Below are 70179 nucleotides of genomic sequence, written 5' to 3' on the forward strand. Positions count from 1 at the left end.
CTGTCAAACAAGGACAAAAAAAATAGTTTAGGAATACAGGAATCTATAAAAATTTGTCTTACACTGTGGTCAGTCCATAAATAAGTTTTTTTAAACAAATAATTTTTTCAGTTAATATATTTTTGAGGATCCCTAATCACCAGTTCTGCTGCTAAAGTACTACTGTCCGTGTTCAAAAATGTTCAATGCGCGCAGATGAAGAATCTGGAGAGTGTCTCCCTGCACAGTATTTAAAAGGGCCATTTCGGTGGGGACACATCTTTTGGTTGTCTTCGGATGTGCATTTTGATCTTCAAATGTGCATTTTGATTTTCGGATGTTCACCCGGATGCAGGCGTCTGCTGTATCGACGCCCGCCATGCCACGCCACCAGCCCCGTTACAGCGAAGGGGGTGACGAAGACCTAGCAAGCGTTGCGTCAAGATCTAACAGCGACGGCGAATCCCGCGACATTGCAGTTCATTCAAACTTACGGAAGAAGAAGAAGAGATTGAGAAGGCATCCTACCGCCCGAGATCGAGCGGTAACCAAGCGAAGAAAGCAATTGCCTCATCGATTATCCTCGCGTCGCCACAACGCTTCTAGACGCAGAAATGAAGAATCATTGAACGTTCAGGATTCGTCAGTAGAATCCGAACACGAGAAGGGATCTCATTCTTCATTCGCATCAGACTCTGATGCGAGCAGCCAAAATTCGTCCGATTCGGAAACAGAAGGATGCGACGGAGGTGACATCGCTCCTCAAGACGAATTAGTGGACGTACCGGATCTGGATGTGACGGCGTTCGACAGCTGGGGCGCGTTGGAGTCGTATCTGAAGGCATACAGCAGGAAAACATTCCAGGTTTGTGCTGCTTAGACTGTGGAACAGTCTGAGACTGTGAAACAGTTTCTGAAATCGTACTAAATTCTTACTGTGATCAGATTTACACCATTCGAACAAGCACTCCAGTGCGGACAAGAAACGCTATAATGCAGAGAAATATGTCTGCTTTCAAGCTAGTCCCTGAGGAGTTTAAGTTCTACAATAAAACCTACGTATTTGTCCTTCTTTTCGCTGAGCTCCAGCTTTATGGAGTGCATGTCACTGGACTGGACAGTGAAAGCGGGATCAGACAAGCGATGGAATTCTTCCGGTACAGATACTTAAGTCTTATATTTTTGTCAATGTAACCTTTTTTTGTAGGTATTTTTTGTCAATGATTCTTTGTAAAAAGAATGATATCGACCGGTGTGCATACATATGAAAGGCTTTACGAAGCAGGGAGTGACATTGCGGCGAGGCGAACACCGCGGTGAAGCCGCTTGAGTGGTGCTTAGATAAGTTAAGAAAGTCGAGTTGCCGCCACACTCACCGACAATCACTCTGGTTTTTCATACGTTCTTGTACCCGAAGATGCACTTGTTTTGGTCGCTAACGTGCTAGCCTTTCCGACCACATGGATCAGCAATCTGCGCGAAGAGAACATAGTATAGCCGAGACTGTGCATCGGCTGCACAATCTAAATTTGAGACTGTGCAGGTAGTCTCTGCCGAAGAATCTGTCATTATTGATAGGCAGGCGTTATTGTGACCGACTGAAAGGTACGAAGACGAGCCATTCGTGACCGACTGACCACCGACGTGAGCGATTGTGCCCGACGAAGAAATTCACCCTTCTTGTATATGCTGTATAATCCGGATACGAGCACTTAGTGTTTTTAGAGCGAAGTCATCCTCAAGGCCGATGTTAACCTCAAGGACGAATTCAACCTTTCTGTGATGTTTCCGACACAATGTGTTTTAACAGCAACTATATAATTCAAGTTAAACAAAGTGTATTGCTTCACATGCACATCTGCAAGTAGCGATAACGCTGGTACTGCAGTGCCTTCTTACTCAATTCACCTGTGCTTTCTCCGCTACAGAACGTTTCGAATGCAAGCAGAACGTACACCCCACAGTTGTAGCTGTCTAGTTGGACTCCAGCATCCGCAACATAGGGAACCACTCTGTAACGTCCTGGTGTAGCCGGCATGTGTTGCACAAGTTTGTGCGCTAGTACTCTAAGGGTACCAGTGTAGCTGCTGCTCATGGAATCATAGTACTTGATAGTTGTCTCAGCTGTGTTGATCATGATACCGCACCAGTGCGTGCCGTTACAGTTCACTGGAAGCAGTATAATTCGCCCAGTAATACAACTGAACAAGTGCTTTAACTCTTCGTCTGGAATGCTCACATTTCCTCTCTCCACGATACCCCATATCACTGGGTCAACAGTCATGACTTCCTCTTGTTGACCAAATAGCTTTGCCATTGCCTCTGCCAACGCAGTGTCACTAAGTAGTGATCTGAATGCAAAGTCAACGATCCGAATCTACAAAATACGTATACAAAGTGTCAGTTGCTGCTACCCTTAAAATATGCAAAGTGCTTACCCTTTCAGAGAAAATCGGAATTGCTTCTAGTTTTGACGCCAATTCTGCATCTGGTTCGGCCCGAAATACAGGCGAAATATCCAGCGAGAAATCAATTTCTGAGATCCATTTTACGGCTCTCTCGATATTGTTTAGCTCTTTGACTGCTTGGTGCCATAGCTTCATGGTTCTCAGTGTCTGCATCCCGATTACAAATAGACCAGGAAAATCAACTGCAAAGTCTAGCTCTGGCAATTCCTTGTGCTTCTTTTGTAGGGTAACTACCTTTTTGCTCGCTCGCTGGAGTATCTCTTTGGCCAAAATACGAGAATTGTCGATTGGATCCATGATAACTTTGTTAGCCGGCATCTTCGAAATAACGTAGGGCATTGGGGGCTTCATCTTCTTATCAAAAACAAATAGCTGGAATTGGTGTAGCGGCTCAGCACATGATGCGTAGGTAGGTTCATTTGAAAGGAGAACCTGGACTGTTTTGAGGCTCATACCTTGGTCGTGAAGTATCGAATCATCTTGTGCCATTAGGATAGATACATTCCTCTTCGCTTTCTTAGTCTTTGCCTTCTGCTTCGGGCGGCCTCGCGGGCGTAAGGGACTTGCTATCTCGAATCCAGGTGATTCCGCATTAATTGGTTCGGATTCAAGAACTTGAGTCAATTGCATCACCGAAAGATCCACCAAGTGATCCACCGATTGAGGCACCGACTCCTCCGACTGGGACACCGACTGCACCGAGTGATCAACCGCCACCGATTGAGGCACCGACTCCACCGATTGAGGCACCGACTCCACCGCCTCCACCGAGTGGTCAACCGCCTCCACCGAGTGGTCAGCCGCCTCCACCGAGTGGTCAGCCGCCTCCACCGACTGAGCCACCGACTCTACAGACTCCACCGACCGAGACACCGACTCCACCGACGCTACCGACTGACCCACTGACTGAGGAACTGGACCCATAGACGACAGCTCCTTGATCAGCTCAAACTTTTTTTCAGTAAACATCGTTGATACTTGCGCTAACGCCTGAATTGCCACCCGATATTCCGCCATTCCCAGCGTGCTTACAGCTTCCGTTATGGCGGTAGCAAAGCTATTAGCTTGGCGAAATTTGCGGTTAGAGTCCCACGGAAGCTTTGGAAGCGATGCAATCCGAGTCACAGAACAGCCGTTCCTTTCGGTCTCCAACGGAGGACGCGTGTCATTCATCGAAGACAACAACCAACGAGGATGGAAACACTGAGTCGGAATAATTGTCTCCAATTTCAGTTGCTGACGCACGTAGAAAACATGCCTGCATGGCAATAGCCGCGTACTTGCAAATAAACACGAACACTCCCAGGTTGACTTAGCAATTGTGTACTCTGCTCGTGGTTCGTCCAGACTTCCTTCTGCATCTTTCTCATTCTTGATAAAGATCATTCCAGGCATTGCCTCGTAAAAGGAATAGGAAGCCGGACCAGTTGCGTACACGTACTGCTCATGAATTAATTCGCATACATGCTTGCTAACCAAGTTAGCCACGACATTCATCTCTTTATCGTATTCTTCGTGATGGACGTGAGAAATGTTGGTTGCACGGTTGTACAGAAGCTGTTCAGATCGAGTCTGATAGAAAATAATTGAAGCCAAACACTCATCTAAGACCACTGAAGAATTTACAATCTCCTTCATGTGCTTCCAGGACGCCTTAAGTCTGTTATTGGTGTTGTTGCCCAACGTCACCGCACTTTGTCTCGTGAAAGAACACCACATGTCCCTGCACCCGTCCCAATTCTTCGCAAAGTAAGTCTCAAACGGGTGATTTAAGGCAACCTGCTCTGTGTCCACAGCAGTACTTAATGCTGCAACCGACTCCACACTTCCACCGACTGCAACAGATTCCGCACCCGATTCCACGATTGCACCAGATCTAGCCGTGGCGGTGCCACGGCTGGTACCAATACAGGTCAAACGTGTCATGTAGCGTCGGTGCTTTTCATACTCCCGTTCCGTTTTTGCGTACACCAACAGATTGACAACTGCCCGAAGCTGCTTTTTTTGCCACGCCGAGAAGCCATAGTCGGCGCATGCAATCTCCTCCCGCAAATATTTCACGACGTGAAACTGACAGAGAAGTATACGAACGTCTGGAATAGCTGTCTGCAAAACTCCAATTTCGGTAAAGTCTTTGTCCACGATCACACACTGCAGCTTAGTCCAGGAAGGATTCTGCTTCTTAAATTCTTCACACGCCGAAAACAGCGTTTCACTTCGTTCATTTTGTAGGATAGCGTGCTGTACGTACTGACCTTTCCCGAAAATATCATGAGCCATGAACGAAAAAATCTTGTACTTTGAGGCGTTGGTACCATGCGTTGCGTCGATAATTAAAACTTCAGGGAATCTGCTAAAAATGTCAATCATGTGCTTCGTTTGTAGTGTAATACACGTAGCGATTTACTACAAAACCAAACACACACATTTAGAATCAAACTGACCGATTCACAATACTTGAGACGCAAAACGAACCTTTCCGCCTGATGGGTCCACAAAAATATGCCCTACGTTCCCTTGAACAGCACAAAAGTCCACCATCCATTTCTTGATGCGTTGAGAACGAGATGACACGCCCTGGTCTTGTTTCTTTAGCTTCCGGATTAGGTTTCGTACATCTTGAGGAGTTGGATCGCTGCTGGTGTTCTCCACGATAAATTCAGAATGTTTTGCGTCGTTGTGCCTGACTTTCTGACCGTCGCCAAAACATCTTCTTCTATAGCCAGTCGATTAGCGGGATAATGGCGGTACGTACGCAGCCCCAATCCGTGGTTGTGAGATAATGCAGTCTTAGTGACGCAAACTGCAAAATGAAGAGGGGATGTGTTCACCACTTGAACGCAAGCGTTTATCTGTATACACGCATGAGCAACGTTAGCTGTTGAATAGTATTGTTACATAAAGTACCGATCAGTAACCGACTGTGACCGACAGTGCCAGACTACAACCGACTGTGACCGGCAGTGACCGACAGTCAACGTCTCGCACCTGGGCCTTGCACTCGATCGGGCGTACTTCCTGACGTGGCCTCTTCCCTTTACCACGGTATCTGTACTTGCCGCCATGCGTGCAAATGAGCGTCTTTGCGTACGTACACCATGCCTCTGAAATGAGCGTTGAAGACGGCTTCTGGGCCTTTTGCATTAGCCTGTTCCGTTCTGCCACGCTTTTAGTTGATCGCACTCTAAAAACCTACAGTAAATTGGTCAAACCCGTTGAATACTCTCATAATGTAATACATAGTGCCATCAATGCCCTTACCTGGTAAGTCTGCTTCTGATACTCGTCCAGATACGAGTGAAAGGCTTCCCAGGACTGAAACTGCGTTTCAACTAAGTCTGCACAGACTTCTGGAGATCCTCTTCCGCTACTACCTCCACTTGTTCTCTCGCCAGGCATATCAGTCACGCTTGAATCCTCGACACTCCACGTCGCCGCACTGGAACTACTGGATACGGCGGAGTCGTCCACCCAGCTCGCGTCCGAGCCGTCATTCTCACTGCCCCCGCTGTAGGCTTCCTCTGAGGGCCGCTTCTTCGACGCGCGTGCAGGCTGGCGCCGATCCATTGCTGGCGCTGTTCTTCTCGAAATGGAGTGCCCCTAAATGAGTGGCACAAAAGCTCCGTATACGGGTATACAAATTTAACCGTACGAGGGACTCAAAATTTCCTTGACAATTAATTTTTTGCGTTTTCAGTCTGGTACAATAACGACTCTCTTATTAATAAGTATCCGCCAACGCTGGCAAGAAAGGCCGAATTCACCGTTCACTCTAATTAGTCGTGCTTCGAAATTAATCGTGCATTCGCGCTTTAGTGACTCTCAAATGTGGGACACATTATTAATTCTAACCAAAAACAGCAATTTCCTTATTCTACAGAAGTAGTTGTTTTTACATAACGGGCATTAAAGTTTTCTAACTTTTGTGCTCCAACTTAAACACCATAATTAGTCATGGCATGACTAAATAGAGTGAGCGGTGTATGTGCGTGATGTGCTATAAGTACACTTGCTGTTGTATCAACATCTTCGCTACTGTTCAGCGTACAGCTCTCTCGCATTTTATGCTGGCAGACCACAAGATATTCGAGCGTTCTATCAGTATTTTATTATCAGTGCTTCAAGGTTACACAGACACCTCGTTCCAGCCGTACATGGACTCCAACTTAAGCAATGTATTCTGTAGATATTAGGCCCACTCCTACCTCGACGAACTAAAGTGAAAATGATTACCCATTATTTGGATAATGTTAAATTTTGAAGGCAAACGCAGCACAGGTGGGTCAAATTGGCACGATCCTGTACTGTACAAGAGAGGGCATCCGTCTGGTCTTTTCGGGGTAGTCAGCTGCCTATTACCAATTAATCGCAGAGTTTTAGGAAAGAAATGAAGCCAAGTTGTGGTGCAGCTCGTCGTGAGCCCTGTTTGACAGTCTTTGGAACATGCTTCTAAAGATAGATGTAGCATGGTCGACCATCTTTCCAATGCAAGTGACGTTATGTTTAGAGCTTGGCTCGATCAAATCCTGAAGTGGCTAAGCGAAGAATAGGATGGGACTGACTGACGTATGGCACATGGCCTGGGCTAGCTTCGATCAGCACATGTGGTGGCGTTCCCGCAGCTGGGAGCGACTCGTTCTGGGGAGAACACAACGCATTGGCATCGCCGGCGTAGCTTTCGCGAGCTCCATACGCTCGAAATGGTCTTCACTGATCCTTTCGCGGCCGAGCGTTCAGACTCAACGTCGTCTGCGTCTGCAGGTTCGGTTGGGGTAGCGATGGATCCGTCCGTGAGCAAACGATACACGAGTCCGTTTCCGCCGTTGCAGTTGTCCCCGACGACCACTATGGAGCTCGAAGGGCTAGCACAGAAACTGGTGGCTTGCAATATCGGCGCGTATGAGAGCTTTTTGATTGACAACCATGGCAAAGTGGACGAAGACAAGTGGAAGTTCATCTCGGCCAAGGATGACTTGAAAGCGTATGCGGAACAGCCTCGTATTGTGGAGTCACCGCACCCGTATCAACAGGAAACACCCGTGGCAGATCTACCGGTTGTCATGATCACTGGAACAGTGGTCGGTGACTTGGATGATGTCATGTACGGCGTTGTATGTCCGACGACGGAGCAGATGCGGGTCAAAACGTCCTACGTTCATGACGACATTCCCAAGAGCTGCGTGCTTGCGTCACTGTCCCCTCCGACGCCGGAAAATCCGTTCAACGCCACCTCCATCAAGTGGGTGGAATTGAATGTACCACTTGCAGTGCGTCCTGTCGTAAAGAATCGTGATTTCGTCTACATGGAGACGACAGGTATCGAACGCCTTCGAAACGGAGAGCGTGTGGGATATCACATCGTACATTCCGTCCAATTCCCGGAGACTCCCGTTCTCGACACACACTTTCGAGGCAACAGCTCGATCAGTTTATTGTATCGTCAGAGACTACGAACGTCACGGATGTGTACATCAAAGGGTTTTTCAACCCGGCGGGAGGCATCATGCGTACCATAGTCATTCGATCAGCAGCACGGATTCTACTATCGGTGGCAAAGGACGTCTACTGTAGCCACATGAAGAAGATCGTGTGGGCCTTACGACAACGATACAGTGGCGAGACGTCATCTTCAAGTTCGGAATGTACTGAGAGCTCATCAAGTGGCTCTTTGGACGACAAATGCTGCTCGGGCTGTGGGAAAAAGCAATCGGTGTTTGTCCAGGCTGCAAGTAAGACGAATCATGGCGCCAAGATCTTGCAGAAGAAGAGACATTGCAAAATTTGCACACGTTATATGTGTTTGGACTGCAGAAGACAGCACCAACTCTCTTTCCTTCTCCCCGATCTGCGTCTCAAGCAGCATCTTGTCACGGTGTGTAGGAACTGTGAAATTGAAGCCATCTCGGAAAGTGCCATGGCGATTGCGCGGGACGAGGTGCTACAGGGCAACCAGATGCAGCGCTGGGATATCGGTGAGGTGTTCAATTCGACTATGTGCCTCCAGAGCGAGTAGACGTTAGGTAGATAAACAAGATAATGAAGGTATAAATGATGACTATTTTCAATGGCAAATATTCAAATTTTAAAATCGATTTAGATTGTAAATTATAATATTAGTATTTGGAAAAAATTAAGCAACGTAGTACTTGTAACTCTTTAAAATGTAGTAGTATTGCGAAGCGGGACGATTCGGAGAAAGGCGCGAAGCGAACGGCAAATCGACGCTGCGTTGTTAGAGGTCAAAACTAAGAAAACATTTTTTATTATTCAATAAGATACCAGATACACGTTGAAGTTAAAGTGACAGCGCATCTCGCACTGAAGACTCCGCGCACTTGTCATGAATGAAGATGGCGAGTCAGAGGATTATTCTGTATTAGCGCCAAAACGCATTCTGTATGATAGGCTACACGATTGGGTGCTCAATTGGGCTGGTCGTGTCTCTCAGACGCCCGCGGAAATTTCGAATAGAACGCACAATAAGACACTTGTAATTCACTAATACACTTGTACACTACCTGTCATATCAGATCAGAATCAGGAATCCAGGCTGGATATCATTCCCTGACTTGCTACTAGTAAAAATCATGAAGACCTTTGGTGCTGTTCTCGCTCTGCTGCTTGCCACCTCGGCCTCTGCGTATGAAGAGTCCCACCTCAAAGTCCGTTCTAACAAGGCGGTGAGCGCGAACCACGTCGAGGAGCGCGTGGTGAACCAGGAGGCGCTGGCCAAGAAGCAAGATATGTTCTACCGCATGACGAACATGAAATCCACGCCGTGGGACGCGCAGCCCGAGGAGCGCGCGGCCAAGTGTGCGGACTTGTGTATGCTCAACGACTTCTGGGAGTTCCAGCAGGGGCGCAACTGCCTCAACCGCCCCACGAGCCTCTGCTCCGTTTACAAGAACGGTCTCTCGTCCATGGACGTAGTGCTCACTGTGGCTGAATGCACCTGCAACAGCACGAGCGCCTCCTACTCCGACGACGGCAGCGCCTAAGCCGAGAAGGAGAGAGGCTAGTGTGCAGCACTGATCCAGTTGCTTCGAGCTGTTGCTTCGTTCAGTTTCACACTGTTTGTACATGATAATACATGAAATCTTTGGTACAAATTCTGCTTGTGTTAATAATGTGCTTGCAAGTGGCAGCTCCGGCTGCGTTGCTCCAAACGTGTTGCTGGCAGCTGAGTCGCCATAACTTTAAGCGAACATGTGTGATCTTTTCAGACCGCTAAATTTAATAAACGTGTTTCAGTTGTTTTGCTAAATTGTCTTGCTTGGTTTAAGTCTTTAAACATAAATTCCTGTCAAACCGATTTCCTTAAAGCACAACGCCGGTACGATTGCCAATCACCAGCCACTGCAACCAGGCATTCCAGAGCAGACTTCTCGCCACTTTTTCTCTGCCATGGAGCGCATTCACCAAGTTCCAGCCTCGCGACGAAAGCTCCATCTACCTTGTGCAGCTGCTGTTAGTCTTCTATGTCACTGCAAGGCGAGAGATCGTCACTCATCCCAACCAGTGACATGTCCACTGCGACACCGTCCACTCGACCTCGTTGGAAGCTCGGAAATGTTGCGCTAGTCGCGATTATATCAACCTTTGGCTTCTTAGCGCTCTTTCACTGGACTGCAGACACGCAGAGCGTTGCCGGGTTCAATTCCGACACATCGGTTCCTCGATTCCGCGTGAGCTTCCCGTCGTCGGTGCATTCGAAGCCGATCACCGGTCGGTTGATGGTTTGCATGGCTCAAAAACACGCCGTGAGTGATCCGCAGGGTGAAGACCAACCTCGATTTCTCGTTGACGACTCGAAAGATACGCAACAGATTTTTGCAGTCGACGTTTGGGAGTTCGCTCCGGGCGACATTGGGACGGAGAGCCGAGAGGTGAATGGCACACACGCGGTGGGGTATCCCATGGTCTTCATGGACCAAGTGCCTGCTGGAGAGTATTGGGTACAAGCAGTGCTACATCCGTACGTAGAGTACAACCGCTCTGACGGCTGGAAGCTACAGCTTCCTAGCTTCACGACATTCGAAAGTGACGGCGGCGTGCTCACAGCACCCGGTTCACTTTACAGCGCGGCTAAACGCGCACTATTCGACCCCGCGACGTTCTCGGTTGATCTCGTACTAACACAAGTGGAACCGGAGCTTCCCCCGCTTGAAGAACCTCATGAGTTGCTTCAACACGTGACGTTCCGTAGTCCGTCCTTGTCGACTTTCTGGGGCACAGATGTGTTTCTAAAAGCCTGGGTGTTGCTACCACATCGTTTCTTTGACGACGCAATGAAGGATGTACACTACCCTCTGTTCATCTACCACACGCACTACAGTCGTGAATTCGAGCACAGTTTCTACCCTTCACCTCCAAAGAATACGACGACCGCATCACTTGGAGAAGAGTACGGCTTCTACTTCTTCTCCAACTGGACGTCTGACAACCCAACAGATCCGTTTACTAACAAGCGAGGGATCATCGTACAGCTCCAACATGCCAATCCGTACTACGACGATTCGTATGCGGTCAATAGCGCTAATATCGGACCGTACGGTGACGCGATCACGTTCGAATTCCTGCCATATCTTGAGCACAAGTTCCGTGGTATCGGCGAAGGATGGGCACGTACCATGTACGGCGGCTCGACGGGCGGCTGGGAGTCCTTCGCCGTGCAGGTGTATTACCCAGACGAGTACAACGGTTGCTGGTCGTTCTGTCCTGACGCGTTCGACTTCCACAGATTCCAGCAAGTGGATCTGGTTGCTAACAAGAACGCCTACTACGCTCGAGGTGACTGGACGCAGAAGGATCGTGGAGCGAAGCGTAATTATCTCGGGGATATTCGAGAAACGATGGCCGAAGAGAACCACCACGAGCTCGCGATGGGCTCACGAGGACGTTCCGGAGGTCAGTGGGATGCGTGGCAAGCTGTGTATTCGCCGTTGAATAACACGGACGGGTACCCGGCTGCTGTTTGGGACAAACGTACGGGTGAGATCCACCCACAAGTCGTCGAGTATTGGGAGGCACACTACGATATCCGTGCGAAGCTACAGCGTGAGTGGCACGCACGGGGACTCGGTCACAAACTCGTCAATAAGCTTCACGTGTACGTGGGCGTCACCGACAGCTTCTACCTGAACGACGCGGTCTTCCTGCTTGAAGACTTCTTGAAGACCACGACGGAGCCGTTTTACAATGGCTCGATCGTGTACGGCGTCACGGACGGTCGGGGGTACGAACACTGCTGGACAGGTAGCTTCGAGCAGTCGATTTCGCTTGGATGGCAAACTGTCAACCAGCGAATGATCCCTCAAATGGTTGATCACATTGTGTGGTCAGCACCCGAAGGCGCAGATTTAAGCTTCACGTCGTACTAGGTTGGCTGCAAACGTCGTCAATGTCTGCGGGATCTGTCAATACACAGTTTGTACCAAAAGAAACAGATCAATATGACAACATGAACAAGTTGAAGCTTGTATATGTCCTGAGTCAGCACCCGAAGTAAGCTATCGACATGTACGCCCATGGCTGCTCATTTTGATAAAGTAGAAGGGTATTCACACATAAAACCAGATTCATGCAATATGGAAAAATAATTTACAGCTAACTCAGTAAAAAACAATTGTTAGTTAATCTTTAATTTTTTTTAGTGGAACTTACTTTTAAAACAGGAAAAAACAAATCATAAATTAATTGTAAGTCCTTTAGATTTTAGTGGAACGTTCAGTACGGAAAATTAAAATTGGACACTGCTAATTTGCGGTAGCCTTCTGGTCGTGGCGCGGTCAGTTGACTTGAGCTATGCTAACGTCTCTATCGCCGCGTCCTACTTAGTGAAGGTCAGCAGTACAGAGCGTCACCATGATAGATCCGGGTCACCCGGCGGGTGGTCACGTCTGGAAGCCAGCGTAGCATTCCATGAACGAGTCCTCGAGTATAATCATGTGCGCAATACGCTTATCACGCTGCGGGTTCTTGTCAGCGTACACAGTATTGGCTCACCTGCACTCGTACCAGGAGCAACATGCATCTCTTGCGGTTATTAAGAGAAAATGACATTCAACCTTCGCTTTCAATGTGTTGGAGAGTCTTGGTCATTCAACCTTCGCTTTCGATGTGTTGGAGAGTCTTGGTCAGTGTCTTCCTTACTACTTCGTTAGTTAAGAACTGACCAAAACTCTCCTCAGCATCGAATTTCCGGGCCACCCGCGCACACTCGCTACAAAAGTAGGACATACATCTGCTGTCCACGATTCTACCGACTCTACCGGCTGCCTCCAGGGTAGTCTACCCGGTAGAAGCGCGGTGACCTCCAGAGGTACTTGTATCGCATGCAAAGCTTTAATGATAGTAACTTACAGTAATAAAAGAAAGCATGAAGTTTAAAAATGGAATCACTACCACCTTAAACAGTTTTTTGTGGACATAAAGAGCTGCTCTACATCTGTCATGCGATTAATTAACTTATACTAGCTGCCGCTATGAGAGATGCATGAACACAGATCTTTATCAGCCGACTGTGTTGACCAGATAAATGATCCCCTGCTATCCATACACAGCAGCAGCAGATCGTGATCATGGCCACGAACGGTCATTTACGGCCAATCTACATCCGAATATCTCTGGCTCACCTACAGCTCAGTGTGGCATGAACACATTTCAGATTCTATAAACGTGTCCAGTGAATCCCATCCATATTTCGTGCAACAGAGGGCACGACAAGATACTTCGCTGCCTATCTTGGCAACATTCGTGCGAATGCAGAGAGAAATGGAATCAGGCAGGCACTCCTTCTATCGACCAGTCCTGCCCACCATTCCGACATCGATCTTTAATTTTCCAACACATTCAGTTTTCGGCAATATCACGTAGCACGTAGAAAATGCATTCATGAACTTCCCATTAGCCACAAAATCCAACATTTAGCTTTCTTGCCTTACCAACACATTACAAACGAGTTAAAAGTTACCATCAACTGAAAAAAAGACGCAGCCCTCAAATTTACCCAGCCTGCCGACATGGCCATCAGCACGATTCCTGCCTTACAAATGTTAGATTTCTGGTGGATTTGGCAAACCTAACGCCTGGCCGCCTGTGGCATAGCGAATCGCAGCGCCTGGTCTCTTGCAAAGTTGAAGTTAGCTAGTTGAAGTTGTCCCTAATGACAAAAACTTATCCAGCGTGCGTTACTGGCTTGTCTCAGTACTTGAACAAAGATCCTTGGACGGAGTCCCACCTGACTTGGCATATCTGGTTGACACGAACTACACGTGTGCTGCCTCTTGTTCTCCCTTCTCATGTCCGTCCACCGCGTGCATGTAGGACTGTCGGGGCGAGCATACCCCTGCGGTCACGCACCGAGCGTTGAGCATGGTGACTGACCGGTTAGCTCACATATGGCGAGCCCAACGCGTCGTAGATAAAGCGTTGGACGCACGGCGAAGATATCACGAGCTCGGTATGTTCCACCATGGTCGTGGCTGTGAGCGGTGTGGCAAGCTTCGTGCCGCCGGAGCTGTGCAGTCATGAGCTGCGTAGATCGTTGCGAGTGATGAATACTGCCGCTTGGACTCGGAAGTGCCAGGTACTGGTTTGACACCGGCACTTTCGTTGACAACCATGGATATCACGAAGTCTGTTCGCTCCGCCATGGTCGCGGCTGTGAGTTCTTCTTGTTTCGTAAAACACGGAGCCTTGAGCTGCGTGGATCCTTGTGCGCAATGTGTACTACATGTCACTACTGGTTTGGACTTTAAAGTCCCGTGTACTAATGCGATATCGGCGTGATTACAACCGCAGTCGAGACTGATACAGTAGTTGTGCACATTGCTAACGCAAGCTTGTGTATGGCTCGGTCGAGTGTCAACACGGAGGCCAGTGACGCTTTTTAGTCCAGTGATATGTGCAACTTGTACGACGATACAGCACTAACCACCGCGCGTTAGATACTGGATTTCAGGCTAGCATGGCTGAATATTTACGTGTACGAGAGTACTATTCAGCACCAAAGCATGGGGGGGGGGGGGTGGCAGGCATCTTTGCACAGTGGCAGAGTACGGTGTGGGCCACTGTCGCTACCACCGACACGGCGTTGGGTGGCGGTTGGTAATACTTCATGCAGTTTCAGCCTGACCCACCTGGATTTCTTTACTGATCCAGCGCTTGGGTGGAACTCCCCCGTGAGGTCGTTCGTGGCTGCCGTCCACTGCAATGGCTGTGCCCCACGGCAGGCGTATGCAACTGCTGCCACTGTTGCCAGATCCGCCTTATCTGGCTAGTAGTCACCAGCAACGTCTTGACCTGCCGCTTAATGTGTAAGCTGTAGGGTGCTGCACCGCAGCGGGCTGGACAGTCAAGGTTGTGTCGTCAGTACTTGTCGAGCCTGTGAGATTGCTGCGGTCGGGTCAGGCATGACTGGTGTGTACTACGTGGGCAGTGATGGCGTCGTGCGTGGAAAATTTACGAAGAAGTAGGTGGACACGATGTATCTGTTGAATGCATGTACAATTGGGTCAGATTGCTTTGGACATAATCACCACAAGCAGCAGGATCGTACCTCTGAGACGTAATAGTCTCGAGGGTGGCTGCTTAGAGTGCCATAAGCGTTGCAGTTGCAATGAGCTTGAGTTGCATAGCTTGATGTGAAGTGTCCTGGCTTTGAGAGCGATGATGTTGGGGATTGTTGACCGTCTGATGTTGGTTGAGGATGGTGACTTCCGCTCGCTCCCTTGACGGCTGGAATGTCTGCACGTAAGCAACAGCATAAACGCGTCGTTAGTTACCAGGCGTGGGAGGAATGAACAGAGTTCTGTAGAGGCCTACCGTTCTCGTACTTTGTACGTACTCACCCCATCGACTTGAGCCCAACTCGAAGAAAATCGAGAATGGGCTGGTTGGCAGGATGAACTCAAACTGAGGCTCGCTTGCGGTCCATCAGGCTGCCCCGGTCTCCTATTCCGCAGCCTTCAGCTCGGGCTTTCACTAGAAGCTGTGCCAGCGGTAGTCTGGTAGCTTGTACTGCTTAGAACGCGTTGTGCTCTCAACATTTTGTGAACATTTGTTGCATACAAGCTGCTATGCCATCGATAATCCTCTAACATTTGCTGCATACAACTCGCCAGTGTCCTCCATTTCTACGTACATTTACTTACTTGTGGATGTGCACCGCTGGCGCGTGGACAGGAGGCTGCTTGTACCGCATGGCTCGTGCATTCGGGGAGAGGGCGCTGCGCTGATAGTAATGTACTATCTTGAGCTGTTAAATAAATAAAACGTTTTCCAACATTTATCAGTTAGCAATAGAAGCTACATGTTTTTGGATCGCTGCCTTTTGCAGCCATGTTACAAATTGCAATTCGCAAGTGTTGGTCATTATCGCTATTGCAGCTGCGATGCAAGCTCCGAATTCGGATGTGCTTCTCTGTGGCTGCACCCAATGACGTGCCTTGAAATGTGGCTGACGGCTCTCTACAGTTGCTGGCGAGTTCCGAGAAGGAAGACATGTCCTCATTCCTCAATTTGAGCTCTCCAGCCCAGCCATTCTTCCTCCCGAGTGACGCCTCCGCAGTTTCCGTCCAGCTCCTCCATGCGGACACACGTGTCTGTACGTTGTCTACGGACACTTATGTGACCGATAAGTCCCCGATGAACCATCGTCGAACTCAATGTACGGCGCTCCGACTTTCGCTCAACAGTATCACGTGCTCAACACGGAGCTGGATGACATCGTGGACGTCAGCGGAGACGCACATCCCAGCTCTCACCGTCTTCTCTCCACTATGGAGCTCATTCACCAAGTTCCAGCCTCGCGACGAAAGCTCCATCTACCTTGTGCAATTGTTGGTGGTCTCCAATGTCACTGCAAGGCGAGAGATCGTCACTCATCCCAACCAGTGACATGTCCACTGCGACACCGTCCACTCGACCTCGTTGGAAGCTCGGAAATGTTGCGCTAGTCGCGATTATATCAACCTTTGGCTTCTTAGCGCTCTTTCACTGGACTGCAGACACGCAGAGCGTTGCCGGGTTCAATTCCGACACATCGGTTCCTCGATTCCGCGTGAGCTTCCCGTCGTCGGTGCATTCGAAGCCGATCACCGGTCGGTTGATGGTTTGCATGGCTCAAAAACACGCCGTGAGTGATCCGCAGGGTGAAGACCAACCTCGATTTCTCGTTGACGACTCGAAAGATACGCAACAGATTTTTGCAGTCGACGTTTGGGAGTTCGCTCCGGGCGACATTGGGACGGAGAGCCGAGAGGTGAATGGCACACACGCGGTGGGGTATCCCATGGTCTTCATGGACCAAGTGCCTGCTGGAGAGTATTGGGTACAAGCAGTGCTACATCCGTACGTAGAGTACAACCGCTCTGACGGCTGGAAGCTACAGCTTCCTAGCTTCACGACATTCGAAAGTGACGGCGGCGTGCTCACAGCACCCGGTTCACTTTACAGCGCGGCTAAACGCGCACTATTCGACCCCGCGACGTTCTCGGTTGATCTCGTACTAACACAAGTGGAACCGGAGCTTCCCCCGCTTGAAGAACCTCATGAGTTGCTTCAACACGTGACGTTCCGTAGTCCGTCCTTGTCGACTTTCTGGGGCACAGATGTGTTTCTAAAAGCCTGGGTGTTGCTACCATATCGTTTCTTTGACGACGCAATGAAGGATGTACACTACCCTCTGTTCATCTACCACACGCACTACAGTCGTGAATTCGAGCACAGTTTCTACCCTTCACCTCCAAAGAATACCACGACCGCATCACTTGGAGAAGAGTACGGCTTCTATTTCTTCTCCAACTGGACGTCTGACAACCCAACAGGTCCGTTTACTAACAAGCGAGGGATCATCGTACAGCTCCAACATGCCAATCCGTACTACGACGATTCGTATGCGGTCAATAGCGCTAATATCGGACCGTACGGTGACGCGATCACGTTCGAATTCCTGCCATATCTTGAGCACAAGTTCCGTGGTATCGGCGAAGGATGGGCACGTACCATGTACGGCGGCTCGACGGGCGGCTGGGAGTCCTTCGCCGTGCAGGTGTATTACCCAGACGAGTACAACGGTTGCTGGTCGTTCTGTCCTGACGCGTTCGACTTCCACAGATTCCAGCAAGTGGATCTGGTTGCTAACAAGAACGCCTACTACGCTCGAGGTGACTGGACGCAGAAGGATCGTGGAGCGAAGCGTAATTATCTCGGGGATATTCGAGAAACGATGGCCGAAGAGAACCACCACGAGCTCGCGATGGGCTCACGAGGACGTTCCGGAGGTCAGTGGGATGCGTGGCAAGCTGTGTATTCGCCGTTGAATAACACGGACGGGTACCCGGCTGCTGTTTGGGACAAACGTACGGGTGAGATCCACCCACAAGTCGTCGAGTATTGGGAGGCACACTACGATATCCGTGCGAAGCTACAGCGTGAGTGGCACGCACGGGGACTCGGTCACAAACTCGTCAATAAGCTTCACGTGTACGTGGGCGTCACCGACAGCTACTACCTGAACGACGCGGTCTTCCTGCTTGAAGACTTCTTGAAGACCACGACGGAGCCGTATTACAATGGCTCGATCGTGTACGGCGTCACGGACGGTCGGGGGTACGAACACTGCTGGACAGGTAGCTTCGAGCAGTCGATTTCGCTTGGATGGCAAACTGTCAACCAGCGAATGATCCCTCAAATGGTTGATCACATTGTGTGGTCAGCACCCGAAGGCGCAGATCTGAGCTTCACGTCGTACTAGGTCAAAAGGTCACCAGGATCAGTCAATAAACTGTAATAAACAGTTGCTTAATCGAGGAATAAAAGCAAATCACTACAACGGGGAAGTGGAGGGGGGAGGGGTACAGCTGTGAAGATCCCTAGACGGAATTAAAAGTGTGAAACGTGTAGGCTCTCTCTTGTACTGTAGGCTACCAGTTGTAGAAGATCTGACGGTAGCACCTTATCGGATAAGGTTCACGGTTGTGATTTCGCTGTAAAATCTGGGCGATGTTGAATCCAAGCACTATGTATTACTACCAGCAGTACTAGCGCTGGGTACTCTACAAAAGAGTTGCTCACCAAAACGAAATCGACGTGACTCGTTTACAATTAATTTGCGTTGCATTTTAGGTTAGGATGCGAAGTGTCCACGCTGGATGACATGACCAACTTGACCTCTTTCGCGATAACTTAGGTACACATACAGGACTAGCGCCCTCTCGTTCCAGAGTGTAACGTTTCCATATCGAGCACGATTGTCGGGTGAGTATCCGAACCACTGACACCGAGCAGTAGTCGACAGTATCGACTACTGTCGGTTGATTTAATTTAGCTGGTCAGCCGCCTGCATCGCATTTGATCAGTGTACATGTAACGTGTATCCTTTTGAGTCTTCAAGTTCTCCTATCCATCGACTTGAAGCCAACGGATCGTTGCCGTTGTCCAGCTGTCATTTTGGTGGAGCTATCTGTTTGCTCACTGTTTTGATGACACGGGAGCGCATCCGTCGGACAGAACCGTGACGGCTGTCAGTGGCGACGGCTGACGACGTCCCACTTGATCTCACCACGACGGTCGTCTGGTGTAAAGGACCCGACTAGCTTGGTCTCCGATGTGATCCCGATCCATGCCACCACTGCCATTCTTCAATTCGCATCACAGCGCTCAGATCGCTCAGGAACATGAGCACTCGATCCGGTCGTTCAGGGAGTCTTCAATCGGGTCGGTCCGGTTCCCGTACAAGAGTTCCGTCGTATTCACGCAAGCCGTCGACTTTCAAGTCGTTTCGACAGCCTCAGGAGCATCGTAGAGGTGGATTGGCGATCCGCGGCGGTCGCGGCAAGCAGAATATGCTCTTCACGGACCAGCAGATGGCCGACGACCTGTTGGCCACGGTACCGAAGCTACACGCCGCTATCTCAATAGATCCACGGATATGGCATCGCAAAGGTCGCAAGGACGGCGTCACCACGTACGAATTGGTACCGAGTGACAACGGATCTGACGACTTGGATCTGGCGTACGCGTCACTGGCCAAAACGGAGATCAAGTGCCATCTGAACGAGGTGCTCAACGTTCTCATTAGCCACGAGTCCTGCGACTACCAAAGTACCATGTCGGCTCTCTGTGGTGACAAATTCCGTGACGGACGCGTGGTATTTCAACAGCCGTGTCACCTTTCCGACGAATCTCGAGAAATTCTGTCGGACATTCAGGAAGGAGACCCAGACGGACAAAAACTCTTGATCAGCGTCAACGCGGCGACGTTGCAACCGGCACTACACATGAAGCTGCAGTCAAAGAAACACCGACAACCGCAGCAGTTATGCTTCGCGTCATTCACCCACCAATACGCAAGTAAAGATCGAGCGGTACATGTGATAAAAACTTTGCCCAAACATGTCCACGACGAGCTTGTGCCGCGCTCGGGGCGGACAGCGCTACGCCACCAACTGGACCACTTGGCCGTTGGCTTTGACATCAAGTCGACGTCGGCGCCGGGCGGTAGCAGTAACCAGACGACGAGTATTATTGCACACGGCTACGCGTCCGTCACGCCGCCCGAAGCTTTCGGGGCGTACGCACCGGATCCGCGATCACGCGTCGCTGCCCCGACGCGGTCTCAGGTAACGCGGCGTCGGGCGGTCGTGATGAACCCCGAAGCGAAACACGTACTGGACTTGTTGACTCGGTCTTTAAAAGAGTTCGAGCGTGTGATTCGAAGACGACGCTTTGGGTTTCAGTCGTTCGTCTACTTCCATACATCTTCAGTGGGCGATCCCGAGCTCAGGTCGTGCTCTATTTGCCAGAAACGGTTTTCATTAATCCGCCGCGACTTTTTCTGTCAGCTTTGCGGCTACATGGTCTGTCGAGATTGCTCGCAGTTGCACGAAGTAGAGGCGCGTGTGGGTCAAGTCCGTCGCAACCGCATCTGCGTCGAGTGTGTGGTACGTGTAGATGCTTGCAAGTTCGAGGACGAAAACCTCATTGCAGCGTTAGGTCCAACAGTCGTGAGTGACGACCACTGGTTCTCGGACGGCGAGACTGACTCGCTAGACGACACAGACACGGCCTCGCTTGTCTAACTCGTCGTTGCACGACCAGTTAACGTCCAACGACCCTACTACAAGATCTCAAGCACTCGAACAGCTCGGACGTCTAGTGAGTCCCACAGTCTCATCCAGACGCAGACGCAAGCACAAGACTATAGACCTGACCGAGAAGGTGCGATGGGACATCGAACATCACCTCAAACAAAACTTGCGTGTGGTCGAGAAACACACGAGACCGGAAGACTGCGACGTGGTAGATTTGGAGCGTGACTACGCCTTGCGTTTTGACGGCAACAAGACGCGCGACCCGAACCACCCATTGCCACCGATGCCTGAGCGTCACAAGGAACATAAACGCCTGCAGTACATCCGCGACTCGGGCGTGCTGGACCCGACGTATGACCGCGCAGCTCTTAACCTTCTGGCTCAGGTAGCAGCGAAGCAGCTCAACTGTCCAGTGGGATACGTGTCGATGGTGGGAGAGGACACGCTCCACGCTGTGGGGACGTTCCCTCAACGCCCACCGGAGATGAACATGGCTCCTCGTACTGAGAACATGTGCGCGCACACGATCTACGCTGACAAACCGCTGGTCGTCAAGAACCCGCAGCGTGATATGCGTTTCGCACAGATGGCTATTATCAAGGACGCAGGCGTGAAATTCTACGCGGGATTCCCGATCCGAGCGCCCGACGGGGCCATTGTTGCGTCATTGTGTACGTCCGACTTCAAACCGCACGACAACATTTCCACTAAGGAATACGCGACAATGGAGACGTTAGCCAAACTCGCAGGAAAACTCGTTGCACCGCGACAGCTTGCAGCCCCAGCACATTAACGGTATACACTCAAAGGAGATTAATGAACGATCTTTTCGATACTCACACATTATTAGCTTTTCAACATATCTTAGAAGATATTTAAGTTGAAGTGGGTTAAAATACGAGATTTGATTGGTTGGATAATTTCATGGCTACATTTTCTGTTACTTTTCATTGAATACAGTACAGCTACGCAGATTATCAAGTTTGATTGGCTGGAGTTTTCGGACCAAACTAAAATTTAAGCTGAAGTGAATTGATAAACGCGATCTGATTGGTCGATACAAGAAACTAATGAATCTTTTTTCAATTCCGAACCACTGTTAATAACGTTACGTAAAGGAACAACAACCTACTAAAATGTTTTGTGCAACGCTGCCTTCTTCTTTATTTTTTATTTTTATTTTTATTTTTTTTTTGGGGGGGAGGAGTTCAACGTCTTGCATAATTCATTATGTAGATCCAAGTTTCTAGGCGTTGACACTTATCCTTTCTTAGCTGCTCTTTTCCCTGCTGCCGTTTTCGTTTCCACAAACAACTTAAAAAATTGAAAGTCTCGGTGTCCTGTCAGTTCGGCTCCTTTCAGTAGCTTAATAAAACGGCCTTGTGTAGTTAGACCCAGAAGAACTTGTGCATAGTCGTCCTTTATGCCTGCGTTGGCCATAATGAGCGCTCTGGCCGACATCTCGGCGTCTGAAGCCCCTCTTTCGACCAGCACGCGATCGGGCTGATAACCGTTATCCAGCTTCGAGATTACAGCATTGTTGAAGTGTTTCACGTATCGAGAGTATACCCTGAAGGCATCAGTATTTCGTACGCTGTGTAGCTGGCTACTCTCAGTGATTTTGTCCAGATTGAGGGTCTTCCAGACTTGGAACGTCGAAACGTCTTTCTGAAGCCATTTTATGATCTTATACCACTCAGTTTTGTCGACATAGTACGCATAGTACTTGTTGCTTTTGACAGCTGCCTCGTCGAGATTAGTAAGCTTTAATGCCTTCCTGACGTAGCCATCGGATGCCCCGGTCTCCGCCCACCATAATGCCTTCGCGTAGCTCCAAAGACCCCTTTCCGCTGAGTTTCCATCGACTGTTTTGTAGACTCGCAGCGATCGTCTTTGGTCCAGGACGATTGGTCGGCTCGAAAAAGGCGATGTATTCTGCGAGGGCAACGTTGAGATTATCGACGGACCTGCTACCGAGGCTGCAATGCTACGGACAAGGAGAATGGCCAATGTGATGGATAGAGCTTGGATGAGGCGCATGTCGGGCTCTGGAACTGGAGGTTTCGTGAGACTGTGGTTTGTGAAATGGCGATCAAGGCATCAGCAGCCTCACATTAAACGTGACCAGAAACAAGTGGCCAGTGGCTATTTCACGATCTCTGGTCTAGACAATTAGAATCCACTCGGTCGAGCACATATGGGACTCCCATCTCCCTCCCATTGGGAGGGGAGACGATAATCACAGAGCCTCCAAACTTATTCACAGACTTACTGTATTGAACTTAAGCTATTATTAATAATATTTATGAAGACTGCAAATCTTTAGATCAACTGGATAGATTTGGGAAACGATAATCACTGAGCCCCCAAAGTTATTCACAGATCGCCCGTATTGAAATCAAGCTATTTATAAAGACTGCAAATCTTTAGATCAACTCTAGTCTGAATAGATATCGAAGTGCAGGCACAGGCGGAAAAGTGAGGTACATGTACCGGTAATATCACCATGGATTTAGACGTGGCCTTGATATGATACTCACATTAGCGTTAATGTGAATGAACCCTCGCCTCAACTTAACTCGCGCAATTTAATCGGAATCGGCCCTCGACTCAACTTAACTCGCGCGAGTAAACGTGAGTCTTATGAAACCACATTAGTTGTTTACTATCAATTCTAGCTAACTTTTCTTTTTAAATGTGGCTATTATAAGAGTCAATTTGTGGAATAGTGTCGCAGATGCTTCTTTATTAATAGTGCCGCCGGCATTCATTTCAAATGCAGCCTTTCCCTGCTCAAAGTGAAGTTGTGCGTGTGTTTCAGCAGCAGTAGCAGACTGCTACTAGCAGTATAATATTGCGGCTCGCCATGCACCTGTGTGAGACGATGTCACACTGGGAGAAGGATTAGATAATGAATGAAGCTGAATGCTGCGGAGCTTGCAGTAGTATACTGTTTTGATATCCGATAGTGAACACGTCTCACTTATTAAATAATAATAATACATGTTTTAATGGGGCTGGTTCTGCACGGGAACTGTCCAGTCGCAAAAACCAGGGTTCGTCTCCCATTGTAAAGATGATCCATTTCGATTACGAACCCTGCTTCCTTCCCGTAAGCTTTTATTTGCTTTGTTTCAACGATCCATGGTAGGGAGTAGGTGCAATAAGAAATGGTTTAACGAATTAAGTACTGAAGGCAAACAAATTGAGGAGGTCTCAAATGTACTGTTTCAAAAAAATGTAATATCTTACTCGATCGGATGAGTAGATCGTCAAATTCACTTCATCTACGTATAAACTAGCATGTCTCCACTAGTTTCTAATATTCGGTGACTCGTTCGCGGCATCACTTATCCACTGAAGCGCTTCGGATGGTACGATACTGTAGTCCCCGTCAAGTAGACGTAGGTTGTGTCCGTGCAGCCATAAAACGCTGCTTCAACCACGCTATGACCCCTTGGTCCATAGGTTGCGTTATCCGGCAGCAAAATATGTCTGCCATGCTCAGCAACTACCTTGTCTAGTATTTGTAGCCACTCTTGGAAAAGCTTCACTGACATCCAGTCCTTCCCAGTGCCGTGATATCTAGCCAAACATGGCATATCCTGCAGCCATCGTGGCCCCTTAGATTTCCCCAAAACATAGCTTCTTGAGGCCGTGGCAAGCCATAAAGTGATGCTGCCAGCTGCTTTTAGTAAACTCCGGCTACTTTGCGAGAGGTATCTTCAAGATCCCAGCGAACGCTCGCGCAAGCCACCGCAGCCCGTCGCGACTCAAACTCTGCCAGCTGCTCCACCAAGTACGTCTCCAGCAGCAATTACGTGGGTGACGAGGCCTTCTTGCTGTCTAAATAGTCAATGGATGTCGAGAGCAGCTGTGCCTCCCTATTCAGCAGCTTCGACACCGTTGGATGGAGGCTTTGGTAGCCCGAACGCGGACTGAGCCCAGACAGCTAGCTTGCTGAGGCTCCACGCAGAATACTTGGCGTGTTGGTGGCAGACATGAAGCTGCTGCAGCTACGTGAGGCGAATACGCTGGGTGAGTGAGACACAGTGCATAATGCTGAGGATAGGAGTGGGTTCTTAATTTGATTTTTAAAATCAAAAGAGTGAATGTCACCTCGTTTCAAAAAAACTTCCTCGGTACAAATAGTGAGGTCCTGTATAAACACATAATATAAAATGTCAGAGATATTAGTTATTTGACCCTTTCTTATTGCCGCTACCCCCTGTACATGTACTAACATGTTAGTAGTGTATAAGGAAGTGCCATGTGATGAGGAGTCGGTCCTGCTCCCTAGTTAGAGTGTACAGTGGGTTCCCCAGCTTTGTTGCTTGATAGATGCAGTAGCAGAACAATGTATCAGTACTACATGGAACTCTACTTCGTGGTGTGGCTGCATTTGGTGAGGACACTGAGCGTGTCATCACATCTGTCGTGATGCTTGTAAAAGGTGAGCGCTATTCCGTCGTATTCTGGATTAAAAGCCTTTATCTTTAGCTTTTTTTTAAAGGCGCTGTACACTGTAGAGCGCACTTGGTGGTTGAGCTCTGTGTGCGAAGCGCGCGGGCTTAAAAGCGTGCCAAAACAGCTTGGGAGTCCATTGAAGCTGCCAGCTCTCAAACCAACTTTTAGTGCTAAATACAATTGCCTCCCTAACTTTGCCAAAAACGCTAGGTAATTCGTTACTGTAAAAAAAAAGCTGTGGTCATCTGACCGCTCTTGCAGCGGGAAAGTGGCAGTTGTATTCTGTCCGCCGGTGTAGAGTGGCTAATTAATGGAGCTACGACAGGCCAAACTTAGCGCTCGTGGTCGATTAACGACAAATCGCCATCGATATCATTTAAACGACCCTTTTTGCGTTTTTGACACGCAAATCGAGTGCAGATATAATAATTTCAGATATGCCTTTCCTTTATCAGTTTTACGCCTGTTTTTATGCGCCAACCATGCTCATAAAGCCTAGCGACATTCCATCTGCAAAGCACAATAAACCATATCGAAATGAGATGGTAAGGGAGTTTTTTTTTTACATCAGTTTAGTACCGTCATACCGCAGACCTACCGGTATATACTCTTTCCCCGATTGTTGCTGGCCACACGTGGCGCGATCCCTCACTTCAGATTTGGACGAACAAGCTACAAGCAGCCAAGAAATAAGGGGGAATTTCAACTCAACATCGCAATGACAGCTCAATAAGCCTCAGAAACGCCCAACTCGCTGGCGTCCAGGGCAGGTACTGCCCCTCGGACAGCGAAGCACCGGCCAGTAGAGCCGACGTCGTGGATGTCAGCGGCGGCGTGGAGCCATGTACCACCGCTTCAGTGCGCAGTACGATGGATCTCCCTCCTCTGCGTATGAGCCAGCGCGCTGCATCACGCGGAGCGAAGCCCGGAAGCGCAGGAAGAAGGTTACAAAGCGCATGGCCTCGACGAACGCGTCTAGAAACAGGGCGCAAGAAGGCCGACGAAGGTGTGGATGACGCGTCAGACCAAGCCCTGGAAGCGAAGGCGGCCCACAAAAGCCGAAGAGATCGAAGAAGTCTGCACCGCCTGCGAAGACATCGGCCATCGGCAAAATCGCGGCACCTACGAGGTTTGAGCCCGTTTCTGGCCATCACGACGACATTGATTTAAACTCGTTCATGGCATCCTTCAAACTCGGCCGAGGCACAGCGACGGGCAGCGCACCTACCCCTTCGCTTCTCGCGGAAGACCAACCTGACGCAGTACCTGCTGCAGTTCCCAATGTTCCTGACGTGAGCGTAATGGCTGAGCTCGAGACTTTGGGACGGACACAGGTACGGCAACAACTGCTATGCCGTTTGTGCTACGGGTACGAAAGCTAGAGTCCGTCAAGTTTGGTGCGACACCGGCCGTACAGATGGCCATCTTCAGCGGCCAAATAGGGTCTCGCGGGCCGACGATCATGCACTAAAAAAGCAGCGAGATGGCTTGCCTAGAAAATGGCTCAAATAGCGCGAACTTCTCAAGCGACTTCAGCCCTTCGGCTGGGCTACATACCGTTGGTGCTGAATGCATTTCATACGAGGACTTCCTAGATGTCACCCACGGACTGAACGCGCTGGGCCAAGACGTGTGGTACAGCTATATGCGAACGTTTACAAGCCGGTTGCGAGTGTTCGCGTCGAAGAACAAGTCAGCCAACCCGGACACGACGCCGGTTGCGAGTGTTCGTGTCGAAGAAGAAGTCAGCCAACCCGGACACGACGCCGGTGCGTGTGCAACTTACTCTGCTGTATGTGAACAAGGTCTAGGGCTCAGCACTGGCGCACATGCAGGACGATAACCCACAGTGCTGGCTTCTGTAAATTGCTGCGGGTGATTGAGTATCACTCAACGGGATGGGCTATGGCGCTTGTCAGCGTAATCGTCCAGGAGAAGCAAGTATTTCGCGAGACGCGCGACAATGGAAAAAGTGACCATGAGCGCAACTCGGCAATTACGGGTGCTATTCAACGACAAATACCACTCCGTCGTCGCGGCCAAGAGCCTTGCCTCCTGAATGTGGCGGGGCTGCCATATGCTGGAGGCTTGCGAGACCGGTGCAGCAACTCGAAGCGTGTCCACAACTGACCGGATCCGCTACCTGCGCGTCGTCAGGACAGGGTGAACAGCACGTATGGCTCCCACGACACGAACCAAGGCGACCGTCGCTGATGGGGCCGAGGGGAATGTAGTTCCACATTATTTCGGTACGAGAACCAGATAAGGTAGGATAATACATAAGATTATGCTGAAGTCCTGGCTACGAGCATCCATAGCGAGCTGTGTAGGACACGCCCTCCCCGCAAAAAGAGATATTGGGGAGGAGGTTAGGGTGGGAGCGGGTGGGAGAGAAAGGGGGCTGATTTTGCCGCGCGAGCGAGAAATTGCCTCGAAAGGTCTCCGTTTCGCTAATGAAATCCTCTCCTCACCTGCCGATGTACGGGGTTCCTCGCCTTCCAGGTTCACCCAAACCTGTGGATCGAGACAAGTGACGTCTTCGTCTATACAGTCCGGGTCAACTATATAGTCACCCACGGGTATATGGCCTACAATCCATGTCGTTTATACATTCATCTAAGTATACTCTTCCCAGGGGGCAGCCAATCGAGGTCAGACAATTTGTATACTAGCGAGTTAATATGACAGAACGACCGACGCGATAATACGAAATCTCCCAAGGTCAAAATCTCGATGAATCCTGATGTATCTGCAAGCATGCCTTCGACTTCAGGTACAAGTCAAGCAAATCCAGCCAATGTACACTCGGCTAACAAAGATGGCACAGGAAACATACTTCGGATCGGAAGAACCCTACGCCACCTTGTAGTATCAAGTCAAGCCGCGGGCCAAATGCATGAGAACGCACGCCAGCGACGGGACCTGAACCAAGAAGTTCAATCGACTACGCTCGGGAAGGTCATGACCAGCGTCGGCATAAAGCTACCAGCGCCTGATTTCCCTACAACACAAGAAGATGCTGATGAACCTGTGTACTTGCTTAACAAGCCACAGCAACGCTCTCGGTCGGAACTCGCACGCCGTTCAGTTTTGCCGCTACCGTCGTTCGTGAAGCTGGTTCGGGGGCAAACGGAGCGGGACGATCGCCCGAACAAGAATCTGGTCTTAGCGGTTCTTGGCGAGCTATGCAAAGAATACAATCACTTGGCGCAGGTGCAGAAGATTGCTCGAGAAGGCGTTGAAGTTGAGCTTTTAGAAACTCCACCTCGGAAGTATGTTCGGCCAGTAAATTATAGTTCTGCTCGGGACAGGATCAACATCCCGCGCAAGAATATCAGAAACAAGCAAGAATCATGTAGGTGGCCGGTCCTCGACATAGATTTTCTGAAGCAGTGGCCAGAGTAATCAATGGCCCCTTCTGCGTCGTAGACAAGGGCAGCGAGGGCACTAAGATTTCCGGCCGTACGATCCACGATCTGCCATACTCTGAAGGAACATCGATCAGCGATTGCACCGATCAAGACAGCATTACAAAGCCTGATTACGTCCATTGCGACGCGGTAGCCCCGGAGATTTTAAAAACGAAGCTATCATTCCCCGGTGTAGCCGTATACGTGATGGCGGACGACGCGGCTACGGACTTTCGTAATATCAGCATTCACGACAGCATCTACCTGTTTGCCGGGCTGGCTGAGGAGGAAAACGCACTGGTGCTCGTGCTGTCCGCGTCTTTCGGGATGACAGGCTCTCTCGGATTCTGCGAGATCTTCGGCGGAGCGATCTCTCACGTTCATGGCTATCATACGAACGCAGCTTCCTTGGTCGGTTTCTTTAGCTATCACTGAGTGGATTACCACATCAACGTAGCTGCGGACGTAGGAATGACGTGTTCCGACATGGACCGCTCCCTCCGCTACGCCATGGTGGCCATTCTGGGCGCTGACGCCATCAACCCTGAGAAGTTCACTGAGTGGAAGACACGCCAGTGTGTTGTCAAATTTGAGTTCGACTCCGTCGATGGAGTGGTCGCACTACCCGTTTCCAAGATCCAAAAGGCACGCAAGATTGTCGCATCTGCTCACTGCTCCTCGACGATGACCCACAAGGGTTGGCAGCTTACGGCATGTAGCGACCTGCATTGGGGCCGCACGACCGTTCCTACTGCGTCTCCGCCACCGCGAGGCCCAGCTCCGTCAATTTGAGTGCATCACCGTGACATATACATTGCGAAAAGACTTGATCTGGTGGTGGCTTATCCTGCACAACCCTCAGTTGAACATCGTAAATCTAATATACTTCAGCGACCTCCCACCTCCTGATGTTGTGGCTGAAACGGACGCTTAGTGTGCTTGGCGTTCTTCTTTCTTCTGAGACGCTCAAAGATCGTGGCCATCCAGGGTGGATCCTTCAAGTGGTTCGCGCGCCGAGCTTAAGACATCGTAGTTGTGGATACCGCTGGACAGCCGACTCCGCGTCCGTCACACGATCAGGCCGTATGGATTCGCTTGACGGGGTCCAAGACAAAGCAAGATGGGGCTTCAACAACAAAAATGCTATCTCACTCTAGCAATCGGTTTTTGTGCACCGTGTTCGGAGTTCGCACTCTCCTTCAAGCTAGGATGAACCTCCCCGCAAACATTCCAGCCGCCGTGTACATCTCGCGTGGGGGACGACCAGCCTGTGTATCAACCGAAGACGTGTCCGAGCCATCACCCGCGTTGCCGCTCGTGTTGGCCAAGTCCCACGCCAGCTCAGCTCTCATTCCCTGCCGGTGGAGCTACACACATGTACCGATCTGGCACGTATGCACTCACAATCCAGTTTTACGGTCGCAAGGTTTCCGAAGCGTACAAGACCTACACCAGGATCTGCAAGGAGTCCGTCACCACCCTCTCGGCAAACATGGTGGCAAGTCCATCGGGGAAATTGACACTACCTTACTGTAGCCAATTGTATGACCATTAAAAGGGGCACCGCTCTCCTCTCCCTTTTCGGATCGAACTGATGGTCATTGCATAAGCTCTCATTAATGCATTTGTTCGTGTGGCCCCTACAGACTGTGGGAATTCATGTGTTCGGGTAGATCATGACAGTTTAAAATGAACAAGTTGGACAGGGTAGCCTATTAGAAAAGGCTGACATCGTATTTTCAATCCTCGAAGAAGATTTTAACACAACACAATGCGTTCCCAGGCGCATGCGTCGAAATTATTTTAATTAAAAAAATGAAAATAATGAAACAGCTATGAGAGATAAATATCCTCTACAAATACAAGGAGTGTGTTACACAAGAACTCCTCTGATGGACTATATATCCAGTAGATACGCTCCAGCAGTGTTTGACTTAGTAAAACTAGACAACAAACGAGGTATTTTATTTGTTTTGCCTAGCATTTAGATGACTGTAGTACACGCACTGGGTTAAGAATACGACTCCAGACAGAAAAAAATGTTAACGCAGCGCAACATTTTTTGAAATTAAAAGGGGCCAATACTAAACTAAATCGGTGGTCGATGAGAGGCTGCCGTTATAGTCCGCTTACGTCTTGCTGACAGCACCAACAGCATCGCAACAGCATGGACACCAACAGCCTGGAATGCATTGCTCCCTAGCAGGTTCAGCAATAGTATCGGCGAGTGCTCTTGGAGCAGATTGGCAGTCGCTGGCGGACACGATTCCTGCGACGGCAACGAGCATAGTGACGGCAAGAGCGGTGACCTTCATGGTAGCCGTCCTTGCTTGTGCAGTTTCGCGGAAGACGTAAATCGGTTTGTGAGGCAGATAATTGAGTCGAATTGCGATGCCGACTGCAGTTTATCGATAAGTCTGAAAAAATACCTATACCTTTTCCTCGATTTTGCTAGGCTTTTTAGCATAAAGACAAACGAATAGCAAATTGCGATTCAAAAAAACTTGGCAAACTTACGCCTTTTTTAAGTGATTTCATTAAAATCAAGCCAATGACGGCAACTTCAACCTTTGTGATGGAAGCAAACTCAAGTTGTTGCTTTCGCAGTAAATGCGTCACCATTCACCCGAATTTCCTGATTCTGTAGTTTTGTTGCGCTACCTCTCCGTGCGTTCTTTCTTAGATTCGCGCGCCTAGAAGCTCTAGGTAGCGTCAAACGAATACGACGCCGGCATTGTTCGATTGGACCCCAACCAGCCACCGCTAAGCTATTATGAAGATCGCTGCTCTTACTTTTGCGCTTGCCTACCTTGTGTCGCTGGTGTCGGCGGACGAACCGACGTCCCTAAACGTCGACAACCATGCCATGGGCACCCATTTTCGTGGTGATGGTGTGATCACCAATACGATTGACGCCAAGAACAACAACGTACTCGTGAGCAAGAGCACAATTGTTTTGTCGAAGAGCGACCGCGCGCAGCTCGCAAAGGTCATCAAGGAGATGTTGGCTAGCCATCCGGAGGCGAATAAGGCTGCTGCTGATCTGATTCTCGAGCAACTTGAGCAAGACGGCGGTACTGGTACAGGTACGTTGGGGAATCTTGCAACGAACCGGGCGGTGGTATCCCACGCGGTGAACATTCTCGCGTCTGCTGCCAGTGGCGACCCCGCGTCCGCAGCTGGTCATACCGTTGGCCTTATCAGCGCGGCATATCCAGTGGTGATGGCGCCTGCTCCCCGTCCAATGGCAACCGCTCATATTCCTTCGAGGACGTTTACCTTGTCTCCTTCGGCGCTAGGTATCCCTCCTCGTGCGACCCCGCGCTTGTTCACCAATTCTACGTCGACGGATGACTAAGTTGAATTCGACGGCTGTCACTTAAGTCGCAGAGACTGAAGTTTAAGTTGATGTTTCCATTCATCCAACTCATTTAAATTGAAATAAGGAGATTCCGTCGAAGCGTTGGCAAACTTGAGTTACCTTTTTGAGCGTTTCAGCACAATATAAAGTCGCAAAAGACTTTATGTTAGCGAATTTGTTAATTATAAGGAAACGTTAGATTGGGGTAAGAGCTGCGATTATTTAACAGTTTAAGACCATCTCCAGCAGGTACAGTACCAAGTCAACACTGTCCATGAGCCCTGTACTAACTTACTACTAGTTAATTTTAAACGCTGACCACTGATAGAGTCCCCGACCGTACTCACTTATTGAGTTTGTGGTGATTTTTTTCCTTTTAGAAAAATCTCGAAAAATCTGTAGTCCGTATGTGTTTTTAGTTTCAGCCCTTCCAGTGGTTTCATATAGCGGTCATGATCGGTTAAACCCAGAAGAACTTTTGCATGCTCGTCCTTTATCCCCATTCTGGCCATGATGAGCGCTCTCGCCTCATCTCCGCATCTGGGCCCCCTCTTTCGACGATCACACGGCCAGGGTTATAACCATTTTTCAGAGCTGAAACTGTGTCTTGGGTGAAATGTTTCACGAAGCGTGCGTATGTTTTGAAGCCATCAGTTTTTAGAAGACTTTGAAATTTTTCCTTCACATCCGGCTCAGTCAATTTGTTTAGGTTGAGTCTCGTCCAGGCTTGGGGCATAGTTTACTTTTCCTGGAGCCACTTGGTAATCTTTAGATATTCAGCTCTGTTGGCATACGCAGCGTAGTACTTGTTGCTCCTGACGGCGGTATCGTCAAGAGCAGTGAGCTTCAATGCCTTCCTGACGTAGTCATCGGATGCCCCGAATTCCGCCCACAAATATGCCTTCGTAGACTTCAAGGCGCCTCTTTCCGACGAGTCTTCGTCGATATTGTGTCAATTCGCAGCGATCGCCTTTGGCTGCGGGTGACCGGATTGCTCGAGAGAGACAATTCACGCGAGGGCAACGTCGAGATCTTCGAAGGATCATTGGCAGCCTCACTACTGGTTAGGAGAAGGACCAATGTGACGACTAGAACTTGGAAGGAGCACATGACTGGCGCTGCTGAAGTTAATTTCGTGAATTGCGAAATGATAAAGAACTGGTGGCGTCAGAACTTTTTTCCAGTTTCTCGATCAGATACTCATCGAGATCACGGAAAAATAATCCGTAAAAATGATTGTTTAAGAAGCTCTCGTAATCACCATTGCGTGATCAAGGGCTGCAGCTTATCGGTGCTGTATGGATAATGTGACACAAGGGTCCCATATCGGTAAAATAAAATTATAAACTCAGTATAAGCACCGAGTATCAGGTGTACTAAAGTTGTTGGTATAGTATTTCGAGGCTTATTTGTGCCTACTGTTTCGTACCCGGGTCCCATCCCATGTAGATCTTATATAACAGGTGTATGAAGTCTCAAGTCAATTATTGAGGTTTTGAGCTGAATTAGTTTGAGATCTGAGTATAAGAAATTAAAGTAGTTTTGGGCCAGAATGACTCGCCTCCTAACACTGTATAAAAGTCAGAGAATAAAGTCCTTCTTACGAGGAATATTACAGCCAATAATGTACAGGCTACATGTTCGAGCTCGACCAGGGAATAGTGATAGCCATTTTTACTGCAACAAGAACGTGTTTGCTTCAGTTTTTGTACGACTTGGAATCGTTTCAAGTATGAATACCACCGAGGTAACATTCCGATGAATGTTACAGGTAATGTGCCATTTTACATAGGCGATACTTCTCGAAACACTTTGTTGAAGTGGACTTAAACACGTGATCTGATTGGTTAACTATCAATATCGCTACAGCCTCCACTACAATTCTTACGCTTTAGCTCGCAAGCAGCTCCGCTTGAGCTTGACGAGCTGGTTATAGATGTTTGTATGTGGACACAGTCTTCGGTAGTTGCCAATATCCTCCGGCATTTCTCCGTACGCTCTAGGTACTTTACCACGCAAGATGGCAGTCAAGTCTTCATTCAACTGTCTTGCTGCCAGTTCCTCGGTCTCTCGAGGATGACGTGTATTTGCATGTGGTCGTCTCTTCTCTTCCTCTTGATCGCGCTGTCGTCGTGCAATAACCTCTGCTAATTTGGCTCGATTAAAGTGGAGAGGGTCTACCACACGCAACGTATCTAGCATCATCGCATCCTTCACCTGGTAGTCCAGATCGATATCTCGTGCCATGGATGGAGACGAGTTGATCTCAATAAGCCAAGGTCGCAGGTCGGCATCCAAGAGGATATCGTATCCTAGAAGGTCAAAGCTGTTGACTTGGAACGGGATGTGGTCTTCCCCACAAAGAAGAGCCTTCAGCACTACCTCTTCGATACTACGTTTGACTTGTTCCACGTCCACCCCCTCGGCTGCAAGTCGTCTCCAAAGATACGCTAGCGTTGTCTTTGTACCTCCAGTGTCTTTTTGAGAAGCTTCACTCTTCTCTTCGTTCATGGTACATGTACCAGTGATCGCTTCTTGGTTCTCTTTCTGGATACTACTGTTAGTCAAGTGGACGAAGATGTTGCTGATGTCACTGTCCTCATATGGTCGAGTACAGAGACGAACAAAGCCCTCATCGTAGAGAAACGCCTCAAGAGGGTTGAACGACGTCACTAACACATACAAACGCAGATCGAACTTGAAGCCATCTAGTAATCTAGGAGCAGCTATGTACTCTTGGATAATCACTTGTTCGCCATAGATGACTTGACTCAGATCGTTCACTAACGAGATGCCACGTCCACGAGACAACGCTACCGGCTTCATAATCCAGATATTCTTCGCTTCCGATACCCCATTACGTCTCAAACGTTCACTACGTTCTTGAAATGCCTGCACGAAACTCACATATTCTTTTGGTAGGAGAAAAGTCGGTGGGATAATATCAAAAGCTTGTCGAAGCTTCCCACCTGCAGACAAGTATTTCCCGATATGTTTCTTCAAACAATCTTTACGAGTAAGAGCTTTCGCATGTTGGAAATGGTTGACTTTTTGCCACACTAACAGCGTCTGACGTTCAACGCGTGGCTTACTCCAGGTCCAGAGTAAGTTCCACGTCGTTTTGAGTCCAAGTCCGGAGGGATGATCCTCCCACCCTCCACCTAAGCGCAATAGAGCTTGTGTCACAATCTCTGCCACTTCTTTACGTGCTATTGAGTTGATTCGGTAGTGTGGCGCCCATGGTTTAGCTGCTGCAATAGGCACCATGCCTTCTGGAGCTACAATCCTAGGACCAAACACTGTAGCGTAGTCCTGCATGATACTCTGCCAGCTCTCGTACAGTTTCTGCTGCAACCGCATCGTGTGTTCGCCAGTTGCACCAATTGGACGGTGGTACAGTGAAGAGGTGGACGAAGTGGGAGAGTTACCACGACATTGTTCGAAAACTGAGGTGAGGATACAGTGGAAATTCCGAAAGTAGAAGCGGTAGTCCTTGCACTCGGCCACTGGAGTTCGAGGAAGTGTAAGAGCTTGTCCACCGAGCTCTTTCTGTTCAGGAGAATTGGCTCTGATGACTTCAGCACTCTGGCGGACTTCTTCTATCCACGAACATGGCTTGTCAATTGCTCTATCATCACTAGAGTCGAGGGGTTTGGTCGGGGTATTAGCTTGTGATTTGTCAAAACGCTTGGTTGCTTCTTTATCGTCACTAGCTTCAGACCGAGATACACACACAGTCGAGCGCTCTACGTTCGTAAATATACTAGCAGATCTTGTACGAACGTCAGAGGTTGGAGAAACCTCAAACGTCGGGGTAACCTTTTCGCGTGCTTGTTTCTCTGCTCGTAATTGTTCAAGCTTTGCTGCTGCTCGTGAAGCCATAAAACTCTGCAGATCAAAGACAGTTGTTTCATTTTCGCACTGCGGCTGCTCCATTTTCGCCTCAAAAGTCGCTTTACTTTTCTCAGCCTCTTGTAGACTCACATTCTTGAATTCATCCGTGCCTTCCACGTCCTTAAACGTAGAATCAATCGAGGACACGATGTCTTTCGAAGACGTTTCGAAGTTTTCGATCACTGTAGTCGAGTTCTCTGGTACTTGATCAGGTATTGTACTTCGACTTGAGTGACATTCTGGAGCTTCTAGATCTTCGTCTTTATCTTTCTGAAGACTGCAATTCTCCTCAACGTCTTTACTTGCATCACCATCGCTATCGCCGCTTCTATCCGTCCTCGGACTGCTCTCTACTTCACCCACTGAAGACTCGATCTGCACCTCTAGCGCTAAAATTGCCTTTTCATTGGCCTCGTCACTTTCGGAACAATTACTGACGTCACTCGCTTCGCTCTCATCGTCGCTACCACTGTCAACCTCCTGCTTTCCACATACGTCTCCAGTACATCTGCTGTCTGTATCTTCGTCTTTCTTCTGCTTCTTGTGCTCCTGTTTCTTCTTCGCTTGCAGTTCTCGTCTCGCCTGTAATCGTTGATAGGCAGCTTGTCGTCGGTTCTCTCGCTCGCGCTCAAGTTGTTGCGCTTTATACTTCGCTTCTTCCTCTGGCGTCCTCTTCACCACACGCGGTCGTCTTCTCTTTCTCGACGCATTATCTCCAGCAGATATCATAAAACCTGTAGAAATGGATGTAGTTTTCTTCATCGCGTTGGCATGTACCATAGCTCGAGCCATCTCGACGGCTGCCTTCTTACTCTTCCAATGCAAACTCGCTGCCTCATTGGCTCTCACTTTACTCGTCTGGTGACAAATTGAGGTCGGAGTGGATGCTGATCGAGGCGTAATCTTCACCGTATCCGCTGACGAACTCCTCTTCAACGTGTTCGCTGCAATCGGTGCTAGAGTTACAGACACATCGCCTCGCAACATCTGAAAGACCCGTTCCTGAGCTCGTTGTTGTGTTAGATGCCGCTGTACTAGCGCCAACTGTCGAATTGCATATCTACCGAGTTGTTGGTCGCTTTCATGCGAGCTTAAGGACTCGAGTAGTTCATCGAGGCCACGCTGAACCTTCTCAAGGTCTCTGATACTGAGCTGCGGAATGACCGGCAACGGCACAAGCGGAAAGCTGTCCATGTGGTCTGCCAGTCTCACCACTTCAGACCTCAAACCAGCATCGTCCTGGTTATCTCTGCGTCTTCGTTGACTATGCGGACGATCAGCCAAGTGCCTATGTGCAGCTTGGACCATACCCTCCACCTTACCATCGGCCAATCTCTTCGAAGATACCACCGCAGCCGAAGCTGGTCGTCGAGGAGTCGCCTCCGGCATCATCTATGATCCGGCTGACCGAATAAGCTTAGCACAGCTGGACAGGTTCGTTTCGTTCAGCACGGCGTGCACGAGTTGTATTATTAATAATAATAACATGTAGCCAAGACAGCAGCTAATAGCTGACGTCAGTCGCTTTAAGAGCGAGGTAATTGACAGATTGCTGTCCGGAGTGTTACCAAGCGAACTGCTGTCCAAAACTCAACTGGAGTGGCCTCTACTGTATAGGGTACATGTGTAAGATGCAGAGGCTTGATCTGCACTATCACACCACCTATTCGTGCCACTTAGCTCATTCTCGTTACTACTCGCTACCAGTCAAACCTGAAGCGTCAGTACTAAAAAAAACATGTTTCAACTAGGCTGCCTATTGACGGCAGCATTGTTCATGGCTCTCACTAGATGCGAGACTCACTACAGCGGCAACAGCATGCTCTACACACACGAAAACTTTGCGTCTGGCCACTGCAACTTCATGTACGACCCCGGGGTCGGGAACTACTTTGCCGCTTTGAACAGTGATCAATGGGACTCAACTCTCAATTGCGGACGGTGTGCCGAAGTCTCAAGCGGAGGAACCAGCTCTGTAACTGTGTACATCGTGGACCAGTGTACCGAGTGCGAGGATGAAGGCTTAGGCCTGTCTCCGCTCGTGTTCAAGCAGCTCACACGTAGCGATTCGTCTCAGAACATCAAGTGGAAGTTCGTGGACTGCCCCGTCAGTGGCAACATTGAGTACTGTACGAATAACTTAAGCGAAAGATCGTGGCTAGCTGTACAGCCAGCGAATACCGTCACGGGAGTGACAAGTATGAAGATTGCAAACCACGACGCGTCCTTAGTAAATTCAAGCTTCTACTTCGTACTGAATGATGAGTCGAACGTCGACATGTCGGCAGTACAGATCGAATTGACGGCGATCTCGGGGGAGACGCTCACCGAGACGTTGTCGCTCGTTGCAGGCAATTGCACAGAGGGGACATCGAACTTCGCAGCCAGTTCCAATTATCAAGAGAGCGAGGTCAACGAGTACTTCGATACTCTAAAGTCTGGCGACGGTGGCTACACGGCAGGGAAAGTAACTGCACCGGATGACGCGGAGCAGATTGTTGCGAGGTCAGAGGCCACCTCGTCCGGAACGAATCTCCTCTTCCTCGTCCCCTTGCTGTTGCTGGTCGTAGGTGGCTTCGTTCTCGTTTACATCTTCAAGAAAAACAAGAGATTATCTAGCCAGCATCTCGATCGAGCGAAAGAAAAGAGTGCATTCGGTACACTCAACTCCCCTGTACTGGTCAAGGAGACCATCGCTAAAATCTAAGCGATACTTCAGCGAAAGGAGACGACCGTGTATACGTCATTTCCGCCAAACGTTATCAAGCCGACGACATGTAGCAAGAGTTTTCTTTTATTTACTCGGTGTCCACGGAGGCCAATACGAGCAGGGGCTAATGGTAACCAAATATCATATGATATTTTTGATAAGAATAGTACTATTTTCGATATCAAATAACAATAGTAGCTCAAATTTTCAAAAGCTAATATGATATTCTGATATTAACTCGGCGATTTAAAAAATATTAGATACTAGATGATATTTTATGATATTTTTTCATTTAAGTACGATTTTAGAAGGACCAGATGTCCGAGAGTGTCCTTCAAAACCTTACATTTATAATATCATCTTCTCGAAATTGGTTCAAAATTCAATGGCCAGCATCAATCACTTTGGAATCCGCGAGTTACTGAAACGGATGAGCTTATCGCTGGGTACTCCCAGTGGCGGGAGATGCGCGTATTATAGGTGTAGTATGGACCCTGGTATTATGACTGATCCATGTACCGTGTGTGGTAAGGGAGTACACCACATTTACGCCAACGAGGTTTACACAGGAGAGCTTAGCACAAGGTATGCATTATCCTGATGGATGACAGGTCAACTAAAAAACTCGTGCGTTTTGGTAGACTATGCAGCAGCAAGTGCCGAGATACTTTTACAGCAGGGACAGTTAGCGCTCCAATCGTCATCCAAGGCTGCGACGATACCGAGGACGAAGACGAATCCCAAGGAACGACAATTCAACTTGCACAACTTCCAGCGCGTTCTTCCGACGAACCAAGTCAAATTGTAGACATTTACGGTATACCAACATCTGTGAAGTATGTCCTAAAAACGGTCCTACACCTGTATGGGACTACATCCGACAACTTCGTCAACCTGTCAAGGCATCAAAGAGCGATAAATCGCTCACACATATTTGCTTAGTGTGCGCCGAAGAAACCAAGAGCCGCAAATTACGTGATCCAGATTCATGGATGTCGTCACTGTGCAGAATTCAACACAGTACCAACGCGTGGAAGCATTTAGCTGGCCAACACCCACGCCACCTACTCGTCGGTGAAAAAAAAAAGATGCAAGTTCAGCGCTCTGAAAAAACAATTTTATCGGGAGAAAGAGCAATAGAATCAGCTCTTGGAAAACGTGTCGGCCCAGTGGAAAATACGCGAGAAAGTGACAAGAGAACTTCAAGTCAAGGAAGTTTAACAAAGATTCGAATAATTGCAGATCATTTTCGTGTGACTAGCCGTCAGGCAGGAGTTGTGGTGTTTAAGTGGCTGGCTAGATGCGGTTATCCATACAACATCGTAACGACACCAGTGGATGACGCGGCAGGAAAAATGGGTTAAAATCGCATACGAACAGAGTAACGGGGGGATGAGTACAAAACAACTCACGAAGAGAACGCGACTTAGCCGAAGCTCATCCAGGTCACAACGGTGAAGTGACAGCAAAAATATGCTGGAGCCTTATCGGGCTTCATGAGCACATCGACTTACTCCAGTGGTTTCGAGAAATAGGTGCGGTAGAGTATCCGGTAATTGCAACGATGGCGCGCCTTCGGCTAGGGAAAGAGGCATCAACAGCTTTTCAGGAACGTGTATTTTCCACAGGCTCTCAAGTTATGAACGACTTAAGGGCGCAGACAAAGAGCACTCGAGCCGAGAAACACCTGCTGTTGAAACACAACAGCACCGAAATTGAAAAGATGAAGAGAGCATCTGAGTGTATTTTAGCATCACCGGTATAATCAAGCGTTCAGTTTTGCTTTTAAGACTTTTCAAATATATCATGTTCGATATGCAGCCGTCACTTTCGTTTGAGAAGCATTAATTGGGTCTACATTTGCTGAGAAAGCCTCTAATACCTTCAACCATAACGCATACAAGCAAATTCAGTGACGAAATTTTCAAATGCACCCAAATCCTGATCATCTGATAATACATGTATACTGCGCAGCTTGCGCAGCACGAGTCGTAGAAGTAACTTAAAAAAAATGGGCTTACAGACACAAAGTCATTTCATCCGTTACGACAATGAGATGCATTCTGGTGGATATATCTCCTCTGAGCTGTTCAATTCTACTTAAACAAGTCTAAAGCACACGACATTAGCTTACAATCACTAGAATGTGCCTTTCATTATGACACCCAGTCATATAATCGTGTCCTGGACATCGAAACGGTATCAGCATTTTGCTAACTCGGCCAACGAACTCCGCTCACTACGAATTCATAAACATCTCGCTTGACATTTTATCTCTGCCGACTCGGCAGTGCCGAGTGCACCACTGTTATCATCAGCTGATCGAGTGCTCGCCTAAAATCTATTTAGATCAGGTTCTATGACGTGATAGTGATGACATGTTTTAAATCTGACAATTTCGTTGTGGTATTTCACTGGAGCACAGGCGAAAACCGCAGTTGTTTAAAGTGGATGAGTAGAATCAAGATACTTGTTCGTATTCTCTACTAGCCCCGCTCACGTGGTGCGTCTCACAAGCCTGCAAGCTGCGACGTTTGCTTAATGCATCCAGCACTGCACGCCAACCTTGCCGTCACTTTGTGTGTTGAAAACCCAACACCCTAATTCCTCTACGTAGATCGGCGACGACGTCGGAGCGCTATTTTATCAGATACTGAGTCGGGTAGAGGCGAGTCGACCGTAGGCGCCGCGGGTGTCAGCTTGTTCAACACGGAGGTGGCGAGCTCGATAACTTTCCTGACGTTTTCACTTTGTTTTTGTCGTACACCGTCACATTTCTCGTCTACGAGGAGAAGGTTATTATGTGGAAGCTCGGCGACCCCGTCACAGCAATGATCATGATGACGACTACTGTAGCACGGACAGGATGAAGGTGACCTTCATCTTTGCAGCTCGGGGAATTATTCCGAAATGGCATTGGAAAGGAACGTGGAGAGCTTAGCAGTGTCGAGGAGACGACGGGGTGAAAAGGTGATCGCTGCATCCATGAAGAAAGCTCATTGTCACAATTGTGTCCCCACTATGATTAGTAATATTTCCGCTAGTCGATAGTTAACGACATATTACTGGTGGACTAAACCCGATTACGCAATTTTAAAAAAACATAATATCGTATTAGCTAATATTAAGCTAATATTTAATAATATTATATTGTCTCAGAAGAAAATATTAAGTAATATTTTTTTTATTAAGTGGTCTATAGGTGATATTTTCAGAATATTAACTTCACCGATTTTGGAGCTACCACTAACCCCTGAATACGAGACCCTTTGACTGCATCGATATCGCTTCACCGTGATAATACTAGTATACCGGCTCCTGTTGGTGCCCTAACTCCTGTGCATAGGTAGAGGGATAGTCGTGTGTGCGCCAAAAACAATTGGACGTCAATTACTGCGGTTCAACACGTTGTACTCCACAATTTATGCAAGATGGCAAGGCTCGATCTGTTCGATCTGCCAGTGGACTCCCCTCTTCATCCATTCGGCTACTGTCGCGTTGTTGACAACGTTCGACTCGAACAGAGTGAAGCTCATTCGAGGTTTCTCTCCAATTCCAGCTCAGCTCAAAACCGGACAGGAATTTTTGTAACTCGAAGAAAAAGAAATGATGCTCCGACAGATTTCGCTTCTGGCAGCTCTGCCCGCTGTGGCTCTAGCAGGTGGCGCTAACGACATTTACTTCACTGGCGACGGCACGGCGAACGCTGTGGGCAAAGCCACGGCTGCGACTTGCGGCGCCAGCGTCGGCGACAATTACGTTGCGATTAACAGCGACCAGTGGAACTCGACGCAGAACTGTAAAAAATGCATCGAGGTCTCGTGCGACGACGACCGATGCAGCGACCAGACCAATACCGTGGTCGTGTATGTGGCCGGAGAGTGCATCGACTGCGAGGACGAGGGCGTGGACCTCTCCCCTACGGTTTTCAAGAAACTTACGGGCAGCGACCCGTCCCGATTTACTATCAAGTGGGAGTTCACGGAATGCCCCAACTCGTTTAACGCTCTTAAGGGCAGCGACGCGTACCAGGCCGGCAAGGTAGAGCCTGCCGACGAGAAGCAGAGCAAGGTGAGCATCCTGCAGACGAATGAGGAGGGCGTCGAGAACAATAAGGACAACTCGGAGACGCAACAGACCAACAATAAGTCTGGCACGGACGACGTTTCTCACGGTGGTACTAGCCCAGTCATCGTGGCCCTCATCGTAGTAGGTTCTGTGTGCGGTATCGCTCTGGCTGCCGTCTTCTACACGGCCAAAAAGAAAGGCAACAAGCGCGACGAGTGTTTGACCAAATCTTTCGACACGTTCAGCTCTCCTGCGCAGAAGAAGAAGAAGGCGGCTATTGTCACCATCTAAGCGACTCGACGTTAGGTTGGTTGTCATGTGTATCATGAGGCAAGGAGGTTCAACTGGAAAGCTGCAGTGTTTGAGTATGCGGCTCTTCGATCGACCGCTAGCGTACGTGCATGTTCTGTGTTTGATTTTCAATGGGTCAGTGGCAGTGGAACCACAACTATCGCAGGAGTATAAGTGAATACACACGATGGTAACATGATGTTCAAACATGGGTGTGCAGCGCAGAACTTGTTGTCCACGAGTGGCTAGCTATACCAATCATTGCCTTCCAGGGCGTCGGACCAAGCAACAGTTATTGGTCCGACCCTGCTTCGACTGTCGAATGCAACCTTGTACAGTACAGTAAGCTTACATTCACGAACTCGCATGCAATGACCTTTTGTAGCAACCCAAACTTGAGTCCTATAATCTTCCTCAGCGTTGGACACTCACATAGTGCTCAACATGCTACAAACTTGACCAGGGGCTAAAAAATGCTGAACCCACCTCAAGGGCTAGCCACTGAATCTGTAGAGGAATCGCTTAAGTATGGACGAGTCACGGAGCCATCTGTACGCTGTGATCGTTGAAAGGGCGCCGCCATTATGAGGATGCATGCAAGTAGGTCATTGGAACTTCACTTCGAACCACGCTGGAATATTCCAGGCTCGTCCTCGCTTATGATCCGCTCTCTCATGCTGGGTCCCAGTGGGGTCAAAGAACTCTATCCAAGTCCCAGCCTGGGACTTGGATAGAGTTCTTTACGTACTACGTAGTACTGTATCATGTATCGCTGCCTCCTTCTGCCCTTTTGTCGTGGGACACGAGATTGTCAAGCTCGATCTGCCTCTCTCCACTGGAGAGTCTCCAGCCTTTTCATACCTTTCCGAAGAAGAGGAAGGTTCTTTTTCGCGTGTGTGTCTTTCTGTTTAACTCCTAGACGAGTCAGTACGGTGCGACCAAAGTCTCATTTCAGCTTGTGCCTGTTACCAATTGCGTCAGCAATTCATTCAGGATGCACCAACAGATTTGGGCATTCGTGGTCCTGCCGGCTATGGCTTTCGCGGGAGGCGACACCTACTTCACCGGCGATGCCACGTCGTACACGCTCGGAGAGGTGTCTGCCGGCAATTGCAACTTCATGTTCGACCCCGGCGTCGATGACAACTACGCCGCACTGAACAGCGAGCAATGGGACTCGACACTCAACTGCGGCCGATGCGCCGAGGTCTCCTGCGACGACGACCGATGCAGCGACAAGACCAGCAGTCAGATCGTCTACATCGTAGACAGGTGTCCGGAATGCAAGCAAGGCGACCTCGATCTGTCCCCCGCCGTGTTCGAGGCCATCACAGGCAGTGATCCGTCCCGCTACCGCATCAAATGGAAGTTCGTGGACTGTCCCGTGAGCGGCAACATCGAGTACTGCACTAAGAGCGGCAGTAGTAGCTCGTGGCTGGCTATTCAGCCTGCAAATTTTGCCAACGGTGTGGCTAGTATTAAAATTGCTGACCAGGACGTGACGATGGTCGACTCGTGCTACTATTTCCTTCTTAACGGCGGATCGAACGTCGACATGTCGGCGGTGAGCGTCGAACTCACGTCCGTCTCGGGTGAGACCATCACTGAGACTCTGTCGCTCACAGCCGACGAGTGTACAGAGGGCACATCTAACTTCGGAGCTAGTACGACGCAGCAGAGCTCGACACAGCAGAGCTCGACGCAGCAGGGCTCTACCAGCCAAACCAGTCCGTCAACTACGGCTCCGACGGCAACAACTGCGACGCCGTCGGCTCCCTCGTCTACAGCATCGGCTGACAGTTCGCCCACCCAGCAGAACGAAGTCAACAAGTACTTTAACACTCTCAAGTCGAGTAATTCCAGTAGTGGAGTCGGCTATCAGGCTGGGAAGGTGACGGCAGCCGACGACTCTGGTAGTGACGTGTCCATCCTCCAGTCGAGTGAAGCTGGCGTGGACAAGACGCCGAGTACGCAGCAGACGACCGACACTGACGATCCGTCCCAGGCCGCTGGCTCGGATACCAAGCGGGTGACCACCAAGACGGAGGAAAAGTCGTCCGGCACCAGTCCAGTGCTCGTCGCTCTGGTCGTCCTGGCTGCTGTGGGTGGCATCGCATTGGTCGCTGTCGCCTACTCCGTCAAGAAGAAGAAACTGGACGATAAACGGATCGACCGGGATGAAAACCTGGTCCGCTCCTTTGATACGTTCAGCTCGCCCTTGCGTATCAACGAGACCATCGCTAAGATCTAAGTCGTGTGGCGTATCATTTACCCAGTAGTGCAGTACCGTAGTGTCTTCCTCTCCAAATTTACTAGTAGTATTTTCCTTTTTCCTTATTCTTACGCACAGTATTGTCCGCTGTGGATGGTTTCTAACTGCATTGTAGTGACTGTGGGTTCTCGTTTCCTCTGACTCTGGCTACGACTGCGTGTCGTGTGTTTCATTCGACAGTTCGAGTTGGAACGCACTCGAGGCTGAGACGGAACACTCACCACGCGATTCCGAGGCGCGACCAGGCGAGACGCGAGACATGCCAGTGTCTGCATGATCGCGTAGTCTGCTGTCGACATATTGAGATGTGGAGCGCGATCCACAGTGCACAGGGAAGCCACGATGGACCCGTCGGACGCGCGGATCGGAAACCCGGCGTAGAAGCGAATACCGTGGTCACGGACGACGGCAAGTTGCGCGAAGCGGAGGTCGCTGTGTGCGTTCTTGATCACCAGCGGTTTGTCCACGTAGACGGTGTGTGCGCACAGACTCTCGGTTCTGGACGTCTGCTGGTCGAAGGTATGAGGCGGGTACGTCCTGACGGAGTAGAAGGAGGCCTCGTCCACGACCGACACGAAGCCAATGGGGCAGTGAAGACGCTCGGCTGCCACTTGGGCCAGCAGATCTAGAGCGGAGTGGTCGTACTCTGGTTCTAGAACGCCTGACGCTTGGATGTGGTGCAGTCGACGACCTTCACGTGCCGGAGACGGCGTGGGTGGGAGCGGATGTCCTTCGTACGTGGTTTGGGTCGCATCGAACGTGTAGCGGTAGTCACGCACCAGATCCGCCGTCTTCAAGCTCGTAGACGGATACTTGTGCTCGACATCTCGGAGTTTGTAGTTGAGATACCGCTCGAGTTGAGTCTGGACGCTGTCTCGCGTGACCGACTGCCGTAGGTCTCCTCCAGACCGGGCGTTAACCGGCTTTGAATTGAATAGTACTTGGCTCAGCTGTAGCAGTCCACAACGCTCGTTCGGGTCTTTTGAGCAGGAAACACTGTCCACTGATGACGACTGGAGGACGGTATCACTATCGTCATCAAGTCCGAAAGCCTGAGACCACTGTGTGTTGCCCCTCAAAGACACGACTGTAGGCCCCAGAGCTGCGACGATGTCTTCGTCCGCGAACGTGCACGCGTCGACGCGAGCGATGCAGTTAAGACACAGGCGATTCTCACGCACTTGGCCGATTCGCGCTTCGACTTCACAGAGTTGTGAGCACTCGCCACACGCGACGTGGCCGCAGATCTGGCAGTAAAACTCGCGTCGGAAGAGCGAGAAGCGCTTGACGCAGATATGACAAATAGTAGACAGCAGAGGGCAATTCGACGCGTCACTTTGAAGCCTCGTAGAAGGCTGGAAGTAGATGAACGACTGGAAACCCAAGCGACGACGTCGAATCACACGCTCGAACTCGGTCAGTTGCTGCGTCAGCAAGTCGACAACATGCTTGGCCTCTGAGTTGACGATACAGGGCCCTCTGTCTTCCCACAACTCGGGTGACGTCCGACTACGTGGACGGCCATTGCGATGATCTGAAAACCCAGAGTTCTCCAGACTCGGAGAAGCCACGTACGCATGTACGAAAGTCCGTGTCCATTGCCGTCCTTCTACGACTCTAGACGCGATGTCAAAGGCAACTCCGAGGTGATCTACCTCCCGTCGAAGAGCCGAACGATACTCTCGAGGGATAATCTGGTCGTGCACTCGCTTGGGTAACGTCTTCATGACGTGTACCGCCCGATCCGCCTCTGGATATCGATGTGTTAGCGACGCAAAGCACAGTCTCTGTGAACTCGGATGCTCCGGATGACAGAGATGACTCGGAGTTAAGCGGAGCTGCCAACTTGGACGGAGCGCGGCCATCTGTACGCCCAGAAGCGCTTGCGTCCCGGTACGCTTTTCTCCGTTGGGGACAAGACGACACCGTTCGCGATACAGCACTTCTCCTCGTTCGAATCTCTTACCACTCAACGCCTGCATCGTCGCCCCATAGTCGCTTGTCTTCTGACTCACAAGGACGTTCAGTACCTCGTTTAGATGACACTTCAACTTGGTTGACGCTGCGACGGCGTAGTTCACTTCAGTTCCGTCCGCTCCGCCGTCATTCGGTGGCATCCCCACCAACTCGAACGTGCTGACTCTTGCGTTATCTCTCGATGTACGTCTCCAGAGCTGCTCGTTCTTGGACGGGTTACTACGTAGCGCCGCGTGTAGTTTCGGTAGTGAATTTAGCAGGTCATCACACATCTGCTGTCGTGAAAACACCAGCCGCTCTCGACCGTAAATCCTCGTCATTAACCCGGTTGGTTCCTCGTTTTGTCCTTCACCGACCGCAATCGACCCTCGTTGAGGATCCGTATGCCGTCTTGAAGTATTGGCGCGACGCCCGACTCGCATATCGGACAGCGATGCAGATTTATGGTCGGAGCTGTCGTTGTTGTAATGGGAAAATGAGTTGCAGTGAAGCTCTAAGCAATGTCGGCGATGCAGCAAACATCATAGTGGTAGCGGAGACTTGGTTGTTGATGGGGAGCTCAAGGCGTTGCTCCTCTTCGGTACCGTCTGGTTTGATGCAAGTGTCCATTCGATTGGGTCACCATAATGCAAAACTGGTATCCGCCATACGTTGCGCATCGACCGTGCGAGCCACCTACCAGGGTTAAAGACCTTCAGATGTATCGCTTGTCGTCACCATGCAGGTACAGTTGTAGTAATTCATGGAATCGAAACCTAATGCAGTCTGGACTGGACGTCGCTGGATGAAACGCACCCGTTCTCGCTTATTCTCGGTCAGCCGGATCATAGATGATGCCGGAGGCGACTCCTCGACGACCAGCTTCGGCTGCGGTGGTATCTTCGAAGAGATTGGCCGATGGTAAGGTGGAGGGTATGGTCCAAGCTGCACATAGGCACTTGGCTGATCGTCCGCATAGTCAACGAAGACGCAGAGATAACCAGGACGATGCTGGTTTGAGGTCTGAAGTGGTGAGACTGGCAGACCACATGGACAGCTTTCCGCTTGTGCCGTTGCCGGTCATTCCGCAGCTCAGTATCAGAGACCTTGAGAAGGTTCAGCGTGGCCTCGATGAACTACTCGAGTCCTTGAGCTCGCATGAAAGCGACCAACAACTCGGTAGATATGCAACTCGACAGTTGGCGCTAGTACAGCGGCATCTAACACAACAACGAGCTCAGGAACGGGTCTTTCAGATGTTGCGAGGCGATGTGTCTGTAACTCTAGCACCGATTGCAGCGAACACGTTGAAGAGGAGTTCGTCAGCGGATACAGTGAAGATTACGCCTCGATCAGCATCCACTCCGACCTCAAATTGCAACCAGACGAGTAAAGTGAGAGCCAATGAGGCAGCGAGTTTGCATTGGAAGAGTAAGAAGGCAGCCGTCGAGATGGCTCGAGCTATGGTACATGCCAACGCGATGAAGAAAACTACATCCATTTCTACAGGTTTTATGATATCTGCTGGAGATAATGCGTCGAGAAAGAGAAGGCGACCGCGTGTGGTGAAGAGGACGCCAGAGGAAGAAGCGAAGTATAAAGCGCAACAACTTGAGCGCGAGCGAGAGAACCGACGACAAGCTGCCTATCAACGATTACAGGCGAGACGAGAACTGCAAGCGAAGAAGAAGCACGAGCACAAGAAGCAGAAGAAAGACGAAGATACAGACAGCAGATGTACTGGAGACGTATGTGGAAAGCAGGAGATTGACAGTGGTAGCGACGATGAGAGCGAAGCGAGTGACGTCAGTAATTGTTCCGAAAGTGACGAGGCCAATGAAAAGGCAATTCTAGCGCTAGAGGTGCAGATCGAGTCTTTAGAGGGTGAAGTAGAGAGCAGTCCGAGGACGAATAGAAGCGGCGATAGCGATGGTGATGCAAGTAAAGACGTTGAGGAGAATTGCAGTCTTCAGAAAGATAAAGACGAAGATCTAGAAGCTTCAGAATGTCACTCAAGTCGAAGTACAATACCTGATCAAGTACCAGAGAACTCGACTTCAGTGATCGAAAACTTCGAAACGCCTTCGGAAGGAACCTCTTCACTGTACCACCGTCCAGTTGGTGCAACTGGCGAACACATGATGCGGTTGCAGCAGAAACTGTACGAGAGCTGGCAGAGTATCATGCAGGACTACGCTACAGTGTTTGGTCCTAGGATTGTAGCTCCAGAAGGCATGGTGCCTATTGCAGCAGCTAAACCATGGGCGCCACACTACCGAATCAACTCAACAGCACGTAAAGAAGTGGCAGAGATTGTGACACAAGCTCTATTGCGCTTAGGTGGAGGGTGGGAGGATCATCCCTCTGGACTTGGACTCAAAACGACGTGGAACTTACTCTGGACCTGGAGTAAGCCACGCGTAGAACGTCAGACGCTGTTAGTGTGGCAAAAAGTCAACCATTTCCAACATGCGAAAGCTTTTACTCGTAAAGATTGTTTGAAGAAACATATCGGAAAATACTTGGCTGCAGGCGGGAAGCTTCGACAAGCTTTTGATATTATCCCACCGACTTTTCTCCTACCAAAAGAATATGTGAGTTTCGTGCAGGCATTTCAAGAACGTAGTGAACGTTTGAGACGTAATGGGGTATCGGAAGCGAAGAATATCTGGATTATGAAGCCGGTAGCGTTGTCTCAAGGACGTGGCATCTCGTTAGTGAACGATCTGGGTCAAGTCATCTATGGCGAACAAGTGGTTATCCAAGAGTACATAGCTGCTCCTAGATTACTAGATGGCTTCAAGTTCGATCTGCGTTTGTATGTGTTAGTGACGTCGTTCAACCCTCTTGAGGCGTTTCTCTACGATGAGGGCTTTGTTCGTCTCTGTACTCGACCATATGAGGACAGTGACATCAGCAACATCTTCGTCCACTTGACTAACAGTAGTATCCAGAAAGAGAACCAAGAAGCGATCACTGGTACATGTACCATGAACGAAGAGAAGAGTGAAGCTTCTCAAAAAGACACTGGAGGTACAAAGACAACGCTAGCGTATCTTTGGAGACGACTTGCAGCCGAGGGGGTGGACGTGAAACAAGTCAAACGTAGTATCGAAGAGGTAGTGCTGAAGGCTCTTCTTTGTGGGGAAGACCACATCCCGTTCCAAGTCAACAGCTTTGACCTTCTAGGATACGATATCCTCTTGGATGCCGACCTGCGACCTTGGCTTATTGAGATCAACTCGTCTCCATCCATGGCACGAGATATCGATCTGGACTACCAGGTGAAGGATGCGATGATGCTAGATACGTTGCGTGTGGTAGACCCTCTCCACTTTGATCGAGCCAAATTAGCAGAGGTTATTGCACGACGACAGCGTGACCAAGAGGAAGAGAAGAGACGACCACATGCACATACACGTCATCCTCGAGAGACCGAGGAACTGGCAGCAAGACAGTTGAATGAAGACTTGACTGCCATCTTGCGTGGTAAAGTACCTAGAGCGTACGGAGAAATGCCGGAGGATATTGGCAACTACCGAAGAATGTGTCCACATACAAACATCTATAACCACCTTGTGAAGCTCAAGCGGAGCTGCTTGCGAGCTGCAGAGCGTAAAGCGTAAGAATTGCAGTGGAGGCTGTAGCCATGTTGGTAGTCAACCAATCAGATCACGTGTGGTAGTCCACTTCAACTGTGAATGTTACGCATTCATGCGCTGGCGGTAGATCTATGAGCGCTGTCAGAACAGTGATCTATTTTTCTCACCTATTTTTTTGTGGAGTAGCGCTAAGAAAAACGAGGTGCCGCAGACGCTTCATTTTAAAGCGGTAAAAAGAAAGAGGCTCGCCACCTATTTCTTTCGAGTCGCGCTTCATTTTTTAGTGTTGCGTACAGCCAGGGGGTCCGAAAATGATATTGTTATTTATCGTAGTAGCATCTTCACGATAAATTATCGCGAAGCTAGCTTGTATGTTGGCAATACGTTATGATGCTTTAGCTAGAAGACCAATAAATAATTGAGTTATTGCTGCAATAACCACGGTTTATTGAATCAATAACAGGTATCTACGCTCGAGTTGCTGTGTCAAGTGTTTGTGCGTCCCAGTAACCAGCATTTTCGCGCAGGAAGAGAATCATTTCTAAAGTAATGGGCTGCAGTCCATGGCGTTCTTGGCCAATCGTGGTACGAGCAACGCTAAAAAAGCGCTCCACCACGTTAGACGTCGCAGGGATTGCGTGCAAGAGCTTGTACTTGGTCTCCTTCGCGGCAAGTCGGCGTCTCGTTTGAAGCAGCTGGACGAACGAACTTTCGCCGTCGTCCTCGTCTTCACTCACTGCAGGAGAGCCTGTCGACTTGAACGGAGTCAACACTGTTTTTTCAGCTCGCGTGAGGCGGGCTGCATTGCCGCCTAAGACCCGTACACACCCTGACTCAAAGTCAGGGCTGTGAACAATTTCAGCGCGTGGGCCTAGTGCTCATAGTGAATACAAAACAAATTAGCAATGGATACTAGAAAAGGAAAAAATATGCTGCACGTACCAATGTACCGAGCGTAGTGTGGTTTGATGGAAATCAAGCCATCCAGCCACACTCGAGCATCAAGTAGTGATACTTCGCTTCCCTGTAAAGCTTTTGCAACGGACTCGACCTTCTTCAAGTCTGCTAGCAGAGCACGCAAACGGCGGTTGTACGAAGGGGACGGCAGCAAATCTGCGATGTCGTCGTCATTGCTGTCGATAAACTCCAGCAGTGTGAAGTACCGCATCACCATAGCGAAAGTGGAGCTCCATCGAGTATCTTGGCGGATAACTGGACGGAGCGGCGTTTTAGTTCTACATTCAAAATAGAAACCCAATTAGAAACGTTTCTAACTACATCATTGTCAGTTCAAACTTACCTCAGCTTGGCACTTTGCTTCAGGTTACGAAGCTTGATCATTAACTTCTGGACAGCATCCAGCTCGTCCTCATAGTCTTGCATGTCAGCTTGCACTGCTCGGTTAAGGCGGTGGCTGGCACAGCCGATTAGCGGCACACCCATCAGCGTTGCGAGCCGCCGGTTAACCGAGCAGCTGTCTCCCACCAGGAAACAGCACTGGCCCAGCTGCTTGCCGTAGTCCCGAGGCAGCATAGTGGCAAGAAACTCCATGTGGCCGCGGGCGGAGAGGTCTTCCTCCTCCTCGTTGAGCAGTGGAGCCATACAAAGAAGAGGAGTCTTGACGACCCCGTCCACCTCGTAGCGAGCGTACACTGCAATGTAATGATCTGAAGCATGAGACCACCCATCAAAGATTAGCCCAAAAAGGTCAGGTATCTCTTCAGCGATGCCACGCTCCACGGCCCGCGTCACACTACTCATGCCAGAGACGAGCGTCTCGACACAAATTGAGTCAAGATTAGAGTACCTATAGAAAGCAAATAGAAACAAAAGTTAGAAATTCACTGGCAACTTTAGAAATGCGTATGACTTACCTTTTGGCCGCCTCGTTCTCACAGAATGACAGCGGAAGATTGCTCTTTAGGATCACTCCATCCAGCTGAATAGATTGAGAGAGGAACGCCGCACGTAGTTGAGGATAGACCCCGTCTCGGCCGAGGTGGCGGTGAGCATGAGGCTCTCATGGGTTGGGTGCTCGCTTCGAACGTGCGATACCAGGTTGGAAAAGCCATTGCGGCTAGCCTGCTTTCGAACCGTGCCCGCAACGACAGCGGTAGTACTCGAGGATGACTTCATCAAACTCGTCGCGGCACGGTTGAAAGAAGAACCCAGCAATTTGTGCTGGCGTGAACGTGGAGCGCAAACTGCGTCGAGACGAGAAGACCATGGTAACGGGAGTGTCGGCGTGGGAAGTGAGAGAAAAGAAAATGAGTCTGCTGAGATCAGCCGATTCGGCAACAAAACGACTGGTTCGTGGCGATCGATTGACTGCTGCAGATAACTTTAGGAAACAGTACGCATAAATTACCGTATGTAATATGCAGCCACCATAAATTATGCACGAGCCTAGTTTAGGGTGACAACATAAATAATGTCTGCTTATTTATTGAAATTACTGTGTCGTCAATTTTTTTTTCGGGGGCCCTGCGTACAGCTGTAGGTAGTTGCTGATCTAGGCCGTCAGTTTTGGAAGTGAGATGGCATCGGCCATCTCTCCATTACATCCCTCGGCTTCACCTATCTTAGTGATGGGGCACGCGGCCTCTTTCTTCTTGAATGGCTAGGACGAGTTGCTGCCATCGCAACCAATAGCAGAGAGCTACACGATTATTGACCTATCATTTTACTTCATTTCTCTGCATACAAACTGAATGATATTGCGGCACAACACTCCCACTAAAGATGCTCACGTTCTCCATCATTTCTTCGTCACTTAACGTCTTCTCGTTGTCACTCAAGATCCTTCTCGAGGGATGGTTTGTTACCACCTTGGTCCCAGATTTGCCTTGTCGCAGAACCCAAAATCTGATCCAATACTTTATCTTATATTCTAAAGAGACTTACTATTTGTATTGTTTGTTGCCGATATTGGACTGAGCTCTTCACTCTCTCTTTTTCTTCCGAGCTGCACAGGTGCGGGTCCCGACGAAAGCCCTTCGGGGGGGGCATCCACAAGCTGCTTGTATCCTTCTTCGGCGACAGCAGACCGGCCTAAGCCACAGCGGCCATTCAGGTCCCGGCCTTTTGGCACCTCAAACGGTCAGCCAAGCGCCCATGATGTGAGCTCTGCAAGTAGAAAGTCCGATCATTCGGCTACTCGTGGGTGTCTAGTCTTAGACCAGTTGTGCCTTTCAGCGGCGGGAATTGAGAGAGTCAGGAGTGAAATTAACCGAAAGTTTGAGTAAAATGTACTCAAGAGCAAGTGGCTAATAGCCTGGACCTGTTCAATTTCCAAACTTAGGGCTAGGTGACCATTAAATTTAAGGTTTTAACTTTAAAACTAGTTTGTAACCAGAACCCTTTCCTTAAGGCCTTCCTTTACTGTAATCCTTTTCCTAAACTTCTTAATAATTCCCTTCAATTGACAAGAACTTGTGTTTACACCAAATGACCGTCAATCTTTTATTTGAGGGACCTAACCTTATTTGAGGCGTAAAACTAAATTTGAGGCTGATGATTAACCCAACTCTTTTATCCCCATCATAGATCTGAGTTTTTCAAACTGTGTTTGGCTTAATGGCTTCGTAAGGGCATCAGCCACCATGTCGTTGGTGCTACAGTAATTCACAATGATACTTTTGTCCTCATGTTTGTCACGGGCATACAGATGCCTGATATCAATGTGCTTGGTAGATGAGTGACTGCAAGGATCCTTAATGATACTTATTGCGGCAGTATTATCACACCAGCATTGGGTGGGCAGTACTTGGCCGTAGCCTAATTCTTTCAATAGTAGCCTCAACCACATCGCCTCTCGAACACCTTCACTGGCGGCTACTATTTCAGATTATGCTGTATGAATACTAATACAATCTTGCTTAATACTTTTCCAAGAGATGCATGCACCAGCAAGTATTGATACATATCCTGTGATTGACTTCCTTCCTTCAGATGCATTCGCGAATCTCGCGTCTGTGTATAGCTCTAACTTTGTGGTACTATTTCCATTGTACTCAATGCCATACTTCGACGTTCCTTTCAGGTACTTTAGTACTCGCTGAGCCGCCCTCCAATGGGTCTTATTATAGCAAGATAGATATTTACTAAGCTCTCTTACAGCATTAGCAATATCAGGTCTAGTACCTCGGACAAGATACATCAGTGAACCCACTAAACCTCTGTAATCGAATGGTTGGGCCGCTATCTGTTCTGGGTTCATATCCTTTTCCTTTTCTAATATAACACTTTTCGCTTGTGGTGTGGGTTCTGTACTACAGTCTCGCATTTGATACTTTACCAGAAGATCGTTGATGTACTTCTGCTGTGAGATTCTGAGTGTTTTCTTTTGTGAATCTCTTTTGATCTCCATTTTTAGCAGGTAATGCAACTCGCCCAAGTCTTTCATTGTAAACTTTGCAGACAGTTTAGCCTTCAGATCGCTGATCGAGCTCAGATGTGAGCCCGCAATTGTCAGGTCGTCAACATAAACGCATATGATCAGAATATGTTCAATCCCTTTGATATCCCACCGCTTTAGATACAAGCAATGTTCTTTCTTGCATCTTAGAAAATCCTAAGCTGGTAAGAAACTCATTTAGAACAGATTCTGGGTGCCTGTTTTAACCCATACAGGCTTTTCTTCAACCTACATACAAGGTGCCCAGTGCCATGACGAAATCCCAATGGCTGCCTCATATAGATACTTTCATGTAGGATACCATTTAGAAAGGCTGTAGATACATCCATTTGGTGTAGCTCCAGTCCTAGAATTGTGGCCAATGCCAACAGCACCCGCAAAGACTCATAGCGGGCCACGGGAGCGAATACCTCCTTGTAGTCGATGCCATATAGCTGTGTGTTACCCTGAACAACCAGCCTAGCCTTAAAGCGGTCAACAGACCCATCTGCATGGTACTTGACATCAAACAGCCAGTGGCACCCAAGGGCTCTGCGTCCATTAGGTAATGGTACAAGTTCCCATGTATTATTACTCAAAAGGGCATCATATTCTGCTTTGATTGCAGACTCCCACTGTTTAGCGTAAGGACTTAGTCGCGCTTCCTTGATCGATTCCGGAACAGGGATTCTGTCCGGCTTATCTGACGCTACAAGATTTATCTGGGTCACGTAGTCACTAAGCCTTACGTTGCGTGTTCGCTGCCGTTTTGATCGACGGACGTCACTGGTAGCCTGTCGCTTATCTCCCACTAGTCGGGATGTCGGTGGGTCAGTGACCGGTTCTGAGCTTTCGTCAGCCGGCACTTCACCTGCAACTGTGCCTCTTGGTTGTTTGCCTAGCTGACCGATAGCATGTACCTCTTCGTGATCAATGCTGGAGTCCTCATTGGGAAACGAGCGTCTGATCATAGCCTCTGTACCAGTCAAACTAAACTTCACATCTCTCGCTATAAGATACTTGTTCGCCTTCACATCAAGAAGACGGTACCCTTTGTATTTTGGTGAAAGTCCCAAAAGCTTGCACTCAATTGCCCTATCACCCAGCTTTGGGTCCTTCCTTTTTGATTTAGGAACATGTGCGAAACACTTTGAGCCCCAGATCCTAAATGCTTTACCCCTGGGTTGTTTCCGATGTAACAGCTCATACGGGGTTTTCATCCCGAGCCTCGCCATAGGTAGTCGGTTTGTAATATCGACAATATAGAGTAGAGCTTCGGGCCACCACTTTGCTGGCATATTGGCCCCTCGAAGTGCACAGCGCACACCAGCCATCATGGTTTGATGTGCTCTTTCAGCACTCCCATTTTCTTCTTGGGATTCGACGTTAGAGCTTTGGAAATCTAGACCGAGTTTAGAACACAGTTTAGAAACCTCACTGTTTTAAGAACTCAGTCCCACCGTCTGTCCTAATTCTGCGAACCTTAAATAAGGGAAACTGTACTTCCAACTGTTTTAAGAGGGTCCGGATTTTGCCTCGAACCTCTTTCAAGGATTTTACTGCAAAATACCACTTATAGGCAGTGGCATCATCTACCACTGCAAGGGCATACCGATAACCGAAGGAACCATACAGTCCATTAACCCTCAACCTTCCAGTAGAGTCCATGTGCAGAGTGTGCAATGGCTCTGTTGATTTGTTTCCTATCAAATTCCTGTAGGACATTCTGCGATCCTTCATTGAGGCGCATGTACTACAAAAGAATGAAACTTTCTTGAGTTCTGAGTAAGAGAGGTTAGGTAACCCCTTTAGTTTCTGATTGCTCATGCTTCTAATTAGGCGTTCTTTGCCCACATGGCCTAATCTCAGATGCCATTCCTTTAGTATGTCTCCAACTTTGCTTAGTGGAGCATTAAAAGCACTCTTTCTAGCTGGTTTCGCGCTCGGTAAGTAGTAGACTCCGCCTATTGCCACAGCTGCAAACAGCAATTTAAAGTTCTTTCCTAAAAAGAACAGAAAATCACCTGATTTAGACTGTAGGTGTCTATAACCGTGCCGAGCAAGGTAATATGAACTGAGTAAGTTGCTATCACACTGTCGGTCAAACGAAATATCTGTCAATGATATATCACTTAATCTTCCTTTTGGAGTCAAAACGCTAAGTTTTATTGATCCTTTAAGAGAGCTGTGTGAAACAGTTCCATTACCGTAAGTGAACACGGTATTCTGGCCAGGTCGGAGCTTCCCAGTAAACCAGCTTCTGTCTGATGTTATAGCTCGGCCTGCACCAGTGTCGACCACCCACATATCATCGGTTACAGTTAACCGCTTTAACGTTTTTAAGTACGATGCATTTTGTTTACGTACCTCATCTTCGAGTTGGTCCATATCTTGATGAGCCTCATTTGGGGTCTGGGTTGAGTTACCCATGTCCTCAAAATCCTCATGGAGGGCTGGGTTTAACCTCTCAATGTCGTCCATAGCCTCATCCTCCATGCACTCCTCCAACAGCGTCTTTCCGTCCTTGTTGACGTGCGTCTTGCCGTCCCTCACAACCGCTGTGATCGTGTTGATAGCGGTCGTCCTGCCCTTTTTGGCCTTCTTAGCACCTGGTGCCGTGTTAACGTCGGTGCGGAAGAGGGGTCCACCTGAACGGTTGGGGTCCCTGTCGGCAGCCATAGTCGGGCAATTCGCCTTGAAGTGTCCCGTCTGTAGGCAGTAGAAGCACTTGCCACCCTCATTGCCACCCATTTTTCGCTTTTGCCCACCATTCACCCGCACGTTGTTGATGGTGATCGGGTGGGACTTATCCATAAGACCCACCTCTTTCTTGGACTTGTCTCCAAATATCTTGCGCAGTGCGCTCTCGACCTGATCGATATTGAAATCGCCCTTCTTCAGCGAGATCGAAGAGGCCCAGAACTCGCTAGGCAGCTGTGAGAGGACCTCGACACACACCCAGGACTCTGTCACCATTTCCTCATCGAACAGCTTCTTTGTCTTTCTATTGATTTCGTTCTTAGCCTTCTTCAGTTGCGCGAACAGCGACCTTAAGTCGCGCCATGGGCCGCGTGTCAACTTAGCCCAGGCTCTCATCAAGTCGATGAGGCCAGCCGCGTCACCCTGACCGAAATCCTTTTCCAGGAGCCGAATCACTTCGCTGGGGTCCATTGAGGACACCACGTCCGGCAACGTGTTTAGGAAGAAGTCTGGGAGGACTTGGTTGAGGAGGTTCTGAAGGTCTCCTCTTCCTCTCATCCAGTGCATCATGTCCCATCTGATAGAGAGCGCCTCTTGCTCATCCATAGTATTGGTCGGTGATGGTGGCTTGTCCGGACATCCCCGCAGGAAGTCCGCCATGAGCACCTTCGCTTCAGGCTGGCCCTTTTCCAGCTGCTTGCGTTGGTACTGATGGTCGAGTTGATTGACGTGCGTCAAAAGCTTGTCTTTCCACATTGTGTACGACTTGCCCTTAAACTTCTCGAGTCCACCGCCAGACTTAGCATCGGTGGACATCGGAGTACTTGAAATGTTGCGTACAGCTGTAGGTAGTTGTTGATCTAGGCCGTCAGTTTTGGAAGTGAGATGGCATCGGCCATCTCTCCATTACATCCCTCGGCTTCACCTATCTTAGTGATGGGGCACGCGGCCTCTTTCTTCTTGAATGGCTAGGACGAGTTGCTGCCATCGCAACCAATAGCAGAGAGCTACACCATTATTGACCTATCATTTTACTTCATTTCTCTGCATACAAACTGAATGATATTGCGGCACAACATTTAGTGTTGAAGTGACGAGTCGAGTGCGGAATGGAGGAAGCTTTCTGCGCGGAGCAAAGCGTGCATTTACACACAAGCGTCGCGGAGGGCGTCACGGAGAGCGTCGCGGAGGGTGTGATGCCGATGGCCATTGACTCTGGTGCGTCTAATCGTCGTGATCCTACTCGATGCTTGCTTTAACTGGGATGATGCCGTCATTGTGCTAGAAAACAGCAACTATGAAGCAAATACAACGCTGGCAAGGGAACTAGGGGCTGTCCTGGGGTGTACGGATTCCGACAAGGAAGACATACCACTTTTGTTCAGCATAGATGGTGGTGGCGAGAGAAGATTGTCGAGTAGCTCATCAACACGGAGCCAACTCGCAGACTACAGTGCCTCTCGCTACGCTGGAATGACACAGCTGCGTGGAGATTTTGATGAAGCTGCTGATGGCATGGACGACGAGGAAGGAGACCATTTCGTTGACCTGAAATGTGTGGACCGTGGCTTCCCACTTTGCACGCATCATCTTCGTGTCTGCTGTCGACACTGCAGATTTCTTCAGCACACGCGGGTATTTGTAGCGAGTCTCGATTGCTAGCGCTGTCAGCGCGACCGTCCAGCGCATTGGTGGGGCTGAGGTCTTAGATTTCTTCGGAGCGGATGTCTTCTTAGCAGGAGCGCTCTTCTTGGGAGCTGCCTTCTTCGTCTTCTTGTGGGCGGTCTTCTTCTTGGAAACAGCCTTCTTCTTGGTCGGGATGCTCGTATGTGATGCTCTCACGTTAACTTGATCGGAGGCCAGTCGAGCTTTCTTTGTCGGTGGGGCTTCAGTAGCTTCGCTTGACGATTGCTGAGAGTCTTCCCCGGAGGCTTCAGACCACAGCACTGGATCCATTTCCTTCCCACGGATCACCACGAGGCTTTCAGATAAGCCTGCAATTGGAGGGGTCTCTTCACTTGCCAAAGCGTTGCTGCACTCCTGCGTAGACATAGCGTGCTCCAGCTGGCCGTCTTCTTTCAGCAATGCGCGTGCGGAATTGAAGTGCAAGGGAAACAACCTATCAAAATGATTGTATGAATTGAAATAGGTTTGGTGGAATAAATTTGGCGGAGCCAATTTCTCATTTGGACATGCGACGATTTATTTGGCCTCATTTTTTCTTCGCAGAAAAAAAGTTGTCGGGGGAAAATTAATCACTTTTTCTATTCGGACAGCGCTCTAAGTGAAGTGAATCTTAAGCGACAAAACTGAAGCAAACACGTTCTTGTGGCAGCAAATGGCTGGCCACTATTCCCTCGACGAAGCGCCGCCTGTCAAAACATCAGTTTGCATTCAGCTTTGGGTCTTCGCATTCAGGCACGAGACAGGGCAAGCAAAGCCGACGCAAGACCGAAAAGAGGCGTTAATTGGTGGAGCATTCTCGAATGGTCATCCGCAGTCTGTGTTCTGAAGGACTGGTTGAGGTTCATTTTTAAATTAACGCGTTATCCTCCATGGCAAACGTCCCGCAACAATCGTGTCCCAATGTGGTGACTGGAAATCTTGCGCGCCTTACACCCATCAACCTGATGCCAGAGCGGTACTCTCGTCACATGAAGATCCTGACCAAACTCAAGCAGATCCGCCAGGTGCAAGTATCTCGAAGTATTGGCAACAGCTACGTCATTGATGTGTACACTGCGTCGCAGTCCACAACTCGCATCCCTACGACGATAAAGCATGTTAACAGCGACTCAAAAGGAAGGCAAGTAACTGCACTTTTCAGCCGACCTGAGGTCCACGTGGCAAAGCAATTTGCTGATTTTGTGAAGTTGCGAGACGAGCTATACGAGGCCTGTCATACCGGACCCCACCTGTACATGAACTGCAGATTCTGCAGTGAAGTGACCCGCTATTTGCTCTTTGGAGCCGTGCTTCCTGGTGTACTGACGACCTGGATGCTGGATGCTGCCACAACGTCAGCGAATGAGGGCAGTGTAGCGATTTATTGAGTCTTTACTACAGCTTGCTGTTGCGTGTCCTGTAATCGACTTGGAAGCTTGTCCGTGTCAAGAAAAGCTACCGCGACAGCTATACAACTTTCTCTTATCATGTTGACTAAATAAAACCGATTACTTGGAAAGCTGTTTCGTACTTGAGGAAAACTTTAATATTTTAAGCTACGAAAGGGTTAATAGGTGATCGAACCGGAAACACTGGAGGTGATGAGACAGGAGCCGTATAATTTCTCAAAGCACATGACTATTATAGTTCGTCAGGTAAAAGAACTGGTGCGTAGCCCAGCTTCTTGTGGCAGGAAAGCTAGCGCTAGAGCCACCAACTCGATAATCAACGGAGCACTGCAAGTCGAGGTCTACATGTACATTGGCAACAAAGAGGAATGAAATGCGCAATCGGAAGATACGTTTTGACCTTTTTGACCTTTCGTGGCAAAGCACCGGACCCTTTCGCATTCAGTGCGCATTCAGGTACGAGACAGGCCGAAATTTATGGCATCACCTCTGAACTGAAAGTTGCAGAGCAAGCAACTTCTCACTTTAGAAATTCCTCGCGAGCATGAGCCTCTTGCAACAATCAAGCGACGACGTTGTCGGCGGTCTCGCGCGGCTCACTCCGATGAACCCGTTGCCAGAGCGATATTCGCGTCACATGCAGACTGTGACCAAGCTCAAGCAGATCCGCTGCGTCCTGGTGTCCGCTGCCAACGGTAGCTACGTCATCGACGTGTACACGCCGTCGCAGTCAAGATCTCACATCCCCACCACGCTCAAGAATGCCCAACGTTTGGATGCCCACACTCAGAAAACCTTCAGCGACTTCGTTGAGCTCCGAGACGATCTTTACGAGACGTGCACATCATCCCATCACTCCATGGCCTGCTCGTTCTGCAGCGAAGTAAGCCGTACCCTGCTGCTTGGAGCTTCGCTGCCGGGCTCGGTGCTGAGCTTGGTGCTTTCTCAACGTCAACGAACCAAGGCCGTGCAGCGGTTCATTGAGAATTTGCTGCAACTCGCAACTTCCTGCCCCATCGTCGACTACTACACTTGTCCGTGCCAGGAGCAACTTCCACGAGAACTCTTCTTGTTCCTCTTCGGAGAGTCCGGCCCGTTGGGTTAAAAAGCCTTTTAACTCTCGACACGAGCAACTTATCTATCCCTACTTACTGTAAACAAATGAACAAGGCAGTTCTTAACATTAAAATACCAGCTGATAAAACCCAGAGGGTTTATCTTGAAGCGCGAGCCATGGACCATGATTTTTCATGATTCTTAGCACACTTGCAAATCAATTTTGCCGACAGCTCGGTAAAATGCTGCAAGCTTCCCACGAAGCAACATTCTTTCGCTATGCCTTGAGCTTAAATACAAGGGTCGTGGCCCTGTTTCCATCGATACAGTGGCAAGACGATGATTGCCACCATCAATTGTCCTGCTCATCACAGCAACCGATACAAACACAAGGCGTTGACGCCACTAGTGACTACAGTTGCATGAATGTTTGTAACCACCCAACGCAATGTCACGCGTCTCCTTCAAGATAAAATAATTTATATGCGTTTAAGTGCGAGCATCTCGATGTACACCCGCCATGTCTACTACTACGTAGTATCAAGATGACGTTTGAGTTGCTTGGCGAGCTTATTTCATTTCATGCCATGGAAGCCGCCAGTCAGTCGCTAACTTAACACTCAGTTGCTCCTCCCCGAGCCTTTCGCCAAATACTATACTCCCACTACTCTCCACATCTTCACTGCTTACATCATCAACGAACAATGGTCCGCGACTGGCGTGGGCAACCTCCTGTTTACTCTGGACACACTGAGCTGAGTCTGTTGACCAAGCCCCTGTCCAGAGAAATCTGCCCGTTTCCTCTCTCTCGCTGCTGTAAAGTCCGTCGCCTCCTGTCGACATAACGTCGGACACGGCGGCGGCGGCCCCAGACCGCCAAAATCGAAGCACTCCACTTGCTTCTCCAGCGCTGCGGCCTGTTCCTGCTCCCTTCGACATTCGCCACACAGCTCGCCTTTCGAGCCTAGGCACTCGCCCCAGCAGCGTCCGGTGAATGAATGTCCCTTGACGTCGCCGCCTGTCTCCTCGAGCATCGTCGTTCAGGTCCAGCGGGACAATCTCCCCCGGACGTGATAAAAAAGCGAAGAGAAAAAGCGCTTTTTCAAGCCGAAAAATCGCTCACTTGGACCGCCACTGCCCTGTCCTGCTATTTATCCCCCACTCTGCGTCGTGTTACGCTGTTTGTGTTTGTTTGTTGCCGCCTCTTTGACCTCTGTTGCTTGATGCCACTGCTCTTACGAAGTGGGCAGCGCCGTTTTGTTTTGAGAAATGAAAAACCTCGCAACAATTGAAAAACCCTCGCTCAGATTACCAACATTCTGGACCTGGAAAACTGAATTCATCGGATTCTGAGGGAGACAGAAATTTCTGTGTTTACATGACAAAATTTGGTTTTCTGAGTGGTGGTCCATTTTCCATGTTAAGCAGGACGTTAACAAACAAGTTATTTTAACCTTTCTTTGCCAACATGGGCGGTCTACATATGTATACTGTACATGTATTACATATAGGCGAAGAAGCGTTGAATGACCTGGAGTTTCATAGCTAACAAATGATTGCTTATTCATGAGTCCAGGAGAGACTTACATGCTTAAATCCATTTACACAGTTTCAGTATGATATGCCTGTGTGCGTCCACGTTAGGCCTGGAACGCACGGCGAAGTACATTTGCATGTTTTGCTTCCCTAAGCCGGCATGCTTCCTCACCTCGTTCATATACGTTGGTATTGGCGCCTTATACAGACTCTCTAACTCTAACAATGACCTTTGTACTGAAGACGACCTGAGTAACATGATATACTGCTATACCTGATAGAGGAGTCGTCCACGGGTCACATCAGGTAGGTAGGTTTTACTGTAGTGCAAAATTGAATCTACAATCCATGCTCTCAGCCTCCGCGAAGCTCTAGTATATTTTCCATTTTGGGAGTAAGGATGGGGTATTCTTTGAGGTTGTTAGTTTGCAAGTATTTTTCGCTCCGCTATATTATTTGTTATTCCAAACCTACGGATGTAGTAATACTATAGTCGCTGAATTGATCCATAGACTTATGATCCGTGTAGTATTTCCCGCGAAACTGGTCATTATTGTTCCCACTGCGGTTCATAAGAACACGACCAAGGCCTGTACACTGCACAGGCTAATCTTATAATAATTATAATAGAACAGTAAAGCGTACATCGTGCTGACCATGCAGCATTTAGCGAGCCAATTCGGTTTCACAAGCCAGCTAGAAGATTATACCTTTTTTTTTAGGAGTATGACGGAATAGAGGAAGCTTCGCCGTTCTTGGCAAATTGAAAAGTGACCTGTCTTATGAATAGCTACCGTTCTGTAGCATTTGGAGGACGTCTTCATTTTCTTGTTTTCACTCCTCCCTGCACGAGAAGCCGTTCTGTAAAAAATTAGAAATGGTACCCTGTTTTAAATCACATTACGCTATTTGAGGAAGATGCGTACGTCTGGAAACTAGAGGATTGGGCTGGTAGCTCTTGGATGTTCTACTTCCAACAGCTTAAAAGCCATGTTAGCTTTATGTAGGCATTTAGAAATTCATCGTAGATATACATCCCCTCCTTTAAATTACGATCTCACGTATACATTTTTGAAAATAAGTTACTGTTATCTTTATTTTAATCCAGAAACGGTACTCGACCAAAGGAATATCCCTAGCTTTTAATGAGATTCATCAGTTAAAACTCGCTTTGATGTTTCTTCAGTCTTCTATAATTTGGTACACCTGTTATCTCCTGTTTCATTTCTTATATCACAGAAAAATGTGATGGTATTCTCTCTTTGAACGAATTCGTGCGTACCCATATGTAAATGAATGCACCACTTCGTACCCAAAATAGATCGTTTGACCTCTTAGAACCAAAACACGGATCTTCAAGCAATCGAGAGGTCGAGAGTCAAGCCGGGTCCGTAAACTGATAGTAGGGTATCTTTGACTTGTCCTTGCTGTTTGGATAGTACAGTGAAGGACATTGTTTAACGATCGTAAACCTTAAAACGTTTTGCCCAACTTTGCTTTGGGAAAGCGTCAAATAAAATATTCTTATGTCACTATTTTTTTAAAACGGCTTCAAAAAGTGACCAGTGAGAATCCCATTTAAATAACCTTTTTTTTACAACGGCGAAGCTTAAAAATATTTCTGTTTCAACCAGGTGTATTATTTTTGGGATGTCATTTGAAATACGATGTGCGGATGAGTGCATATCCTGCGGATCTCCACAATGGCACACGAACGTTGCAGCTACGCAATGGACGACTGCTTCGGCCTGTTGTGTGCTGGCTCGCGCTGCCGACGCGTGGACTTGTGCACCGTGATGACCAAGACTTAGTGTTAGAATAGATGAGCTATTAGTGCTGAGTACTAATACCACTTACTGCTGGTGCGGTGGAGATATTGGCACGGAGCTGCACTTACTTGAGCACTTGCCTTCTTAAGAGAAAGTGCAGACTCCGATTAAGACCTTCACCGTCACCTGCCGCATATACACACGGCACGTACGTGCTTCTCTTGCTTCCTACTACCTGACTGCTGTTTGGTGTCAACATGACAGTCACACGGAGTCAGAGTGAACTGGTGAGCTCTCGTAACTTACCTCAGGTTATGAGCCCAAGAGAGAAAGCAAGTGCGGCAAAAAATGCAAGTGAAAGTCTTAATGCCGAAACGATGACGTCTCAAGAGCAACTTGTAGACTTTATACGTGAACTTGCGGACATTCCGAACGGCGTTTCTCTTTTGACCCTACTATTACAAGCTGCACACCGTCGATTGGTCAATAATGTTCGTGCAAGTGAGAGAGCCCCCCCCTGGCAGTCCAGAAAATAGCCAAAGAGTCGAGCAGAGACCACAAGCTACGGCGCAGCCTCCAGGGGCCCAGGAAGACCCGAGCGAGCCCAGCGAGCCGAGTGAGCCTGACGAGAGCGAAGCCAGACACGTGGACGACAGAGAGAGCCGAGCATCTTCACACGGTAAAAGCATGCTGGACAACAGGCTGAGAACACGGTACAACGACGCTGAGCTCGTGGACGCGACCAGTAAGATGATCGGCAAGGAGGTGGTGCTGCCCAAGCGGAAGGATGTCAAGGAGGAGCTCGCGCGGTGGAGAAGCGAGGTGACCTTGCGGTTCCCGCTGTACGAGCTTGACGCGATACCGTACGAGAGCGAGAGGTACGACTCGCAGCTTGGCTACGTGAACCCCAAGTATTATCGCTGGTACGACACGCGGCGTGTGATGGCATTCACGGCTATGGCTTTGTCTCTTGACATGAACCTACGAGACCTCTTCAAGGTTGACGAAGTCAGAGAAGAGATGGAAGCTCCGTCTTTACTTTGGGGCCGGATTGTGGCCTACTTCACACGAGGTGATGGAATTAACCCCGACTACATCCTGCGTGACCTACTCAACCGAGAGCTGAAGCCCGGTGAGACGGTGGATCAGTATGTAACTGTGAGTGAGGAGTTGGTTCGGCGTTATAAGCAGGCCAACGGTGGAATGGATGAGTGGGAACACGCAAGTCTCCTGATCTCCAGCTCTCAGCGTGACTTCAGAGAGCTTGCAGAGCAACACACTGAATGGTGTAGCAAGAACGACAGACACACATTGACACGTGCCGATGCTACGCGTCGCCTGCGACAGGCGGAGCAAGCTCGACTGCAGGTGGCCAGTCTACAGGGATCGCCTGAAACCTGACGAGCTGCGACCGTTAATGCAGTCAACAAGAAGAGCACCAATAAGAAGAAGCGAGCTGCTTCGAAGACTGAGGAAATCGCCAAGAAGAAAGCACGTAACAAGTGCGGGAATTGTGGTGAAATGGGCCATTGGTATGCAGAGTGTACGGAAGTCACTGGAAAGCCACTTAAGCCGGAGCTGGAGCAAAAGAAGCCTGCAACCTCCAAGAGAAGAGTGCAGTCGTTCGTGGGATCGGTGCAAGCTGTGCCCGAGACCAGTACTACCAAACCGCCGGTATCTCCTGTGTATTCACCAACAACGCCAGCAAGCGGTGACGAGGAAGAAAAGTCGAGCGGGCCTCCAGGTCACCAGCAGCGCTGAGATGGCGAACGATGTTGACACTCGCGTGGACCAGGGTTGGAGCTGAGGCATCTTGAAGGTGGGTCACGAATGGGCCCTTCTACGCCTGGGGATGACCGATTTGGGCTGCGTTTCGAGAACCAGCGTCGCTACGATGGTAGTAGAGGCTACGGTTCTGGCTACTATGGCGGAGGATACGAAGAAGGACGTGTGTGGACGCAACGTGATGACTACTATGGTGGTCGCTATCATGGACGATCCAACGATTGGCGTGGTCGTTCTCCACCACGTGGACCGCCATAATCTCCACGACCGTGGCAACAGCCCCAATATTCTTTTGACCGTCGTGGGCCGATGCCGCAGCGAGGTCCTAGAGGGTGCGATCATTTTGAGCGGGGTCGTGAACGCGATGTGTCGCCACGCAGCCGTGGCTACCGTGACCGTAGCAGTGAGTCAAGAAGTGGTCAAAAACAGAGGTATGCAGAGGAGCAAGAGCCAAGTTGAGTGGATTCTCGACTCTAGGTCCCAAGCTAATATTTACAATGATCTTGCTTTGTTTACGTTTCTCTCTCAGGGACAGCCTGGTCGTTTCGATTTCGCTAACGGTACTTCTGAACGCGCATCTCTGTGCGGGTCTGTGCTCCTGCGTGTGCTCAACCAGGAAACCGGAAACTTTGAGGAACGACTGCTGGATGACGAGGTGTATAGCCCGACTTCTCGGGTGAACATTATCAGCCTTGAATATATGCAGATGACTGGACAATTTAAGGTTGAGATCTCTGATGACCAGCGCAGTGCATGGCTATACAAGACTGGAATTACGCTAAATTTCGACATGCATGAAAACATCTACCGACTACGTGCTGCACATGTACCTGGCAAGCTGGTGAACGCTGTGCAGAAGCCGCAAGACGATACCAATGACATGATGAAGGTGCTTCACCAGCGCTTTGGACACATGAGCATGGAGACAGTAAAGTTGCTGAGCAACAAGATCGACCTTGGTGTTAAGATGAATAAGGGTTCCCTGTCTACCTACGACTGTGTTGCGTGCATTCGAGTAAAGCGCCAAGGATGCATTATGCGCGGTGGGCCAGGCAGGACTTGTAGCCGCTGTCCATTCTAGTGATGGATGTATGCTCCATTTATGAAGAAACTGCCAGTGGTGCCACCATGTTTCTGCTTGTGAACGACGAAGTGTCACGATACAAGTGGGCATTTCTGCTGCGACAGAAAGGAGAGTCCGCTGCATTTCGGATCAAGCTCCTGTGTGAGCTAACGACACAGTATCCGAAGTACTCAGTACAGCGCCTGCACTCGGACCAGGGAGGAGAATTCGGTAATACAGCTCTGAGTGACTACTGCCACCACGAAGGCATCGTCTTGCAGACGACGAAATCCTACTCTCCTCAAGAGAATGGAGTGGCTGAACGAGCAAACGATGTGGTATTGCCCAGCATGAGAGCGATGTTGACAGCAGCACAGCTACCAAACATGCTATAGGGTGAAGGGTTATTGCACGCGGTGGCTACCTCCGAAGCCTCTGGGACTTGTGTCGCCACACGAGAAGCTAAAAGGTGTAGCAACCGACTTCAGTGTGCTACGTACTTGGGTCTGCCTTGCCTGGGTGCGTATTCTACCAGAGTCTCGACAACGTAAAGAGAAGCCCCAGCCGAGATCCCGTTTGAGCCTTCTGCTTGGCTACAGTGCAACGCAAAAGGGAACAAATTCCTTGATCTGCTTACGTGTCAAGTAATAACTGCGCGAGGCGGCAGCTCGCGCTTCCACGAGCGTTTTACAGCACAAGGGACATGCGTGCGTCAATTACAGGAGAACAATTACATTCACCATGCGCCGACCAGCGTGCCTATTGATCGGATTAAGACCACTATGGACACCTACATTCAAGGCGGGGCTGAGCACCCATCTGCGAGCTTGCAGCTGCTGATGCCGAGTAGGAAGCCAGTGGGAGCTGCAAATGTGACCGATGTGACATCGGATGCGGTGCAACCGGCACCGATGTCAAGTGGGAGAAAACGTGCGAACTCCAGTGGGGAATAGGCTGATTGCTCTAGTAGGACTGGGCAAATAATAAACCCAAACTCACGCGGTGAGTGTCCAGCGAGTCAACGACCGACTTGTACTGTGATACGTGCTACCAGTGAAGTAGTAGTGACACCAACCAAGAAGAAGAAGAGGACCCGCAAGCGTGGTGTGCGGCATCGAGGTGAGCAAACAGGTGTGCAGTCCACTGGATTTGAGATTCAGGAGCCACCGGTAGAACCATGTTTGAAGCGCCCACGTAGGACGCAGAGACCAAACGTGCGGCTACTTGACTATGTGGTAGGCCATGTGCGGGCTACTGCAGAAGATATTGACATTCCGAACACATACAAACAAGCTCGATCCAGCAGGCAGTGGCTGCAGGGGAGGGCAGCAATGCTTTCCGAACACAAATCCTGGAAGGGCACAACGCGTGGAAGCTCGTTTCGCGGTCGGTGGCAAAGCAGGTGAAGGTGATCACGTGCCGCTGGGTCTTTGCTGTGAAGCGTGATGAACGAGGACGCGTAGCCAGATACAAAGCTCGGCTAGTGATTCATGGACACAAGCAACAGCGAGGGGTGAGCTACTCTGGAACGTTCGCTCCAGTTATCAGGTTTGAAACCATTCGGGCAGTTATCTACTATGCGGTACAACGAGACTGGGACGTACTGCAGTAAGATGTGAAAATAGCTTTTCTGTACGGTGACCTCTCTGAAGAGACCTTCATGAAACATCCTCCCGGATTCCAGACTGAAGGCCCTGAACTTGTGTGCAAGCTCCTGCGGAGCCTGTACGGGCCGAAGCAAGCACCCAGCATCTGGAACAAAACGTTACATGCCAAGCTGATGGCAATTAGGTTTGAACGTGCGGACTCTGACTTCGGATTGTACATTCTGATAGAAAATGGTGAAGTCAAGATGCTCTTGACGGTCTATGTAGGTGATCTACTACTAATGGGACCACCCCAGCATTGCGCCAAGGTTGCTGCCATGCTTAAGGAGTCATTTGAGCTGACACATATGGAAACTGTAAAGTACCTGCTGGGTATTGAAATCCAGATTGATCGGCCCGAGGCGACAAATTATCTACTCGACAGCAGCAGTACGGACGTCTTGAAGGACTATCACATGACAACATGCAACGGATGTGTGACACCTGAATCAACGTCGCCATCCAAAGCGGAGATCCCTAAGACTACGGAGTACCTACCTTACCACGAGCTGGTCGGATCGTTGCAGTATCTGGTTAATGCATCAAGGCCAGATATCGCACATGCTGTGCGTCACTTGGGG

At 49.3% G+C, this 70179-nt stretch overlaps 15 protein-coding genes across 15 annotated transcripts; 11 read left to right on the forward strand and 4 right to left on the reverse strand.

The window, feature by feature from the left end:
* Positions 1–7147: 7147 nt before the first annotated feature.
* PITG_07528 (uncharacterized protein) lies at positions 7148–8460 on the forward strand (the record flags this gene model as incomplete). Its single annotated transcript, XM_002904470.1, has 2 exons — positions 7148–7816; positions 7894–8460. The coding sequence occupies 2 exons, from the start codon at positions 7148–7150 to the stop codon at positions 8458–8460; spliced, it is 1236 nt and encodes a 411-aa protein (XP_002904516.1).
* A 563-nt stretch (positions 8461–9023) lies between these two features.
* On the forward strand, positions 9024–9559 carry PITG_07529 (uncharacterized protein; the record flags this gene model as incomplete). Its single annotated transcript, XM_002904471.1, has 1 exon — positions 9024–9559. One exon carries the CDS (start codon positions 9035–9037, stop codon positions 9443–9445), a length of 411 nt encoding a protein of 136 aa, XP_002904517.1.
* Positions 9560–9970: 411 nt separating this feature from the next.
* On the forward strand, positions 9971–11827 carry PITG_07530 (uncharacterized protein; the record flags this gene model as incomplete). Its single annotated transcript, XM_002904472.1, has 1 exon — positions 9971–11827. The coding sequence occupies one exon, from the start codon at positions 9971–9973 to the stop codon at positions 11825–11827; it is 1857 nt and encodes a 618-aa protein (XP_002904518.1).
* Positions 11828–16114: 4287 nt separating this feature from the next.
* PITG_07531 (uncharacterized protein) lies at positions 16115–18204 on the forward strand (the record flags this gene model as incomplete). The annotated part of the gene is made up of 2 exons (XM_002904473.1): positions 16115–16280; positions 16457–18204. 2 exons carry the CDS (start codon positions 16115–16117, stop codon positions 18202–18204), a joined length of 1914 nt encoding a protein of 637 aa, XP_002904519.1.
* An 899-nt stretch (positions 18205–19103) lies between these two features.
* PITG_07532 (uncharacterized protein) lies at positions 19104–21335 on the forward strand (the record flags this gene model as incomplete). Its single annotated transcript, XM_002904474.1, has 2 exons — positions 19104–20392; positions 20595–21335. The coding sequence occupies 2 exons, from the start codon at positions 19127–19129 to the stop codon at positions 21333–21335; spliced, it is 2007 nt and encodes a 668-aa protein (XP_002904520.1).
* A 467-nt stretch (positions 21336–21802) lies between these two features.
* On the reverse strand, positions 21803–22582 carry PITG_07533 (secreted RxLR effector peptide protein, putative; the record flags this gene model as incomplete). Its single annotated transcript, XM_002904475.1, has 1 exon — positions 21803–22582. One exon carries the CDS (start codon positions 22580–22582, stop codon positions 21803–21805), a length of 780 nt encoding a protein of 259 aa, XP_002904521.1.
* An 8610-nt stretch (positions 22583–31192) lies between these two features.
* PITG_07534 (uncharacterized protein) lies at positions 31193–31777 on the forward strand (the record flags this gene model as incomplete). The annotated part of the gene is made up of 1 exon (XM_002904476.1): positions 31193–31777. The coding sequence occupies one exon, from the start codon at positions 31193–31195 to the stop codon at positions 31775–31777; it is 585 nt and encodes a 194-aa protein (XP_002904522.1).
* A 1887-nt stretch (positions 31778–33664) lies between these two features.
* Positions 33665–35140, reverse strand: PITG_07535 (tubulin-tyrosine ligase family; the record flags this gene model as incomplete). The annotated part of the gene is made up of 2 exons (XM_002904477.1): positions 33665–34257; positions 34303–35140. The coding sequence occupies 2 exons, from the start codon at positions 35138–35140 to the stop codon at positions 33665–33667; spliced, it is 1431 nt and encodes a 476-aa protein (XP_002904523.1).
* Positions 35141–41932: 6792 nt separating this feature from the next.
* Positions 41933–42743, forward strand: PITG_07536 (uncharacterized protein; the record flags this gene model as incomplete). The annotated part of the gene is made up of 1 exon (XM_002904478.1): positions 41933–42743. One exon carries the CDS (start codon positions 41991–41993, stop codon positions 42741–42743), a length of 753 nt encoding a protein of 250 aa, XP_002904524.1.
* Positions 42744–43737: 994 nt separating this feature from the next.
* PITG_07537 (uncharacterized protein) lies at positions 43738–45070 on the forward strand (the record flags this gene model as incomplete). Its single annotated transcript, XM_002904479.1, has 2 exons — positions 43738–44407; positions 44567–45070. 2 exons carry the CDS (start codon positions 43738–43740, stop codon positions 44992–44994), a joined length of 1098 nt encoding a protein of 365 aa, XP_002904525.1.
* A 13-nt stretch (positions 45071–45083) lies between these two features.
* Positions 45084–47132, reverse strand: PITG_07538 (uncharacterized protein; the record flags this gene model as incomplete). Its single annotated transcript, XM_002904480.1, has 2 exons — positions 45084–45902; positions 46038–47132. 2 exons carry the CDS (start codon positions 47130–47132, stop codon positions 45084–45086), a joined length of 1914 nt encoding a protein of 637 aa, XP_002904526.1.
* A 1980-nt stretch (positions 47133–49112) lies between these two features.
* On the forward strand, positions 49113–50597 carry PITG_07539 (tubulin polyglutamylase, putative; the record flags this gene model as incomplete). Its single annotated transcript, XM_002904481.1, has 2 exons — positions 49113–49950; positions 49996–50597. 2 exons carry the CDS (start codon positions 49113–49115, stop codon positions 50595–50597), a joined length of 1440 nt encoding a protein of 479 aa, XP_002904527.1.
* Positions 50598–60299: 9702 nt separating this feature from the next.
* PITG_07541 (uncharacterized protein) lies at positions 60300–60828 on the forward strand (the record flags this gene model as incomplete). Its single annotated transcript, XM_002904482.1, has 2 exons — positions 60300–60641; positions 60712–60828. 2 exons carry the CDS (start codon positions 60300–60302, stop codon positions 60826–60828), a joined length of 459 nt encoding a protein of 152 aa, XP_002904528.1.
* A 519-nt stretch (positions 60829–61347) lies between these two features.
* Positions 61348–61848, forward strand: PITG_07542 (uncharacterized protein; the record flags this gene model as incomplete). The annotated part of the gene is made up of 2 exons (XM_002904483.1): positions 61348–61455; positions 61534–61848. 2 exons carry the CDS (start codon positions 61348–61350, stop codon positions 61846–61848), a joined length of 423 nt encoding a protein of 140 aa, XP_002904529.1.
* Positions 61849–62298: 450 nt separating this feature from the next.
* On the reverse strand, positions 62299–63026 carry PITG_07543 (uncharacterized protein; the record flags this gene model as incomplete). The annotated part of the gene is made up of 1 exon (XM_002904484.1): positions 62299–63026. The coding sequence occupies one exon, from the start codon at positions 62831–62833 to the stop codon at positions 62486–62488; it is 348 nt and encodes a 115-aa protein (XP_002904530.1).
* Positions 63027–70179: the final 7153 nt, after the last annotated feature.

Source organism: Phytophthora infestans, genomic scaffold (genome assembly GCF_000142945.1).
Source record: "Phytophthora infestans T30-4 supercont1.11 genomic scaffold, whole genome shotgun sequence".
Classification (NCBI taxonomy): domain Eukaryota; phylum Oomycota; class Peronosporomycetes; order Peronosporales; family Peronosporaceae; genus Phytophthora; species Phytophthora infestans.